The sequence below is a fragment of the Musca autumnalis genome, unplaced genomic scaffold (genome assembly GCF_047663935.1).
Source record: "Musca autumnalis isolate F117 unplaced genomic scaffold, ASM4766393v1 scaffold_3, whole genome shotgun sequence".
In the NCBI taxonomy this organism is placed as follows: domain Eukaryota; kingdom Metazoa; phylum Arthropoda; class Insecta; order Diptera; family Muscidae; genus Musca; species Musca autumnalis.
In genome coordinates, this window is record NW_027411866.1 from 264,300,354 (window position 1) to 264,354,447 (window position 54,094).

The window sequence follows — 54,094 nt, forward strand, 5'->3', positions numbered from 1 at the left end:
ATATATTTTTAGACCAAATTCAGTCACACATTCCAAATTTCATCGAAATCGGACATATATAGCGTGTGTGTTACAGAAAATACGTGAAATCGGCCGAAAATATATATGGGGGCTATACCAAAACTTGGACCGATATAGCCCATCTTTGAACTTGATCTTCCGACGGCTAAAAAAATGGTATTCCCCAATTTTCAGCGAAATCGGTCAACAAATGCGACCTGTACGTTGCGAACGGACGGACGGACGGACGGACATGCATAAATCGACTCAGAAAGTGATTCTATGTATATCCCTAGAAGGAACTATGGGTCTATCTCGCTTCCTTTTGTATGTTACATACAAATGCACTAACACATAATACCCCTTACCACATAGTGGTGTAGGGTATAAACATGCCTCTCATTAAACTAGTTAAATATTGATTCGAAAAACAACGAGTTTTATTTCTGTATTTGCCTTATAAAATATTTGACAAAAAGGTGATTGTTAAAATGCATACAATAAAAGATTGGTCAGCATGTGGAAAATATTCCCAAACCGGAAGAACGTTTTTGCTGTACAAAAATAAAAATATATATCAAAAAGGATTTTATTTGCACACAACTTTGCAAATGTCATTGGAAATCAAATGAAGACACGCAGGAATTGTTTTACTAATTTCTTATAACAGCTAAGTTTGTCCTAACTCCAAACATCAGCAGAGTAGCGCTTTTGTGCTTCCATCTTTTTTATGTATTGCACAGCTTCTGCTTCGCTCATATTGCCTTTGGTTGACAAAATTTTAACTAAAATATTTCTAACATCCACAGCCATATTTTTTGCGTCTCTGTAATAAAAAGTGCAAGAGTTAGATTTACTTTGATGGCTTTTCTAAAACTGTTGGTACTTACCCGCAAATATAGAAGTGTCCTTTCTGTTCACCTAGCACTTTCCAAATTAAATCTGCGTCTTGTTCAATTAAATGAGTCACGTAAATTTTTTCTTTCTGGTCTCTGGAAAAGGCTGTTTTCAGTGTTAATGTGCCATTTTGCACATATTGTTCCAATTCATCTTTATAAATAAAATCTTCTTCCTTCTTTCGGCATCCGAAATATAATATAGATTCTCCGACGACCTTACCACCGTCTTTTAGATATTGTCTTTCTTGTATGAATCCCCTGAATGGTGCCAGGCCAGTTCCAGGACCCACCATTATGATAGGAGTTTCTGATTTGGTTGGTAGCCGGAATTGGGATTTGCGTATAAATACAGGCACTTTAACATCGCCAGAAGAAGGAGTTTTTTCCTTCATGTATGAGGTGGCAACTCCTTTGTTAACACGACCCGTTGACGTTTCATATTGAACCAAAACAGCTGTGATATGAACATTCGTGGGATATAACTGAAATCAAACCACGTAATTAAACTCAATTTTCCACTTTTTTAGTATAAAAAATAACTATTTACCTTAGATGAGGAGGAAATGGAGTAGTAGCGCGGTTGGAGGCGAGGTAGCAGTTCGCAAATATGATCGATTGGCGGTCTACACGACTTAATATCCTCCAAAATATGCACAATGTTTCTTGAAGAATTTTGAATCCAATTCTGGTACTTGTCTTTTCCTTCCGGTGTGATAGACGCCATATTACGTAAGAATTCCTTATCTTTTTCGTCCGTACAATACTCGGCCAACTCTTTCAAAATATGTGTTCTTGGAATTGCAGTAATTTCCAAGTAGTGTGTCAGTGCCGTACGGTATGTAGTAGGGCATGGGAATGGATGTTTCTTACTGCTGTCCGTATCGGTGTTAATCAGAGAGAACACTGTATCCAAATCGGCATTACATAGTTCACCCAATTTGTCTACCAACGTTTTATCGTTGATTGGGTACATTGCTATGTGATCGCCAGCATCGTAGCGCATTTTTGATCCCTCAATATCCAATTCAATATGCATGCACGAACGTCCACCACCTCTATGTAGCTCTTTATTGACCATCACAGAAGCCAAAAAGGGATTTTTAGCATCGAATGGAGGTCGTTGATTTTGCATTGAATGCAATCGAGCTATTTCACCGGTATATATACGATCAGGTTGGACATCCGGCTGCTCCAACAGTCGAAATTGGCGCATGAGCACTTCTTCACCACTACCTTCGATTCCAAAGAAGTCGCATACCGATGGCCAAAATCTGTCCTTCCAAGTGATGAAATCATCTTCAATACTATAATACAAAGTCACATTTTATTAACAGTAGATAAACATCTAAGTGATGGTAATGGTATACGACTATGTTACTTTCAAAATTGTACTAAATCTAAGATAAATTAAGCTAATTTATACGGTTATTGGTACAATATGATAAACAATCTACAGAATTATAATGTAGTAATATCTTAATAACATTGTTTGTTATATATCATCATGCGTTACGTAATAAGATGATACAGTGGAAACAACATAGAATAGTGCACGCTTTTGCTTTGCCTTACATAAAGAGGTTATCTATACTTATAAAAGAGTTCAGTAATGATGACTCACTGACTGACTGACTGATAATCAACGCCCGGACTAAACGGCTAAAGCTAGAATCCTGAAATTTTGGGTGAGGGTCACTCTTGGTCCGAAGGTGTCAGATAAGGCTGGATTTTTGGAAATTGGAACTAGAACTGTACTAAAAGTACTAGAAGGTACTAAATATGGTACCCTTTGTATTAGGCAAACGCGAAGAGCTAGAATTCTGAAATTTGGAATGAGGTTCACTGATGGAGAGTTAGAAAGGTGTATCAAATGGTTTTTGGAAATTCGTACTATAAGTGTACGAAAAGTACTATAAGTTACGAAATTTAGTACTATTTGGTATTACGTGAACGGAATGGAAGCAGTTTTTGAAATTCGTACTTATGAGTACGAAAAGTACTAAATTTGGTTCAATTTGGATTTGAGCGAACGGCTGGAGCTGGAATCTTGAAGTTTGGAATTAAGATTACTGTTGGGGTGTAGGATTGAGTAAGTTTTGGAAATTCGTACTTATATGTACGAAAAGTACTAAACGGTACTAAATTTGGTACAACTTGGATTTGAGCGAACGGTTAGAGCTGGAATCTTGAATTTTGGAGTTAATATTACTGTTGGGGTTAGTTTTGGAAATGCGTACTTAAGCTTACAAAAAGTACTACATTTTGTACAATTAGGATTTGGGTGAAATCCTAAAATGTGGCGCTCGAATCCTAAAATGTGGAATTAGGTACACTTAGGGGTACGAAATGGTTCCATTTATGGTCCAATTTTGTATTGGATGAAAGGATAGATCTGGATTCGTGAGATTTGGAATTAAGATTACTGTTATCATTTGCTTATAACGTCCGATTTAAGAAATATGTGCCATAAATATACGAAGAGTTGTAAATGGCACAGGATACAATTTGTTATTGTGTAAAGGGAATTTTGAAATAATAGGAGGAGGTTCGTATATATGTATTTACATGTAAAGTACTAAGTAGTTCTATAATTGGTTTTGGGGGAACAGATAGAGCTGGAAATGAGGATGACGGTTGTTGGGTTAGGCCGTATTTGCTCTGAGAACCTCAATTAAAATATCTCAAAAAATGTGGATTGCTCTTGATGTGTAGGCGTGACGAAAATCGAACTAAAGTGGTACGTATTAGTACACAAAATGTTTCCACCATTCTATATTATATATTGTTTATTTGTTTTGTATATTTAACGCATACGAAGTAGCGGGCACTTTGCTAGTCTTAAATATAAGAGTTGAAACCTAAAAATAATAAAAAAAACAAACCAAAATTGACAGGTAAAGTGGGGTTCTTGAATCGACTTGGCAAAATGGGACGTGGGACGGGTAAAGTGGGATTCTTGAATCGACTTGGCAAAATGGGACGTGGGACGGGTAAAGTGGGGTTCTTGAATCGATCAATGCCGTGATATAATTTCTGACCCCCCCCCCCCCCCCCCTTGGGTTAAGGCAGGAATGTGATGGGAAATTCGTGAACAATTTTTAGCAGGAGGGATGTTCTCCGAGGATCGCATTCACACGATAGTTGTTTATGGCATCTGCGACTGCATCTACCCTCGATGTGTCCCAGCGAGCGCCCTTTCATAAAAGCAGGTAATACCAGCAATATCCTCATTTTCGTATTAACTGATAAAGAAACAAAGATTCCTTGAGCACTATTATGCGCCCTTCTTGCGTGACTATTAAACTTACAATAAAATATTAAACTCCACACCTAAATATGTGACTTTGTCTTCAAATGGGATGCCGTGCCGTGTTTTCTTATGTATATATACTTACTTGGCATCATCATCACCAAGGCCGAGTTCGAACACTCTTGTAGCACCGAGTTCCTCCAATCTTTTGTCCACATAAATTGCGACTTTATTGTAATGCTCATATGTTTTATTGCCTAATCCAAATACCTATAACGAGAAAATAATTTGTAAATTGTATTAGTTCCGTCATTTTGGGTAAATAGCCTACGAAAATCTTCGTACACATTCCAAGGTCAATGTTACAATTGACACATTAAAACGACGTATGAAAGTGCTTCCGCAATACACACAAAGTGAATAATTGCACATTAAAACGCATAAAATTCTGTGTTCGATCTTGAAATGTGGAGATTTTATTCTTTAGCTTTATCATGTTAATAGCTATCTAAATATTTTATATTTAATTGCTGATGACTTGCAGTGTCTGAGTGCCTTTTTGAACACTCAATAGATATTATTAACTATACGTACAATGTAAAATTCTGATAACGTATATCATTTCACCTTCTCAAAATATGTACATGTGTGAAGTAGACAATTGGTCTGTTCCAGAACTGCAACAATCAATAATTACTATTTTTCCGATAACATAAAGGAAAAAATGTTATCATAGTAAAAATAGTAGCTTCTGGCAGGTTCTGGAACAGAGCAAATATATGGAATAAGCATTGTGTAAAATTAAAATTTTGGGATAGCAATATGTTCCTATTCGTTAACATCATTTACCCGCTCAGGAACGCATAATAAGTTTCCGCAGAGTCCGACAGCAGCTGACAGTGTTACATAAAGGTGATATCTGCATTGTGGCATAAAAATTAATGATCTTAGAGATGATTTCCTAATAAAGGGGTATAAACGTACAACTAAATTCATTCTATTATACCGATATTTCTATACTCATATTATTTTAATTGCCATGTTTATTAAGGAATTTACTAATCACACGCGAGTTTGGAACGTCCATGTTTTCATAACAATGAAATATTAGAATTAGTACGCGTAGTATCGTACATTCAACAATAATCAGCTGGTTATTTTTTCCACTACCCATCTGGTTTTCAGTGTTACCAATATGTATTGTCACACAAAAACGATTAAAAGTGGTCCATCAATGTTGTATGTATGAGATGACAAATTTGCTACCTGTGAATCTTGTATGCATAGTGTGACCACTATGAAAAATTACATCTATCAAAATTATGTGGTAACTCATATGTAAATTTTTAATATAGGGCACGCTCTTTTTGATCTATCATGAACAAGAAGAGAGCATTTGTAAGGTAAACGTAAAGGCGAGTGGTCATCTTGTTCATCTACATATGTATTTGATACGGCATTCTTGTAGGGATAGGTAATGGAAAGCAATAATCGATTTTTCGACTTTTCGATTTTGGTCTAAAACTAAAAATGCGATTTTTCGGTCTTGCGATTATTTCAGTTGTTTTAAAACTCGACTTTCGACTTTTTCATAACCGCAGAAAATCGATTATAATCGACTATTCGTCGATTTTCGAGTTTTCTTTTGAAACTGTAAAACCGCCAAGTCCACAATCTATGGGCAAACTCGAAAATCGATCACAAGATAATCGATTATGCGATTTTCCCTCCAGACAAAAGTCGACTACGATTTTTAGATTTTTGACTGCAAAAAGTCGATGAAAGTCCATGAAAAATCAAAACAAAAAACCATATGATTCGGTAAGTAAGAGATAGCATGTCTACCCTTTATAGGCAAACACAAGCGATAAAAAGAGACAACAAGAGACCATTTGGCGAAAATTTTGACAGTTTACATTACAAAAAAAGTTGCTTTGTTGTAGCAATTCGCCGATGCATCTACCTTTCTTATTGTACCATGTTACATTTTTAATTGTACCATGTATTTTGGTTTTTGCATGGGAAAGAAAGTTGTAGTTAACTTTTTCGTAAAGACGCGTACATGGCTGGTCTGGTTCAGTGATGCACAAGAACAGAATGCTATTTTGGTTTTTGTATGGGAAAGAGAGTTGTAGTTAACTTTTTCGTAAAGACGCGTGCATGGCTGGTCTGGAACCAAAGGAATCAAAAATGTTGTATTTTATTACAAAAGAAAATGATCCAAAAATGTCTGGTTCAGTGATGCACAAGAACAGAATGCTATTTTGGTTTTTGTATGGGAAAGAGAGTTGTAGTTAACTTTTTCGTAAAGACGCGTGCATGGCTGGTCTGGAACCAAAGGAATCAAAAATGTTGTATTTTATTACAAAAGAAAATGATCCAAAAATGTCTGGTTCAGTGATGCACAAGAACAGAATGCTATTTTGGTTTTTGTATGGGAAAGAGAGTTGTAGTTAACTTTTTCGTAAAGACGCGTGCATGGCTGGTCTGGAACCAAAGGAATCAAAAATGTTGTATTTTATTACAAAAGAAAATTATCCAAAAATGTATTTTTCAAACTTTGCAACTTTTTTCTACAAAAAACTAATACAATTAGACTTGCTATTTCCAATAAAATTGTTTTTAACCCAGATATGCCCATTGCTTGATCGTGATCATTTTAAAAGTATTTTTATATTATTTTAGAAGCAAATGTGAAATAATAACAGTATGTTTATATGTTTTTTAAAAAAATTTTGAAAAAAGTGGTTTTTGAGGCCACTTTTGGACACAGGGTTTTATGTTATATCTGGGAGTTATGGGACACAAAACATTTGACATATAGTCCAAAGACACCTTTTCGGCATCTAGTTAACGTTTTTTCGTAGTAGGCTCCACAGCGTGTATGTTTTCGTTATAAAACTACACAATAATTAATCGGTCATAACGAAAATCATTGCAAAAACTAAGCGATAGGTGGCAACTTCGATGAACTAGACCTCAAAACTCAAAAATAGTAGCTCAAAATAATGGAATCACATAATATCCCAAGAGCTTCAGATGTGTACTGAGTATATCACCAAAATAAACGGTACTTTGATAAACATAACATATCAAATTAGCAAGAATTTTGTGTGTCCTATATATAGGACGTTGGGCATATCTGGGTTAAATTGCTGGTTTATCCACGTCACAATCACACCTCAAAGCAGAATAAATGCGGAACCAAAGCCCAATAATATACAGTGAATCACAGTGAAAAGTATCCACTTCAGTTTCTTTCATTAAAACTGCGATTGATAAGAATTGGTTAATGATAGCGATTTCATTCATTTTTATATTTTTACATTAGTGTCTTAACTTATATAATAAAATAAAATTAACGTAATTTGGGTAAATTTTGATTAAAAAATAAAAATGGTTAAACAACATCGATTTCTACCTCACAGTGAAAAGTATGCACTCTAAAAGTTTCATGAAACCAAAAGGATTTCTTAGGAGTTTAGCACTTGGTACGATATCCTTTGTTATCCTTTACAGCTTTTAGCCTTTTTGGCAAAGATTTAACTAAGTTTTCGGGGCAAGATATCGGAATTTTTTCCCATTCTTCTTGCAAGGCATATTTCAGGGTTCCTATACTTTAGATGTTACGATTTTTATACCCTCCACCATAGTATGGAGGGTATATTAAGTTTGTTTTTCCGTTTGTAACGCATTGAAATACTCATTTGCGACCCTATAAAGTATATATATTCTTGATCAGGGTAAAATTCTAAGTCGATCTGAGCACGTCCGTCCGTCCGTCTGTGGTAATCACTCTAGCATCCACAAAAATGGAGATAGGACGCTGAAATTTTGGGAAAATACGTCTTTTGTTTGCAGGCTGGTCAAGTTCGATGATGGGCTATATCGGTCCACGTTTTGGTATAGCCCCCATATAACGGTACCCCCCGATTTACGGTATTTTGACGTTTTTAGCTACATTTTCGGACCGATTTGGCTATAATTTGACATTTAGGGTTCTTAAGTGTCAGTAAACATATATAACAAAACTTGTGGACATAGGTCCACGTTTTGGTATAGCCCCCATATAACGGCACCCCCCGATTTGCGGACATAGGTCCACGTTTTGGTATAGCCCCCATATAACGGCACCCCCCGATTTGCGGTTTTTTGACGTTTTTAGCTACATTTTTAGACCGATTTAGCTATAATTTGACATTTAGGGTTCTTAAGTATCAATAAACTTATATAACTAAAGTTGTGGACATAGGTCCACGTTTTGGTATAGCCCCCATATAACGGTACCTTTTTTCCCATTCTTCTTGCAAGGCATATTTCAGGGTTCCTATACTTTAGATGTTACGATTTTTATACCCTCCACCATAGTATGGAGGGTATATTAAGTTTGTTTTTCCGTTTGTAACGCATTGAAATACTCATTTGCGACCCTATAAAGTATATATATTCTTGATCAGGGTAAAATTCTAAGTCGATCTGAGCACGTCCGTCCGTCCGTCTGTGGTAATCACTCTAGCATCCACAAAAATGGAGATAGGACGCTGAAATTTTGGGAAAATACGTCTTTTGTTTGCAGGCTGGTCAAGTTCGATGATGGGCTATATCGGTCCACGTTTTGGTATAGCCCCCATATAACGGTACCCCCCGATTTACGGTATTTTGACGTTTTTAGCTACATTTTCGGACCGATTTGGCTATAATTTGACATTTAGGGTTCTTAAGTGTCAGTAAACATATATAACAAAACTTGTGGACATAGGTCCACGTTTTGGTATAGCCCCCATATAACGGCACCCCCCGATTTGCGGTTTTTTGACGTTTTTAGCTACATTTTTAGACCGATTTAGCTATAATTTGACATTTAGGGTTCTTAAGTATCAATAAACTTATATAACTAAAGTTGTGGACATAGGTCCACGTTTTGGTATAGCCCCCATATAACGGTACCTCCCGATTTACGGTATTTTGACGTTTTTAGCTACATTATCAGACCGATGTAGCTATAATTTGACATTTAGGGTTCTTAAGTGTTACTAAATCTATATATTAGAAGTTGTGGACATAGGTCCACGTTTTGGTATAGCCCCCATATAACGGTACCCCCCGATGAGCGGTATTTTGACGTTTTTAGCTACATTTTCAGACCGATTTAGCTATAATTTGACATTTAGGGTTTTTAAATGTCAATAAACTTATATAGCAACAGTTGTGGACATAGGCCCACGTTTTGGTATAGCCCACATATAACTGTACCCCCCGATTTGCGGTATTTTGACGGTTTTAGCTACATTTTCAGACCGATTTGGCTATAATTTGACATTTGAAGTTCTTAAATGTCAATAAACTTATGTCACAAAACTTGTGGACATAGGTCCACGTTTTGGTATAGCCCCCATATAACGGTACCCCCCGATTTACGGTATTTTGCCGTTTTTAGCTACATTTTCAGACCGATATAGCTATAATTTGACATTTAGGGTTCTTAAGTGTAACTAAACTTATATAACAAAAGTTGGGGACCCAGGTTCACGTTTTGGTATAGCCCTTATATAACAGTACCCCCGATTTACGGCATGTTGACGTTTTTATCTACATTTTCAGACCGATTTAGCTATGAATTGACATTTAGGGTTCTTAAATGTCAATAAACTTACATAACTAGTGGACATAGGTCCATGTTTTGGAATAGCCCCTATATAACGTTACCGCCCGACTTCAGGTATTTTGAGAATTTTACCAACAAGTTTTAACCGAATTATCTGTAATTTGAACATTTGAAATTCTTAGTGGTCACCACACCTCTCCACCAAAAATTGTCAAGAAAGCCCCCATATAACGGTACCTCCCGATTTTCAGTAATTTGATGATTTTAGCTACAATATTAAACCAAACTAGTAGTAATTTGACATTTGAAGTTCTTAGTGGTCACAACACCTCTCCATCAAAAATTGTCAACATAGGTCCATGATCGAATATAGCTCCCATGTAACGGTACCTCCCAATTTTCAGTAATTTGGCAATTTTAGCTACAATTTTTAACAGAACTAACTGTAATTTGACATTTGAAGGTTGTAGTGGTCACCACACATCTGCATCAACAATTTTCTACATAGCCCCAATATAAAGATACTTCCCGATTTTCGGTACTTTGAGGATTTTACTTAAAATGTTTAACCGAAGGTAGGTCCATGTTTTTGTATAGCCCCAAAACAAACCTCCTGATTTTCCGTACCTTAGCTATATTTTTTGGGCGAACTTTCTGTAATTTGAAAGTTAAAAGTCAACAAAAATTCTGCAACAAAAATTGTTCATTTAAGTTCATATTTTCGTATAGACCAGATACCTCCGAACTAGCTGTTAATGACATTTGAAGTTCCCACGTTATGTACCGATTTTCGATATTTTGAGGATTCTAGCTAAATTTTTTAACCGAATTAGGAGTTATTTGACATTAAAGGCTCCCATCAAAAACTGTCAACATAGGCCCATGTTTTATTATAACCCCTATATAACAGTACCTCCCAATTTCTAGCCCACCAAAAATTGTCAACATACATAGTTAGATATAGGCACCATACATGGTATAAGTAAAGAGGTAGATTTAAATGAAAAAAATCTATAGAACCCTTGTTTTTCTTGAATTCCTAAAACTTCAAAATAAAAGCAACAAGTGGGTTTGTTTACAATGCATTTTTTGAGCATTTTATAAAAAACGCGAAAAATGAATGAGGCGTTAAGTTTTCTCCACATAATCGAGTTGTGAATATGATAAACTGATTGTTTCCATGCAAATCTCACCAATTTCTTCCATACAAATGATCTAAAAACAATTTTAAAAATCATTGAATTCGATTGTTTTTAAAATTCTTTGGCATATTATTCAAACACCACACACACATACACAGTTTGTTTATATTGTTTTGAAGTTTTAGGCATACTCGAATGAAAAAAATTAAATTTACATAAAGCTTTGGCTAACCTTTCTTATTAAACCATGGCACCATAAAAAGGGCCTCCCGAATGAAGCATTTTATGTACATTATCTGACATTTTAACGTACTCACTTAAAGTTGGGGACAGGAACGAATATTTTATGGCGGAGGGTATGAAAAGTTCGGCCCGGCCGAACTTAATGCTTTTTTACTTGTTATTATTATTATTTATTTATTTACTTTGCAATTTGTCTCCAAAATACTCCATAAATTATCTATAGGATTCAAATCCGGGGATCGGGGAGGTGTTTGAATCACTTTTGGACAGTTACATAGCATCCATTTTGGAAAAATATGTTATTTGTGCTCGAGCTCATATATTGATAAAATTGGAATGTTGTACCAAATCCCATTTTTTCAGCACCTAAATTTCAAATTATCCTTTCAGAATGTTTAAATAATACATCTTATCCATAATTCCTTCCATAAAGACACGATTTGCTACACCGGAAGCACTCATACAACGCCATACCACAACAGAGTCTCCTCTGTGCTTTACTGTTGAAATTGTGTGTTTAGGGTCCAAGGCGGTATTTGCCCTATGACATACCTTAATTGGTCCATATGACCAAAAAAGGTTAAAGTTGTCTTCATTGCTTTCACTGGCAGCCTGTTTTGGTCATATGGACCAATTAAGATATGTCATAGGGCAAATACCGCTTTGAACCTTAACACACAATTTCAACAGTAAAGCACAGATAAGACTCTGTTGTGGTATGGCGTTGTATGAGTGCTTCCAGTGTAGGAAATTGTGTCTTTATCGCTATCATTAACCAATTCTTAGCAATCGCAGTTTTAATTAAAGAAACTGAAGTGGATACTTTTCACTGTGATTCACTGCACATTAACCCACTTAGCGCCGAGATTTTTTTTGCTAGAAAACTTTTTTTGTTTTATTTTTGAGACTTTTTAAGCATTTTTTAAAAAATAACTTTTTTCTCTAAAACGTATAGTTTTCCTGCAATCGGGCCTTCTTTTAAAAGTGCCAAAAACTTTGGAGGGTAATATTGGTGTATCCTTACATGCCAATCCCTTGGTTTTTGATTGAGAAAATACTCTTACTATATTCCTAACAAATCCCTGAACCTATATGATTCTAACATTTATGATTAAATTTTTATCGCATATTTAAATTTTCATCAAAAGTCGAAAATTACAAAAAAGTCGATTTTTTTGAATAGCTTGGGTTTTAGGTCAATTGCGTAGGTTATTAATGAAGCGTTATAAGCGTGAAATGACAGAAAACAGACAATACTATAACAAAATGCAAAAAAACCCACAAAAATATTCGAAAACCCAGAGTTTTACGTCAATTTTTGCAACCATTTTTTGTGGCGTTTAAACGACCAGTGGCTTTATCTGGGTTAACCCAGATTTGCCGAGTGTACTACATGTAGTACACCTATTATTTGCAGGCTTCTGTGCTTCTTTAACATTAAATTTTCTAATAAACCTGCTGAGGCGCTACAGAACATAACGGTGAACAAAGTGTACTTTGATAAGTTTTGTTTAAAGTAATTGCTTGTGCGTATTGTTTGTGATCAAATATTTTAGTTTTGTGCAATTTGGAAAAGTGTGAAGATGACACGCAATCGGTGCCAAAAATTTGTATGTGCATATTTTATTTTTGTTGGTTTTCTAAGTTTTTCTAATTTTAACAGTTGTAAAAATCAATACGTAGCAAAAATATATGCCAAAAAGTTGATTATACATATGTGATTTTAGTTGACATATTTCCTAGCGTACTACATGTAGTACGTTCGACACGTGTGAGTAAAAAATAAAACGTCCGTCCAGCATACATTCGATATTGCATGAACACCTGTCCGTAAAAAAGGTTTTTTTATCGTTGGAACCAAGATCTATTTAACAGGTCACGTAAGTAGCACAAATACAAATCTGTTTTTGCCAAAAATTCTTCAATATGTCCATGGCACAATTACCAGGTAGATGCATCAGCAAACAACTACAACAAAAACGAGTTCAGTACTGTGAAATGTCAAAAATGTTTTTCAAAAATAAAGCTATTCACACATTTTTTCAACAAAATTTTGTTAGGCAGTTATTAATAAACACATTATAACAAAAATCCGTCAAAAATTCAAAGTTTTTCTTTTAAATTTTTATTTTTTAATTTTGTGTTTTCAATAACAACTTTTTTGACAGCTCACAGTACATCCGCTGGGCTGACGCGGGTACCTGTATGATTGTGCCATGAATATGTCAAAACGTTTGTTTACAAAAAAAGACTCGTGTCGATTGGTGCAAAGAAATGTTGAAATTCACAAGACGTTTATATGATCGTCACAGGGGACGAATCACGGATATTATTATATGGCGACTATATGGCTTGAAAAACGTATGGCGATAAATTCTGAGTGGTACACCACAATTTGTTTAAGTGCTGCCAAAAGTGTATAAACCAGAATTGAAAATACTTTAGAAAACAACAAAACTATTGTTGATAATAAATATTCACGTTTCCATTATTAGGCTAGAAACTTTTATGGAAGCCCTCCTAATTAAATTATAGATGAAGATCCTGGAGTAGATGAAGCTAATTTTAAAATTGTATCTCCTCCATTATCAAATGTTGAAGTTGATTTTTTCGAAATCTTTATTCCACTGTTTCAGATAGCGATGACGATATTGCACTTGCGTTATTGTAACAGATCTTGCTCTTCTCACTGACGGCTTGATACGTCAGTGAAAATCTGGAAGACACCGATGCTATTATTTCATATTATTTCAGCATGTGATGCGAAAATTTTACCTAAAACCCTGGAATTGTTTTAAAAAATTGTTGATGGTGGAAGTTATTACTCAATTCTCCAATGACTATGCCCCAAACCAGTGTTTGAATTTGCTACTAGTTTTTCACAGCACAGCACAAGGTCTATGCCCACAGCATCAAAAATAAAAACGAGTGCTATTGCTATGCTGTGCTGTTTTCAAAAACAAAATCGAAAACTGTTGCTGTGCTATGCTGCGAACATAGAAGTAGCACAGCACATGGTCTATGCTGTGCTTCTGAAATCTTCACAGCACACAGCATAGCATAGTCATCCAAAATAAAAACGAAAACTGTTGCTGTGCTATAGCATAGTCATCCAAAATAAAAACGAAAACTGTTGCTGTGCTATGCTGCGAACATAAAAGTAGCATAGCACATGGTCTATGTTGTGCTTCTGAAATCTGGGAAGCACATAGCATAGCATAGTCATCAAAATCAAAAACGAATGCTATGCTGTGCTGTTTTCAAAAACAAAAACGAAAACTGTTGCTGTGCTATGCTGCGAACATAAATGGTCTGTTCCAGTACTGCCAGAATCTACTAATTTTTACTATTTTTTCCGATAACATAAAGGAAAAAATGTTATCGTAGTAAAAAATAGTAGCTTCTTGCAGGTTCTGGAACAGAGCAAAAAGTAGCATAGCACATAGCATAGTCATGAAATCGAAAAACGATTGCTGTGCTCTGCTATGCTGTAAACATTTCTACATAACATGGCATAATTAATGTTAACCCAGCAAACCCACTAACCCCCATTATTATAAAGCCTTCTTTGGTTATAGTTTGGATTTTTCGATGAGATTTTTTAGCATTCCGGTTAAAATAATATTAAAAGGGATCATTCAATTTCAAGGAGAACTTTCTTGGCATTAACTTATAATAAGAAATTTATATTTTTAATGTCTTCAAATCCATTTATTTTGCATTTTCAAATACATCCGATAGTAAAAGAGAACTTATAATAATGACCCTATGAGTTGTTCAGTGTTGTTTATTGCTTACAAGGTACATACATGGTACTTTTTCATCGATTGGATAATAAATGTGGTCTATAAAGTGATTTTGTGAAAATTCGCCTTTGGCCCTATAAAATGGGGACCAATTTTAATGGCGAATTTTCACAAAATCACTTTACAGATCACATTTATTGTCCAATCGAAGAAAACAGTTTACAAGTTGCTAAACAATTAATCCCACAAACATTTTTGAAAATCGGGTCAGATTTTATTTTGGCTATACAAAGGACTCATGGAAACTTTGAGGCCCCAGTGGCACGTGTTAACACACTCCGATTGAGCTCAAACTCTGACAATCTTAATTTTTAACAAAACTAAAAGTTTTAGGAGGGTGCCGCATAAAAAATCCGACATCGATTTTTAAAACCACTCTAGTACATATATTAAACCAGTAAGGAAAGGATCAAAGTCGGGCGGGGCCGACTATACAATACCCTACACCACTGTGAATATGTAAAATATATATGGGAGCTAAATCCAAATCTGAACCGATTTCGATATTATTTGCCACAGTTATTTCTAGGCTAAATACCATTCCAAATTTAATTGAAATTGCACATATATAGCGTGTTTCGTGCACCAAATGCCTTAAATCGGGCGAAGATATATACGGGGGCTATATCCAAATCTGAACCGATTTTTACCAAAACGAATAGCGTTCGTCCCTTGGCCAAAAAACTATCTTCCCCAATTTTCATGCGAATCGGACAATAAATGCGACCTGTACTTTGTTTACAAAAATACATGGACAGACGGACATGCGTAAATCGACTCAGAAAGTGATTCTATGTACAGTGAGTGTCAAAAATATTCGGTTTTAAATTTCACCAATAATAACACCTCAGTATTTTAGAAGCCCATACCGAATATTCAAAAAACCAAATACCTAAAAAAATGTTGGTCCTGTGGCAATTAAAAAATGTAGGTAACATGGATCCGTGGCAACCCAATAAGCGAGAATAACAAAGAAGAAGTTGTTAACCCTGTTTTCTATGCGTCAAAAATATTCGGTTTTTGTAACTTTTGTTAAATATTTTGACAAAAACCGGTCAATAGCGAACTTTTTCTGCAATATTAGTATAAACTTCAATAATTGCGAACATAATCTTTGTTCCTGTGTGCAAAAATATCAGATTTCATAGCAAATTATCAAAATTTAGGGCTAAGGAAAAACGCTATCCTAGAAAAGAGAAAACTGTTTGTATTTTATTATAAAAACGGCAGAAATAAAGGGAATTTTTGCTTATTTTTGAATAATTAGTCGAATATAGTTGAAATAATGTGCAAAAGTCACGAAAATACAGAAATAATAGATTTCGTGAAACACATAAGCCAACCAAACCAAGGACTGGGAGGGAAGGTAGAGGAATCTCCTGAAAAATTACAGCTAAACCACCCTTAATCTTCTTGAAATTAGTCACCGAGCCCTAAATGACTTTCAGAAGATAGAAAATATGCACTTATATTCCAAAAAAATCGTAAGGATAAAGCCTTTCATGGCCTTGTAACAGATCACACACCATCGGCTTACTTACATAACCAATAATGTTGTATTAATTTCGCCTTGATGTGCCTTCAAAACTTCATGTACATCAGAAAATTGGTGAAAAGGAGTTAGTTTTGAATGTCTAAGCAGGAAAATCAGTATACCACCAAGTTTCCGGCCTTTCTGTATACTCCAACAAAAAAGTACGAAAGAGCTTCTAGGAGGCATGTGTTTATCAATGACTTATGATGTGTTACAAGGCCATGAAAGGCTTTATCATTACGATTTTTGTGGAAAGTAAGTGCATATTTTCTATCTTCTGAAAGTCATTTAGGGCTCGTTGACTAATTGCAAGAAAATTAAGGGTGGCTTAGCCGTAATTTTTCAGGAGATTCCTCTACCTTCCCTCCCAGTCCTTGGTTTGGCTGGCTTATGTGCTTCACGAAATCGATTATTTCTGTATTTTCGTAACTTTTGCACATTATTTCAACTATATTCGACTAATTATTCAAAAATAAGCAAAAATTCCCTTTATTTTTGCCGTTTTTATAATAAAATACAAACAGTTTTCTCTTTTCTAGGATAGCGTTTTTCCTTAGCCCTAAATTTTGATAATTTGCTATGAAATCTGATATTTTTGCACACAGGAACAAAGATTATGTTCGCAATTATTGAAGTTTATACTAATATTGCAGAAAAAGTTCGCTATTGACCGGTTTTTGTCAAAATATTTAACAAAAGTTAAAAAAACCGAATATTTTTGACGCATAGAAAACAGGGTTAACAACTTCTTCTTTGTTATTCTCGCTTATTGGGTTGCCACGGATCCATGTTACCTACATTTTTTAATTGCCACAGGACCAACATTTTTTTAAGTATTTGGTTTTTTGAATATTCGGTATGGGCTTCTAAAATACTGAGGTGTTATTATTGGTGAAATTTAAAACCGAATATTTTTGACACTCACTGTATATCCCTAAAAGAAACTATGGGTCTATCTCGTTTCCTTTGGCATGTTACAAACTAATGCACAAAGACATAATACCCCTTACCACATGGTGTGTAGGGTATAAAAAGGTACAAGTAGCAATAACATGCATTTAGAAACTCGAAATTCGCTTTATAAAGGAAAAGTGTCAACATTTCAAAAATAGTAGACTGTTGCAGGTTCTGGAACAGAGCAATAGTTGCGGTCAAAATAATAGTAGTGTGTTAAAAATATCGAAATGTGCAATTAGTCATGGTTTCACAGCTCAATAGCAAAATCTATTATATTTCAAATACATACTTCTTTGCCATCAAACATCTTTCTGGGTTATGTTTGATGCTATGCTGTTGATTTTGTTCATAGCACAGTAAAGCAATAGTTTTCGTTTTTGTTTTCTTGACTGCGGCTGTTTACTATGCTGTTAAAATGTCTGCAGCACAGCATAGCAATAGCATTCGTTTTTGATTTTGATGACTATGCTATGCTATCTGCTGTGAAGATTTCAGAAGCACAGCATAGACCATGTGCTGTGCTACTTCCATGGCACAATTAACCAGGTAGTGGCATCGTAAAATTTTGAATATGTTATGTCAAAACTTTCTTTATGTTGTTTGAGGAAATTACAACAAAAATAATTTTTTTATAAAGGGATTTGACTTTTCATATTCTATCAGCTGGTGTGATACCACTACCTGGTAGTTCTGCCATGGCTACTTCTATGTTCGCAGCATAGCACAGCAACAGTTTTCGATTTTGTTTTTGAAAACTGCACAGCATAGCAATAGCATATTTTTAGTGATTTCAGTGCTGTGCTGGTAGCAATTTCAAACACTGCCCCAAACATAATAAAACTACATTTGTCTTTTGCATACGTATATGCCGAGTGTACTACTGTAGTACGGCCTAAAAATTAAATTTAGAAAATATTTTTCTTTATTTTTTCTTTAGTTTTGTAATATTATCAGTCAGAATAACACTATTTTGGAAAATCACGAAAGTTGCTGCATTAGTTTGCCCACTTTTGCTGAAAAATAGTTTGGTGTCAAGTGGTCGTCTACTAAACACTATTTTTTATTAAACCAGTTGGCGGTCAGAAACGCAATATGTGGATGCATTTAGTTAAATAAGAATATAGGCTTGTCTCTTAACCAAGGCATATAAAATATATGAATTAAAAACAATTGTGTGCCGTCAAATTTAAAATTCGGATTTTAGTTATAAAACTGTAATTTTTGGTTATAAAACTCATTTAAAGACAATTGGTCTGTTCCTTTACTTTTAAAAGGGGTAAAACCTGCAAAAGTAGTAAAAGTTGTAAACTGCTCCCATATGAATTGAATGGTGTCTGAAGTAAAGGAACGCTTTTCGAGTAAAAAGTTGTAAAACTTGAAGATTCTTGCACGTAAAGGAACAGAGCTAGTATTTGTATGTAATTAATAAGCCCAATAAAATATAAGAAGACTGGTTCATTCGTTTTGGAGCTAGAAAACGCAATGTATAAAAACTACTTTCATTGTGTGAAATTTGGAAATTTTTTATAACGTTTGAAACAGCGAATAATGGACGAAATACATTCCATTTGAAGAACGAATAAGCTATACTTACTGCGTAATTTAATCCAGATAGGTCAACTTCACCATTTGTAATCCATTCATAAAACTCCATAGCGTTATCAGTAGGATCACCTTCACCGTAAGTTGCTAAACAGAACACAGCTAAGGAGTTGGGAATGTCCTTCATTTGCAGTAATTCTTCCTGTAACAACACAAAGAACAAATTATGTGGATTTATATGTTCATATTCACTTTGTGAATATCTAGACACTGTTCTAAAATAATAGGTCTGTCTTTGTACTTCATAATTTTTATAAATGTAGCTCAAACACATTTTCAGCAACTTTTCCATTATACAACTGCCAACTTTAGAAACATTTGCAATAATTAGGTTTGTCCTCATACTTACTAAACGTTTCTGAAACACATTTTTCAGCAACTTTTTCTTTGAGTTGTATAAAGGAAAGTTTTCTGAAAAAATGTGCAATAACTACGTGGACAGACATACTCATTAACAGTAAACATAGACATTTATGAACAAAGAATATACAACTATAGGATTGTCCTCGTACTTACTAAATGTTGCTGAAACACTTTTTTCAGAAACGTTTCCTTTATACAACTGTCAAAATTCGAAACATTTGTAATAATTATGAATTATCGAGCATACGGACAGGCATTACTTTAAATAATAAAGAAAGAAGAGATCATGGCAAATTTAATTAGTTAATTGCATCCAAGGCGAATTTATTAAGGTGATACAAAAGGTGAATCCAGGCCTTCATTCGCTGTCAAAACATATTTTTTAATCAAAAATAAATAGCATATACAACATATTTATTTAAGCTTCGCGAATATTTTATGGTTTCCTTCTTTCTTTGGTGGATTCTTCGCACAAGAACTATTGACAGCACATGAAGACTAATGCCTGAATTCGCCTCCTACGTAATATTACTACTATATGAACCTTGGTTGCATCATGATAGAAATAAGCGTGTCTTTTTACTTACTAAATGTTCCTGAAACATTTTTTCAGCAACTTTTCCTTTATACAACTGTCAAAATCCGCAACATTAGTAATAATTATTACTGGGGTATGTTCTGAGACACACTTCACCTCTCACTTCACACAAGCAAGTGGCAGTTCGAAAAATACCAATACACTCAAACATATTCACTGCCACACAAACTAGCAACCTCACTGCCGATAAATCATCATTAATCAGTATAAGTGCTTTGAAAGTAACTTCAATTTTTTCCGAAGGTTTACACATGCAAGTGTCAGTTCGAAAAAAAATTGAAGTTTCGACTATAATATAATCATTGGGTAAATGAACCTTGATTCGAACATTTGAAAACTTATTTAATTTATTTCAAGATTGGTAACCAAGCCAATAACCCTGCGTTTACAAATGACAGGACAGTTGAGTTCATGTATTGATTGTCAAAATCCCACAACTTGCCTGTGTGACGTAGGCGTCCCGACAACGGCAAAAACAGTTTTAAATTTTTGAATGAAAATCGTCGATTTCTTTTTATTTTCCGTTCACATATTTTGTTTATGTCCATGTTCTTTTGTTTTCAACATATTTCAATTATTATTTCCCTTTTTTTACAAAAATGCCAAAAATTTGTCTTCCTTACTGTCTGTGCATGGTAGAACAAATACAAGGTAAAGTTAATACTACAACAAATACAACTCGAACAACAACCACAAAGGAATTTGTCTTTGTTTGTAACGTTACTGCCAGTTGTATTTGTAAACAAAACAAGGAAATGTCTATAAATTATTGGAATTTAAAAAACTAATAATTTTTCACATTTGGTTGAATATTTTGGAAAACATGAATGAAAATTCGTTACATTTTCAATTTTTATGGTTCCACATCATTCCACTAAATGCATAAATTCTCGCAGAAAGTAGAATTCTTGCAGAAAAGTTTGGGGTCGCTGGAAATTCATAGAAAAAGGAGAAGCTGTTTCAATGTTTTGTTTTAGAAATCAAAGAAGCACATGTTTATTAGGGCTTTATTTTTTTTAAATTTTAACAAAATACCTCACATATTAACAAACGTTGTATCGCCTCTACAAGCGGTGATTTACTGCGCGGCTTATCGTTCGAACTTGGAGGAGGTTACATATCATTGATATGAAGAAGTCTTTCTGGGAAATGGTTTTTTCCGAATGATATATTTTTTTTTCTCAAAAAATATATGTCCCTAATGTACATCGAAATAGAAATGAATGTATAAAATGTCATATGAAATTTGACACTAACACTACAAACCAGTTCAGTCAGCTGGGTATTGCTGCTACCTTTTCTTGTTCTACCATGCTGTCTGTGAAAAAATGGTGGACAGCTGGGAGACAAACGACAAATGTATGTATGTGTTAGTAAATCAGAGTTGTATTTGAAGACAAACTGTCTGGTGTAAACGCCTAGCAAGGCCGTATATGTTACAAAAACAAACTTAACACCAACTACACTCAAATCTTATATTAAAACTTAACCCCCTGTTTTTGTAACTTATTTCTGTTCGTTCGTCTATATTCGTTATAAATTAGACATCCATAGCTCAGCCCCAGAAGACATACACATCTACTTTTTGGTGTACCCGTTCCATACATCGTTAAGAATTCCTCATTTAAAAATTTGCGTTAAAGCGAGTAAATCGATCTACAAAATTTGACAATTCGTGTGAGAAGAATAAAAATGTTTACAAAAACTGGGGGTAAATCTAATAAATACATAACAGGAATCACATAAAAATTTTTCCCTAAAAACACACGAAAATGCAGACTACTTATGTCAAACAAAATTTACAAAATGTTTTTTATAAATCATTTATTTGATCTGTTCCAGAACCTGCAAGGAGCTACTTTTTTTACTAGGATAACATTTTTTCCTTTATGTTATCGAAACAAATAGTAAAAATTAGTAGATTCTTGCAGTACTGGAACAGACCAATTATCATAAAACATTTAGCAAGTTCGATCAGCTGTTTTTAAATCATCTGTTTATGTTTATGGTTCAATGTTTATTTAATTTTAGTAGAAAAATGCTAAAATATTGCGATTCAGTTATATTTATTTTTTATTAATCTATTATTTATTTTATATTTATCCTAGAATTGAAGAAGTTTTGCCCTGATCTGGATTTAGTTTTTCTTTCATGCATTGGCACCAGTGCATTTGTTTTGGTAAACGACTGTTATTTCCCAAAAGTTTAGTAAGCTGTCTTTTTACCTTTTTCTCAATTTCCGTGTGAAGGAGTAAAATCTTTCTTAAGGCCTGGATACATAAGCTGCCCCGCCTCGTTGCCTTGCTTTCCTACTTCATTTCTGACATAATAAAAATAAAAGAACTGGACTGGGTTGTCCTTTTCATTTTTATTCTTTTATCAGAAGCAAGCAAGGTAAGCAGGCGAGGCTGCTTATGTACGTATGCCTTTACTTCTTACACCATGGGTTTTATATTTATGAATATTTTAATTTGGAATTATTATACTTTAATTCACTTACCATGTCACACTCTTCGGGATCTGCCACCATTCCCTTCATACGATAACGAAGACCCTCCTTAGCCAAACGACCAGCAAATTCTTCCGCCGTTCCAGTTTGTGATCCATAAAATACAACTAAACTGCGACCTGAAGCTTTTAATTTTTTTATGAATGAATTTTCAGTTGTCGATACGGTGCTCACTGTGGTGGGTCTATAAATACACATATATTTATTTAATGTATATATATAAGAATCCAAACAACACTTACTGTATAGAATACGATCGGATTGGAGCTTCCTCCTTCTTACGACTTCTCAAAAAGTACCATGTTGCTCCTACTATTAAGACTACCAAAAGTGCAATGTCTAATGTCCCCAAAAATGGTTCTTCCGCTACAACTTCTTCAACGTTTTCCGTGCTCATTTTATATGACTCTGAAAGAAAGATACAATTATTATTTTTTTATGGAACTAAATTGGCAATCTAATTATACAAATCAATGTAAAATATAAGAGACATACTGAATTTCCGTTTAAAACAAAAGCACTAATTCTAGAAAAATCGGATCTTTTCTTCAAAATTTGACTTATTTCGATGAATGCTAAATTTCAATAAGAATAACTTTCGATCCTCGCCACAGAATATCGCCAGTTTCCACTCTTTTTTGTTGGGAAAACTCTCCATCGAAGTTACTTTTAAAAAATTAAATAAATTAAAATAAAACTTCTTCAACACAAAACTTGTCGGCTCGAAATATAAGAGTGACCAAAGAAACAATCTCCATGAGAAGTTTTTCTTTTTCAATCCCATATAACCCCAACGACACTGCAATGTGAACGAAGACAAAACTAACCATGGGCGTATCCAGGAATGCTTGTTTTTCGTGCAGTTGGTTCGTAATATTTATAACTAGCTGAACCCAGTGCGCTTCGCTACTCCGACTAAGGTATAATATAGTTTGACACATTTGTTTGTAGGGCAATTTTCTTCCAAATTTCATTAAAATCGGTTATACATAGTGTGTTTGGTGCATCAAATACATAAAATCGGACGAAAATATATATGGGAGCTATATCCAAATCTGAACCGATTTGGATATAATTTGGCACAATAATTTCTATATCGAATTCCGTCACACACTCAAAATTTCATTGAAATCGGATATATATTGGTGTTTCGTGCACCAAATACCTACAATCGGCCGAAAATTTATATGGAAGCTATATCCAAATCTGAGCCGATTTCAATATAACTTGGAAAATTTATTTCTAGACCAAATTCATTCACACATCCAAAATTTGGAGATGGCAAAAGATACCATTATATAGATATTTGCATACAAAATCTAAATTTTTGGAGGTACCTCCGATTCTGATGCTATATCTCCGGATCAACGCGGAATTTCAAAACTTTTTATAGCCTATGTTACTTTCAGGCCATGTAGTAATATACTCTGATAATTAGAGGAAAATCGGTTCAGCGGTTTTTGAGTCCATAAACTTCAAACAAACAAATAAACAAACAAACAAACATACAAACATTTTTCTACTTTATATACAGATATGGCCAAAATAATAAGTACAAACATAAGTATGCATATTTTTCGTTCAATTCAGAAAATGTATTCACTGTAAGGCAATGTTCAGTTTAAATTTAAGTTTTGCAACATAAATGACACTTAAAAAATAAATTTTGCGTAGACCTTCAAGATAAACAAACTTCTAAATGCGATATTAAGAAAAAAGTCATAAAAATTGATGGACAAAATAATAAGTACATTTTGGAAATCATTAATTAATATTAGTATATTCAATTGTTTTAGGATAGATTGTAATTTAGGATGTTTGTATTATTAATATTTGTTGCTTCCACCTTTATTTTGACCTACTTTTTGTATTCTTTTTGGCATATTGCTTAGAAGTTTGCTGTAATTTTCAAACTTTTTGAATAAAATTCCAAATTTTTTGTTTATTTTGGAACGATTGTGTACCAATGCGCTATTTTAAGTGTCCGCAAAGGTTTACTATTGCATTCATGCCCGATTACTGCATAGGCGAGTCAAGTTACTTCATTATATTGTCCTGGAACCCATCCTTGACATATAGGGATGCATTTTTTGGACCGTAGTTCTGTTGAAAAATCCATATAAAAAACAAATTTTCTTCTGTTAGTAGCAACAATGTGTTGGCCAATATGTTTTTGTATTGGAAATGGGTCCCAGTATCTGTAATGTGATATATTGGATAAAGACCATACCAGGAAAAAATAATCAGTCTCACACCATTAGGTGGCTACCTCCGTGTTTAATTGGATTTTTGTAACTATTGTATGAAATTCCTCTCCCTTGAGATTGAAATTCATCTTGTCGTAATTGTTACCGAATAAATTTATTTTATTCATATTTATTTCAATGCTCTAGAGAAAATTTCGCCAATTTTGTCCATGTAAGTTTTTCCCGACCAACCCATATCATTGTTAGCTAACCCCCCGTTTACACATGCAAGTGACAGTTCGAAAAATTCAATACATACACAATATTTTACTACCACAATTACATTTTTTGAATTGTCGACTCCACTGGCACTAGATTTTTCATGCCAGCAAAATTTTGAGCTGGCTGCCAATGATATGTCGAAAATGAAAAAAGAGTTGCCGAGACTATTTTTAATCCATGTACATTTTTGTTTCTTTTAAGAATGCAAAGATTTAATGCATATTTTCAAAAAGATTAGGAAACACAAATAATACTCTTGGCAGCTGCAATATATTAGTGGTTAGTAAAGACATAATTTTGATGTTTTTCATGCAAATATAGGTTGATAAATAATTTCCCCTCTGGGATTATACAATATTGTGTTTATGACTGAAAACAATCTTTTTAAACCGAAATAAAATAAAAATAGTAAAATATGTTGTGAATTGTGTTTTAAATCTGAAATATAATGCAATTTTGTGTGTTAAATGCGTGTTAAAATAATTTTGAAATTGAACTTGCACTGGCATGTGTAAACACACAAGAAAACTGCATGCCAGTCGAACACTTTTTCGGCATTTTCGAGTATAATACATCTACTCAATTGGCACCAATTCACTGGCATGTGTAACGGAAGTGTTAGGAAGACCTCGTCAACAAAATTTTTTTTCCGAAACATTTGAACGCCTTTTGTTAATTATTCTGGTAATTTGGTAGCCCCTAGTATTCTCCGAGCTATTCGGGTGAATATAACATTACCTATGCCAACAGTAATTACCCAAGATGAGTTTAATAGGTCTCTAAAGCGAGAGCAACAATGGCTCTATCCACTGTTTATTGTTGCCTCTTTAGGCCTACACCGTGTTTCTTCAGTTTCATTTTAGTTTCAATGTGTTTTAGAAAAAACCCACCGGCTTTTCCAGGGATTTGGCTATTATCGAAAATTTTTTCCCTCATTTTTTAATTTTGACGCCAATCTCCCCTCTCCAGTGTAATAGTGCTCATTTCGTCCCATCCACTAATTAATTTTTATTTGATTTTTGTCTAATATTATTAGCACAGCTAAATTACTAACCAACCTTTATTAAAATTTACTCGGTTATTGGTAAATAATAAAAAATCCAAAATGTACTTATTTTTTTGGCCAACAAAATTTTGAACTTTTAGAAAAAAGTGGCACAAAAACAAAATATTACCAACTTTGTGCGTTTTTATGCTTGTTGCATCATTGAAATGTAAAGCATTTCACATCTTTTTTGAAAAAAAAAACTGATTGTGGAGCACACAATCAAACATAAACTATGATGTACTTATTATTTTGGCCATATGTGTATATAGATTTTTTACATACAAATGAACTCCTTTGTAGGATCTAGCTATACATGGACGTAGGTAACGAACAAAACAAAATTTTGTTGGTGTGCTTCAAGGCGAATTTAGTAAGGTGATCGAAAAGGCGAATTCAGGCCGTAGTCTTCATTTGCTGTCAAAATGCTTTGACAGCAAGCTATCCGAAGCTTAATGTATAGCATGGTACAAATACACAGGTAGCCGCATCGGCAATTGTTGGTAACGTAAGATGTCAAAATTTGACATCAATCCAATGCAATTGACACATTATGTTACCATCAGCTGGCTTGATAATGCTACCTGTATTATTGTACCATGATGTATAGTACACATTGACAAGCAAAACTGACAGTCATCAAGGTCTATTTCGTGAATATCAAAGCCTAACTGAAAATTTCTTTTGTAATATCTAAATAATACCGTATATATTGTATTTAAAAGGTTTTTCGCTAAATAAAAGTTGTTATTTGCCGGAAAATTGTCCTAAAAGTAGGTTGGCTGTCATTTTTGATTGATAGTGTGTACTCCCCTTAAAAGAGAAATGTGTATTTTTTATATTTTATTAAAAATTTGTTTAAGCTACTGGAAGGACATTTTATCGTTTCCTTCTATGGTGGATTATTCGCACAAAAATTGTTGACAGTAAATGAAGACTGAGACCTGAATTCGTCATACAGGCCTAATGCGCCCAACAACAAAAATCAAAAAATTCATGCGATCATTTTAAGAATTTAAAGAATCAAATCAAATTTCCATTTTTTTTTCAAAACTCAACTTATTTTTCCCCATTTTTCGCGGTTCTTAAAGAGAAAAATGTTTACAAAATGACTAATTTTGGAGAAAAAATGCATTAAAAATGAGAAAAAATCGTTATGATATAGTAGAGTTTCTGAAACAAAGGACTTTTATTGACGCCTTTATTTAAGTTGTATGATTTACTAAATTTCCTAAGCTTCGGTTATAATATTGGGCAAAATGAAAATGTTTAATTTATGTAGATACATTGATGTCCTTAATGTTTTAGTTACTTTCCAAGAATATGCAAAAATCGCCACTAGTAGCAAATTGAAGCCGAGGGTCTGTAGATTTCAAAAGATTAACTCTGTTTTTGGTGCTGAAAATATATTTTTGGAATATGTTTAAGTAATTATATTATCCTTTCTTATATGTATGTTCAATATGTTGTATGCGCTATTCTTCTTCTGGATTAAAGTATTTGTTATAAGGCGTGGTTCTGAACTTTGAGTTCATTATTATAACCCATTCGGTTTGAATATTTGGTAAACATTTGCCGAAATACAGTCGAACTTCTCTATAACGTAGCAGTTGGAGACCGACGAATTACTACGACATAGAGAAAATTCGTTATAGGGAAAACGGGGCAAAATGACAAACCAGTAATTTCAAAGCAATGAAATGAAATTACGCATAGTCATTGGAAATTTAACATATTTTGAATCAAATCAATGCACAATAACAAATACTTCAATTCAGGAAGATTCGTTAACAAAGTGCGAAGTAGAACATGCAATAAAAACACTCAAAGATATGAAAGCAACAGGATCTGACGATATTCCAGCTGATATATTAAAACTTATAGAGGATGACACGGGGAAATATCCACCAAAGAGCAATGCAAAATGTGAAGAATATGGACTGATTAGTATCATGAGTCATGCATTGAAATTTTTCCTAAGAGTAATCCATAGCCAAAATTTATTTGAAGTTGTTCTATGTGAAATAGTGACTGCATAGTTTTTTGAAACAGTTCATGCCGAGTCGGGAAAAATGCACTCCATTTATTACATTTTAGAAGCAATAACGTAGAGTACCCTAAAAAAAATCCAGTTTTTCGATCCCTACAAACAACGACTTTATTTTTATTTCTTCAATAGATAAAGAGTGTCTACATTTCTAACATTTTGTTATAAATTAAAAAATACAAACAGTTACGTGCCGTGGTCGAAAATGGAGTGCATTCTAGACGTTTGCCTTGGAAGCACCATGTCCTTGTAAAAGTCATGACTTCTTTCACATAAAAAGATGTAGTCCGAAATCACTTGATCTCATGATTCATCTACGGACGCCCAGAGAGCGTTGTTGTGGTAGGTACGTGAATAAGTTTTCTACGTCGCGTCATATATTAGGTACTGCAGTTAAATACGCTCGACGTATTTCGGTAGTATTCATAAGACATGTATTCTACTTTTTTCACCACACGCGCTCTGGGAATACGGACATATTTAGGCTAATGCCGCTCGTTGGTATTGTTGAGGTTACGAACTTTTTCGGCAAATCACACACACGCGACCCGAACGGAAAGAAAGAGCGTGCATGAGAGAGCAAATGTTTTGATTTGTTTTTGTTTTGTAGCTAGCGCGCATACAGACTTACTACCACACTGTCAAAAATTGCCAATATTTTTAACCCATTCACATTTTTGACTTCGCTCTTTTTGGTCGGCACTGATTTATGCATGTCTCAAATAAAAATGAGGCACGTTTGCTTTTTTAGAATGTTAAAAATTCGCAAGTGTAACGTCTTTAAATACACCAAGACTTTTGGGACGTATCTACGACCCAAAGCGAGGTCTTGGAGTATATAGTTTTGTTGTAGTTAGTATAACGGCGTTATGAAAGACAATACTTAGTCAATAGTCACACGCGCAATATTTGCGATATAGAAAATTAAGTTTTTGGAAAGAGCGCAGAGGAAAGAGACCCTCTGGTTGGTCCCCGCTCTTACCCAAAAACTCAATTTTCTTTACCGCAAATTTGGCGCGTGTGACTACTGACTTAAGAAACGACCATGGCACAATTACCAACGTATTAGCTGTTCGAATATGAAAAGTCACATCCCTTTTATAAAAAAATTATTTTTGTTGTAATTTCCCCAACAACATAAAGAAAAAATTGAAATAACATATTACAAATATGCCGATGCCACTACCTGGTCGATATGCTTTGGAAACGACTGATGTTTCGGAAGTTTGTTGGTGTTGCGAAGCTGCCCGGGCAAAATGCAGTTATCTTAAATAAATTTGACACAAAATCACAAATTTGTGCTACGCAAGAAAACTGTAATTGGGAAACTACAAGTCAAGACGCAGCGAAAACTAATGTCTCTATAAAAACCAAAAATGTAAATCAAAGATTTTTAAAGCAAAAAAATAAAAGTAAATTATGCTGGAGATGTGTGATACTTACAGTATGCAAAGTTCATATTCGTACACCCCTAAAAAATTAATAAAATCGTTATTAATTCTATATTTTATGTGCAAATATGAAATAATTGATAGGAATTACCATAACGAAGAAAGATTTAAGAATAACAAAACAAATTTTTAATTTATTTCTTCATTTAGGTGTAGATGGCGCCTATGTGGGCGGCAAAGTTCGTATTCGTACACCTATAAGCACTATATATTTGGAGTTTTTAAGGATTTTCAAAGCGAAATACCGCAAATGTTTGTTCTTTTCTTCTTTTGGAATGCCCCTGCTATAGAAATATGTAAAAATAACGGTAATTTTATTAAAATTTTTGCATGAATAAAATGTCGGACGAATATTTGAAATACTTAAGAAAAATGTGCTAGATATGATTAACTATTGCAATTTATTCCCGAATTTTGGACGAAAATAGCTAATTGCGGTCCTTCTGTAACAATATTCGAGGTCTAATATGAAAATAAATTTGGTCGGCGTTTGGGAATGCAAAGGAACGTAATCCGGGCTTAGGTAAAGTAAACACATTTTTGGTATTTACTTGGTGAAAATCGCAAGTTTCGTTTTATATTTGACATTAAATGTATTGAAGTTTTAGAATACGGTTTCTAAAATCATTTTATGTCAAGACATATCGGAAATTACGAGGAATAATAAAATTTTCAGGAAGAACATTTCCCCAGAAATAATGAATTTCTTCAAAAGGTTACCCCACGTTCTTTCCTGGAAAATTTTCTTCATTCTTTTGACATTTCTGTACTCATTTTGGATCCTTCGGTAAAGAAATATAATTTTCAAGAAGTAAAAACCATTATTTTCGCAATTTTGGAAGCTATAACCCTCGTTCAAAGTAAGCGTAGAATTTCAGTCATACGCAGACAGTATGAAAACTTGTACAGTTTCATTTTTCTTCATAATTTCTCACAGTTTTCGACATAAAATGATTTTCGAAACCGTATTCTGAAACTTCAATACATTTTATGTCAAATATAAAACCAAACTTGCGATTTTTACCAAGAAAAATCCAGAAATGTGTTTACTTTACCTAGGCCCGGATTACGTTTCTTCGCATTTCAAAACGCTGACAACATTTAATTTCATATTAGACCTCGAATATTGTTACAGAAGGACTGCTATTAGCTATTTTCGTCAAAAATTCGGGAATAAATTGCAATAGTTAATCATATCTAGCACATTTTTCTTAATTATTTCAAATAATCGTCCGACTTTTTATTCATACAAAATTTTTAAATAAAAATTACCGTTATTTTTACATATTTCTATAGCAGAGGCATTCCAAAAGAAGAAAAGAACAAAAATTTGCGGTATTTTGCTTTGAAAATCCTTAAAAACTCCAAATATATAGTGCTTATAGGTGTACGAATACGAACTTTGCCACCCACGCAGGCGCCATCTATACCTAAATGACGGAATAAATTAAAAATTTGTTTTTTTATTCTTAAATCTTTCTTCGTTATGGTAATTCCTATCAATTATTTCATATTTGCACATAAAATATGGTATTAATAACGATTTTGTTCATTTTTTAGGGGTGTACGAATATGAACTTTGCATACTGTATGTGACCGACGCTGTATATATTATCGTAGTACTCAGTGTGTTTATAATTTTAGATGACAGACAATGCGCTATATCTAATTAAATGTTTCGATTATACATGTGTTAATTTTCCTCCTTGATCAAAAGTCAAATCGCTGTTCCTTCACATGAGCAGAACGGAGAAAAATTGGATTCGAGAGCGCATAAATGTATGCAGAGATACGTATTGCCCGCCTTTACTTCGAGGTCTATTCGTAATAGTCCATGCGTAAGCATGATTTGACTAAATTTTAATACACTTTATTATCTTATTTCGCTTTGTAAAATCAGAATTCGCCGGAAGTAAATGCTGACGACACTTCACTATGTCGGTGTAGTACGCCGTCCGATATTACCATATTTACAGAACTAAATGATCCTCAATTTACAATTGACTTAACAAGCGCCAGAGAAGCAATTCGTTTACTCAATCGAACGAATTTGAAGTTATGATGTATCGTATGAATATTGGCAACGATTAGTAACTTTTTTCTTATTACTTTCCAACTACAAATATCTATCGAACAAAATAAAATTTCATCTATGCGAGTACTGTAAAAACATCAACTTTTGGATTACAAATTTATATGCATTTTAATATACAATATATACACAACTAGAAAAAAAACACACGTCCGCATTTACGAATGAAAACTTTGATTTGCTTGCTCTCTATCGTTTTACCTGAGGAAACGGGGGGAGGGACTCAACGAACTTTAAACTGGCCAGTATAACCTTGACCGTCGAATACACGAAATGAAATGAAACACGAAATACAGACGCTTGTGGAAAAATGAATACTCCGTATTCGTATACACTTATGTTTGTAGGAATGTTTACATTTGTCTAAAAAGCTCAACACTTTGCAATCTTGCCTTCGTTTATATGGTTTCTTACATAAAGAATTTCACCAAAACATACCTGTTGTCTCTCGGAGGTTGATATGGAGTTGCAAATTTATAATGTGGGTTATTTTCTTAACTATTATTGTTTAGAGTTCTATAATCTATCACACCACGTCCACCCTAATTCATAGTTAATTAAGCTGTTGTAAAGTGATAACAATACAAGATCAACGGCAAACTAAAGTCCAATTATTGAATTCGTGAAAACGTAACAATACCACGCACCAGACGGACGAGCTCGCACGTCGTCCCTCTATGTAAGTTCAAGTATGACTAAATATTCAACAGATACCATTAAGCTAGCCCATAAGCGTAAATTATAGATAAATTTCGGTTGAGTGACCAGCTATTTTGCACAGCACACCTGTTTGACAGGTTTGTCAAAATGACATCCAGATCGGCGACCAGCTGTATCAAGGCACATTTAATAAGGTAGTTGCAACAGCCCAGGGCCAGTGATGCCAGATTTGCCGATTTATCGGCATTTTGACGAATTTTACAGCGTGTTATTGTAAAAAGTTTTTGCCCATTCGTTCGTCGATTTCATGAACGAAGGCACAATTTGGTTTTCATAGCGATTGACGTTTGTATTCGTGTGACAAACAAATGAAAACTTTTTAATTTCGTATTGTTTTGGTTTTCGTAACAAAATCAGACGAACGAATAAGTCAAAAATAAACGAATGGAAAAGACCCATCGTTTTGAATGAAAATTAAATAATTTGAGTAATAAATGACACAAAACACACGAAAACTGGAAGGGAATGCAATTTTATTTATTTCCATAGAAGCACACGCGTACACATAGCCCAGAAAGTCTGCGTTCATCTTACTACTTTAAAAAAACGATGCTAAAACTTTAAGAAATAGCTAAATGAGATCAGTTTTTCTTTCATAAATTTGTTATTGGCACTCTTCCTGAAAATATATTATTATTACGAAGATAACGGTAGAAAAGTGTTACAACTGCTAAATTAGAGCCCCAAAAAGTCTGCGTTCACTTTGTATGTTGCAATAATACCGTTAGTTTTTTTTTTAATTTTTTTTTTGCAGTTTTCTTTCTTTTATAGTACTATAAACAAATCGGAATTTTGGAGTCAAAGCCCAGATCTGGACGGCCAAAGCTCAGTTTTGGACGGTCAATAATATTGCCAGAACGGGAGGAGCGTAACATAACTAATATAGTTAAAACAAACAGTCCGATAATTACTTCGAAAATTGTTGAAACTGTGAAAATGGCATCCAAAAAAAGTATTTGTGCACAAACCGCCAGAAAAATACTGCATAAAGCTGAATATCACGGTATAGTCGCACGGCGAAAGCCGTACATATCACTAGTGAACAGGCAGAAGCATATTGAATTTGCTAATGAATACATAAACAAGCCTCCAAGTATTCCGGAATCAAGTCATATTTTCGGCCGAAAGCATGTTCTATATGTTTGCAATGAAAGGACTTTAAACTGTTTGGAGAAAGCTCGAACAGCGCTTGAAAAACAAAATCTAGTTTTACACTGTAAAAAATGGCGAGGGTGCTGTTTTGGTTTGGGGTGTGTAGCAGCTTCTGGAGTGGGCCAACTTGTATTTATTGAATCGACAATGGACAAGTATGGTTACCTAAACACTGTAAAAAATGGCGAGGGTGCTGTTTTGGTTTGGGGTGTGTAGCAGCTTCTGGAGTGGGCCAACTTGTATTTATTGAATCGACAATGGACAAGTATGGTTACCTAAACATCATGAAGCGCAATTTGAACCAAAATGCAGAAGAACTACGAAATTTTGGTTGCAACAACATAACGTTTCAAAGCATACTGCTGAGATTGTAAGGTTTTGGTTCCTATATAATGCCCAGATCTGGGTTTTGGCGTAAAAATTCTGGTTTGTTTATAGTTAATTATCACTCTATGTATGGACTAATATGTTCTACCTACAGTTTCGCTAGCTTTTTCCATAATTTACCTAGAATTTTCCTTTTATCGATGCCAATTTCTTTGCCCTTGTTTTCCATTCTTGAAATAACTTACTTTTTAAGTTAAGTATGCAAGCGACCTCACAGAATGACCAGTTATGACAATACTGATTAAAAATGGGAGAAAACTTCAAAAAAATTAAAAAAAACTAACAGCAACATACAAAGTGAACGCAGACTTTTTGGGGCTCTAATTTATTTTTATTTATTTATCAATAATGATATATTTTCTGGAATTTTTCTTTTTATTCTGGTACTGAAGAGTGCCAATAACATATCTATGAAAGAAAAACTGATCTCATTTACTTAGTTATTAAAGTTTTAGCATCATTTTTGAAAAGTAGTAAGGTGAACGCAGACTTTCTGGGCTATGTGTATATCACTGATGGGCAGAAATGCTCTGCCTCACACACAAAAGTGTAAAAAATACATGAGTCTCTCGCAATTTGCCCATCAGTGGTGTATATGTACATCCGTTTCTTCATATTATCACAGTTATTTTTGGACAAATTTGTTTACATTTTTTTCTTTTTTTTTTTGTTTGTCATCTGTTTATCGGGGTTGCCATGAAGTAACACATTTTACGTGCAGATGCCTATGCAAAATGCACAAAATACCAGTTTTACCAGTTTTAACTCGGACCCCAAGTTTTACCAGTTTTAACTCCTTAACACGAAAAAGTAGTAAACTTTTTTACATAAAATTTATTAAATTATTAGCTTTGTTCTTTACGTTAAAGTTTCTTCAAGTTTTACCACTTTTAACTCGGAAAGAGTTTCTTAATCCCAAAAAGTAGTAAAACTGGAAGCAATTTTTAAGAGTGTGAGAGAGGAGAGAGAGCCAAAATGGATTTCTCTTTTACTACTTTCAGCTAGACAAATTTCGTTGTGTAAAAAGTGGAAAATCCGCCAAACTGCTGATTTGACAATTCAGGCAAAAGGGAAAAAGAAAACTACGCGCTTTGTCAAAGCAAAATGAAAAGAAATAAAATAATAAAAATTTAAACCAGTGAAATAAAAAAATAAAAAACAGTGAAATTTATTTTGTTTGCTATTTTTTTTAAGCAGCCACGTTTGTTTTTGACATTGCTGCCAGATCTACTATTTTTCCGTTTCTTTACTTTTGTGCAAATCTTGTTACGTGAGAGCAACTTTCACAGTTTTCTGAGCGAAGAGAGAACTTCTCTCTTTTGCTACTTTTACTATTAAAAAAGTAAAGGAACAAAGCTATTATAATACGTTTATATACAGTAGTTTTAACTTATGGGTACTTTACACGATATGTTTTTTACATATAAGTTGTCATTTTTTATATACAAAATGCATACGCAAAGTGACAACACATATGTAAAATAACATATCGTGTAAAACACCCATTAGCTGCATCAGTTTTAGCTGCGTTTTGTCGTTAGCTGCCCAATTTCATTTTTCTGGCGTAGAACAAATATGCTATTTTTTATCTAATTTATTAAAGATAACTGCATTTTTGGTTTATTTGCACGAAAATGTCTCAAATTTTTCAATGTGCAGGTAGGCGAAAACTACTATAATCGAATTTAATAAAGCCATTGGGCTTTAAATGTCAACGAAGAAGGTTAACCCAAAAAAAAACCTATAATGTTAACAGGCTATTAATTAACCTCTTTAAACTACGAGTATATTTGTATTAGTTTTGTTTAAAGACCCAGCAAACCAATCGTACCGACTTCGTAACGAAATCGGAAATCGGACGATACGTCCGATATAGGATCCGAAATCGTAACGATATCTTAACGAAAGTTGTATGAAGTGGTTGACATAATTTCGGAACGAAATGTCGGATCGATTTCGGTCAGAATTCGGAACAGTCTGAAGAAAATCCTTGGGAAATTCGGAATGCGAACTTTTTCCTCCGAATTTTTGTACAGATTTCTGAACGATTTCGGAATAATGTCGTATGAAAATCTGAGGTACATTTCGAATCTTCGTACAGATTTCTGAACGATTTTGGAATAATGTCGTATGAATATAGAAGAAAAAAATTCTCTGACGCCTCCTTTTTATCGATCAGTTTTTCTTTGTTATGTTTTTTATTGGAAGATTGCAATTTCAATCGTATCTAATGGTTAAAGCTGAAAACACATACAACGTTTGGGTAAAGTTTTGTGTCGTTTTTACACTGTTGGGCATGATGCCGAAAATTCAAATACATTTGAAATATATGCCGGCAAATAGATCAACGCTGGATTTTGGTGTCGGCGTCGCCCTGTTGTTTTTGTTTTTTTCTCAACGCCCAACACAAAACTTTACTCAAACGTTGGATGTGTTTTCAGCTTTACTCTGTTGTTATCATTTTGTAGTTATAGTAGAACAATGTAAACTTTGTGTACGAATATGTTGAGTCTATCAGCACTAGCTATATTTATTATATTGCATTTATATATATATATATATATATATATATATATATATATATATATATATATTGCATTTATATATCAAATATTTAAACAATTTATATTTGTTATGTTTTTTATTGGAAGATTGTAATTTCAAACTTATCTAAAGCTGAAAACACATACAACGTTTGGGTAAAGTTTTGTGTCGTTTTGGCCGTTTTTACACTGTTGGGCATGATGCCGAAAAATTCAAATTCATTTAAAATATATGCCGGCAAACGCATCAACGCCGGACTTTGGTGTCGGCGTCGCCCTGTTGTTGTTTTTTTGTCAACGCCCAACGCAAAACTTTACTCAAACGTTGTATCTGTTTTCAGCTTAATGGTTTTCTCTGTTGTTATCATTTTGTAGTTATAGTAGAACAATGTAAACCTTGTGTACGAATATGTTGAGTCTATCAGCACAAGCTAGAATTATTATATATTGCATTTATATATAATATTTAAACATTTTATATGCGAATTTTATAACCAATCATTTTGTTTATCGACAACAAACTTAAATGTTGCTTGTTAGATATATAAAAGGTGGTTGTTGTGCGAGGGGAAATTTGGTTCCGACATATCGCTCCGAATTCGTACCGAAATCGGAAGAAAAACATTAGCATATTCGAAGGGACTTTTACTTCCTACAGTATTTTCGAAATCGGAACAAAATCTGAACAAATTCCCCTACGAAAAATCGAATAGAAATCGGAAGGAAATCTGAACGATTTTGCTTCCGAAATTGTTCCGATGTGTCGGACATCCGACATTTGGTTTGCTGAGGGTCACACCTAGTCGTGCAGCTCAAAAAACACTCTTTTTATGATTTTTTTCCAAATATTTTTTAATGATAAAAGGCACACTTTGATCCATCTTCCGTAATTTTTTGTTGAACAATATTGCATAGTTTTGTGATTTCTAGGAAAGGCAGTTTCTTGGAATTTCAATTTTAAACGGGCATATCTTATTTTTTCCACAACGGATTTCTACAGCCTATTTTTTACTTGAAAGGGGAGAATATTGTAGTCATACTCTAATGACAAAAAGTCATTAAAAAACTGGAAAATGTTTTGCTCGTGCTCTAGTCTGCGTAGAAGATACAAAAGAGTGTAATTATTTAATTTTAGAAAGAGGGAAATTTAGTTTTTTAAATATGTTTGTTTTGTTTTAGTTGAAGATTCAATCATATGATTGTCTAAGTCTGGAGTTTCCCCCATTGGCTTAACTTCATCACTTTCCTCTTTGCAGAGAAAAATGTTTACAAAACGCTTAAAGAGTTCAGGTTTTCACTAAAAAATCATCATTTCAAAAACTGAAAAGCCAATTGATAATTCCCTTCGCCGGGATGAAATCATGATATTGGTAGCGATCAGTAAAAATTTTGCAAGCTGTCAGTGCGTTTTGTAAACATTTTTCTCTGCAAAGAGGAAAGTGATGAAGTTAAGCCAATGGGGGAAACTCCAGACTTAGACAATCATATGATTGAATCTTCAACTAAAACAAAACAAACAAAAAACAGCGAAGGCTCGCGCAAAACGGAATTTTGTAAATAAAATTCCAACGACATACTCACAGGTAACTGTGTTGATGTTATTTCAACTTAACAGAAATCGATGATTTCTTAGTTGAATCGTGCTGTCAGCTTGCAAATATTTTGTTCTGGTGTTTTTTGGGAAAGCCGAAAAGTGAGCATCATTCTCATTAACATGAGAATACTCGATGCTTAAAGAGTTCAGGTTTTCACTAAAAAATCATCATTTCAAAAACTGAAAAGCCAATTGATAATTCCCTTCGCCGGGATGAAATCATGATATTGGTAGCGATCAGTAAAAATTTTGCAAGCTGTCAGTGCGTTTTGTAAACATTTTTCTCTGCAAAGAGGAAAGTGATGAAGTTAAGCCAATGGGGGAAACTCCAGACTTAGACAATCATATGATTGAATCTTCAACTAAAACAAAACAAACAAAAAACAGCGAAGGCTCGCGCAAAACGGAATTTTGTAAATAAAATTCCAACGACATACTCACAGGTAACTGTGTTGATGTTATTTCAACTTAACAGAAATCGATGATTTCTTAGTTGAATCGTGCTGTCAGCTTGCAAATATTTTGTTCTGGTGTTTTTTTGGGAAAGCCGAAAAGTGAGCATCATTTTCATTAACATGAGAATACTCGATGCTTAAAGAGTTCAGGTTTTCACTAAAAAATCATCATTTCAAAAACTGAAAAGCCAATTGATAATTCCCTTCGCCGGGATGAAATCATGATATTGGTAGCGATCAGTAAAAATTTTGCAAGCTGTCAGTGCGTTTTGTAAACATTTTTCTCTGCAAAGAGGAAAGTGATGAAGTTAAGTAAAAGATTGGTACCGTAGTACGTATGATTGTAACACGAACCCAGCAAAACATTTTGGAACTTGTGCATGTGGAGTTATGATATTTGGTAAATCACGAGATAGAAATTTTTAATGGAGTGGAGTTGGAGTCCATGTCGAAAGCTGAACTAGTGATGGGACGGCAACATAAATAACCTTTAGGATGCGCTTGGATTAAATGGAGAACGGAGGAAGTAAGCTCAACTGCGATTGAATTTAATGGAAACTTTTTTAATTTGTGTTTATATAACAAAGTTCTTAATATTCTTGTTTTACACAAACAATAAATGCGTTTTATTTATTCTGGGATATTTCGCAATGGCTTGTATTTTTATTGCATCTTTACACTGATTAAAACCACAATCCGACCCAGCAAAAAGTTTGCATCCGCGGATGCAGTTGAATCACTACAAGTGTACAGTACATTTGCCGTTGGAGTATATCTTTTCCTATGAATTCACTTATGAATTTAACAAGAGAGCGCGCAGCTAGGATGCACTCCATTTTGCTTCCACAGAACACAGCTAGGATGCACTCCGATCCAAATCACAACTTTTTATGTAGTGTTTCGGATTGAATTTAAATGCACTCTTCGGATTGTATTTTTAATCAATCCAAAGATGCAGTAAAATGCAAGCTATTGCGAAATATCCCAGAATAAATAAAATGCATTTATTATTTTATATTTATATTTGTGTAAAACAAGAATACAAAGAACTTTATTATATAAACATGAATTAAAAAAGTTTCCATTAAATTCAATCACAATTGAGTGTACTTCCTCCGCTCTCCATTTAATCCAAGTGCAGCTGATCATGCTTCGTCATCCTAAAGGGTTTTTATGTTGCCTTCCCATCACTAGTTCAGCTTTCGGCACGGACTCCAACTCCACTCCATTAAACATTTCAGTCTCGTAAATTACCACAAAAATATTCCCAACTTTAGTTTGTATTTTTTTATTTCATAAAATTGTTTTTTCGAGATATATTCACACTTGCTTCTCTTTTCTCTTTTGAAGAAATTATGTCGGCAGCGACGGGAAGGGCTCAACCAACTGTTTTTGTTTTCTAGGGATCTCTAAAGCAACTGCTTATAAAATGTATCGAACGGAGTGCATTTTTCATAACTCTGTTGGACTAATCGAAAGATGTTGTGAAATCATAACTCCAACTGCAAAACTTCCAATTTTTATTGCTGGGGAAGAATGTCTTTAAAGTCAATCCAAAGCACTGCATAAAAAGTAGTGATTTGGATCGAAAATGGAGTGCATCCTAGCTGTGTGCTGTGGAAACAATATGGAGTGCATCCTAGCTGTACGCTCTCTTGTAAAATTCATAAGTGAATTCATGGAAACAGATGTACTCCAACGGCACATGTACTGTACACTTATACTGATTAAACTGCATCCACAGATGCTAACTTTTTGCTGGGAGTGAATTCATGAAAAAATATGTACTGTACACTTGTAGTAATTCAACTGCATCCGCGGATGCACACTTTTTGCAGGGGAATTTTACTACTTAATATTTACGTACAAGGTACCAATATCTTAAAAGGGAAAGTATACAAAAAATCAAAAAGCTAAAACACAAAAAGTACCATAACTCATCTATTTTTCAACCGATTTTATCGGTTTTTCGCATTTTGGAAAGCCAGCTAAATTTCCTTATTTCTAATTATTAATTAATTAATTAAACTGTTTGATAGAAGAGTACATAGAACGGTACAAATGCCGTTGGAGTACATCTTTTTCTATGAATTCACTTATGAATTCTACAAGAGATCGCGCAGTTTGGATGCACTCCATTTTGCTTCCACAGCACACATCTGGGATGCACTCAATTTTCGATCAAAATCAATGCATTTGATGCAGTGTTTCGGATTGAATTTAATTTTCAAATAATAAATGCTTTTTATTTATTTTCCCAGCAAAAATTGTTGGATGTTGTGCAATTGGAGTTATGATTTCACAACATCTTTCGATGTAGTCCAACAGAGTTATGAAAAATTAAATTTTTGTCAACTTTTGTATCACAGTGTAATCATGTCTTTAGACAAGAGAATTTTGTCCACCGACTCCATCTCAGATTTCGAAATTAACTCCAACTCCACTCCAAACCTATTTTACGTCTCGTGAATTAAAAAAAATTGCGGACTTTTAAAAGTCAAACTCTGAAAAAATGTTTTTTTTACCAAAAAAAAGTTCAAAAGTAAAAAAAAATCTTCTTTAAAGAAAAGATTTTATGTACTTAATAATATACTATAATTATTCAATAAGTCCACAAAAATATATGGTGATCGGTATAGTCCTCGACATGCACTAGGCGTTTACACCAGACAATTTGTCTTACAACTCTGATTTACTAACACACATGGTACAATAATACAGGTAGCATTATCATGCCAGCTGATGGTAACATAATGTGTCAATTGCATTGAATTGATGTCAAATTTTGACATCTTATGTTGCCAACAATTGCCGATGCGGCTACCTGTGTATTTGTACCATGCTAACACATATATACATTTCTAACACGGCTGTCTCCCAGCTGTCCATTATTTTTTCACAGACAGTCGGGTTAACAAATCTTTGACATTTTTGTAAAAATAAGAGTGATAATAATTGAAATGTATTGAAAACAAAAGAACATGGCATGTGAACGGAAAACAAAAAGAAATAGACGATTTTCATTCATAATTTTACAACAGTTTTTTCAGTTGTCCGGACGCCTACGTCACAAGCAAGCAAGGCAAGCTTTGGGTTTTGACAATCAATACACGCACTCAACTGTCCTATCATGTGTTAACGCAGGGATAGTGAACAGCGTTTTTTTTAAAAACAGTGTTCCGTATGTGGTCATTGGTCACAAAACTGTTGTGTTTTATGAATTGGTAATTGCTTTCTTTGCTTAACATTTTATTTTTTTATCTTATATAGTAATAGTTTGAACTGAAATATTGTATTTGCCGATTTTTTGACGATTTGAAATACTATTTTGCCGATTTGACGATTTTGGCTCCCGAAAATTGACGATTTTGGACCAAACTTATCTGGCATCACTGCCCACGGCACAATTACCAAGTATGGCCCAATTACAGGTATTCCACCAAGCGAATTCGAAGAAAAACAGATTTGAAATGTCAAAATTCATAAACAGGCGAAAAAATTGTTTTCGCCATGACGTAACGTTTTTGAGGCGAATTTCTTTACAGTAAATTCAGGTAGATACATACAAAACATTTTCCGAGAAAAAATTGTTAACGTAGTCATTTTTGTTTTACATAACAGAAAATGCCAGCTGATCGAACTTTAACTACCAAAATAAGTTATTGTAAATTAAACTCTCATACAAAACACAACAAATGTTAGTCGTCTCTCAACTGTTGTTGATAGTAGACTACGTGCGGGCTTGTTACGCCTTCTTTGGATTTTGCATTTCTCTCTGTTTCTCATCAAACATATCACACACACTCAACCAGTGTGACCGTTGCAATGGTGTGCACGGGCATCCACTGGTGGCTGCTGTAAAATACTCTTACTTTTATTAATTCAACAAAACTCAGACGTTTAAGTGTTTTGTGTAATTATTATTTAATAAATAATTTCATCCACAATTTAAGATTAAAACTGTGTTTTCACAATTAAAAAACAATTTAGAAAAACCATGAAAAACGACAAATGTCGTTAAATTCAGTTTTGCTCACCATTGCACTAAAGTATCAATTTTGACACTTTTTTTTGGCGTTGATAGTTCTGTGACACTTTTTTATTTTGATACCAAATATGCCACTTTTTTAAATTTTGTGCCACTTTTTCATACCTTGTGCCACTATTTTTAAATTAAATACATTGTAATGTAAACTCACTACTAAAATCACTAAGAGCAGTAGAAAAATCGTCCAACTACACGATTTTGAATTATGGAGTTGAAGTAACATGCGGCACGTTTTCCTATTATGTTGTTTTTTTTTTTTTTCAGATATTTGCGATATTTGCATCTGTAGGAATGAACGAAAATGTTTGGTAATGGTAGTCAGACAGTTTGATCCACATAACGGCAACACTCAAGACTCCTTTTTCTTATAAAGTGAAGATATTTGCAATGCCATCCTATCTATATTGGACTGTCATAACTCTCCGTAGAAGAGTTTTGTGAGAATTTCTACGGATAATGCATTTAGGACATTTATATCGTCCATTTTTGTTATCCCTTACTTTAAGACTAGTAAGGAATAAAGTTCGCATTACCAGAGATTTGTTATTACATCTTCCATCTAACAATTGATCTGTCCGTTTACTTTTAGAAATGGTAAAAGTAGCAAAAGTTTTGAACTACTCTCATATGAAGTGAAGTAAAAATGAGTAAAAAGTGTGAAGTTTAACCATTTTTTACGTTAAGGAACAGCAAATAATATTATGTGAAAATTTGGCAATATTAAGCCAAAAAACCAGTATACTTTAAGTTTACTCAAATCTGTAGTGGAATTCTGTACACATTTTTCGAGTTACCGACAAAAATCGGTAAAATTAAGATGTTTATAATTTCGGATGTTTATAATTTCGAGTTGTGATACTTTTTGTGCCACTTTTTTTCAGAAAGAATTTTTGTGACACTTTTTGAAATTTTCCAGCTGTCACGCTGCACTCAACACCACAAACACCTTCTACATATACAGCTGTTTCTCGTGTTGTTTTCTTTTCCTTTTAGATAATTTCTTCATTGAAATTAAAATAGCACAGCCTTTCTAAAATGGGGGACGAGGAGCCTCCTCTTCAATCTAACACGAAGAGGAGATATGACCCGGTCACCAATCCAGAAAGTAAAAAAGTTTAAAAACAGAAAAGCATCCCCAGCCTTAAAGCTAACTCCATAAACAATTCCTCAATCCCTACCCGAAACACCAACATCCTCACCCACAGCAAAGTCCAATCAACAAATGCAACCTGCTGCTAACATTGCAAATGGTAACAGTACAAATAACACAATCAATATCAACAATGTTTCCAATAATACTAAACAAACCCATGCAACTACCACAAATTTTCCCAATAGCCCAGTGAACTCGGTATTCCACAATTTCAATGCATATGAAAACCAAACCATTTTTTCGGCGAAAGTCACCCAGGTCCTTTCTATCTTTTGGTACAGTAGTTTTGATTTTGCTGCCAATCGTTTTAGTGGGATTTTGATTTTCATGCCAAAAAACTGAATTTTTGTCAAATTGTGCAATGCAAATTACACTTTTAACTGCTAATCATCTAAGTGCGAATTTTATTTAACTACCAATAATATTTGGAAAAATGAACGCATTTTCGCTGATAAATTTTTATTTACCAGCCAAAACTAAAATCACGTCATGCGACGGTTGCTAATAAATGCAGCGGCCTTTTGTACAGAAGAAAACTGTTTTATGTTGATCATTTGTAGACAACCTATGATATTATGGGAAAAAATTTTTTGTCGTGGGAACTCTTCCTACGAACTTATAATAATAACACTGTGCTACAGTGAAAATTTGCAGTGGTTCTAATGCATAACTTCGGTTTTGTGGAAGTGCACAGAAGACGAAAATACCTTTGGTTTCTTTGGGTCACCTCGGTTTTTCATTTTATAACGGTAAATGTAGTGAAAAATGGGCTTTATTGGATTTTCAACTTTAAACGGACATTACTTCTTTTTTCCACAACCGATTTGCACACACTGCAACTACACTGAAAAAAAACCAAAAAGTTGAAACACAAAAAATGCCATAATGCATTCATTTTTCAACCGATTTCGTTTGTTTTTCCCATTTTGGAAAGACAACTAAATTTTCTACTTGCTAACTGTAAATAATTGTGCTGTTAGGTGTCTTTTACGCAGCCTAAAGCACAAGAAAAAACATTTTACTGTTTTTTAATGCTTTTTTGTCACACTTAAACCACTATTACTTAGACATTTGTTAACCAATTTTAAAAATATATGGCTTGTTCGAAAGGCATTACTCTCCCCTTTATAATGAAAAACAGTGTGTGCAAATCGGTTGTGGAAAAAAGAAGTTATGTCCGTTTAAAGTTGAAAATCCAAGAAAGCCAATTTTTCACTACATTTACCGTTATAAAATCAAAACCCGAAGTGACCTAAAGAAACCAAAGGTATTTTCGTCTTCTATGGACTCCCACAAAACCGAATTTGTGCATCAGAAATCCTGCAAAAAAATTTTGTACACTTTTTTATCACAGTGTGATTATTAATTATTCCACAAACATCCCAGAAGGGACAGGAAAGACTTCTCTCATATCACATGTGCAGGTTCAAGGCATATTTACTGTGTCACATGCAGGTTGTTGCAATAATACAAAGAAAAAGTTAACATCACTTTCTTTGAAACAGAAATTGAATGACAGATGTGGAAGCAAATGTTACGATAATAATTGCTATTTAACTCCATTTTGGTTATTTCAGCTAATGCAAAATAAGCTTTTTGAAGCTGAATACTACATGAAGAACCTATTCTTTGGCAGGTGAGCGAATCGGATAACTGCCACTTTTTGGCAGCTAAAAATATTAAAGATAAGTGCGAAATTCTCTTTGCTGACACAAAATGCGTGCAAAACTTGTTTTTGGCAGCTAAGGCAAAACTACTGTATCCTCGGACGAACCCATCAGTTCAAGGGCAAAAATCCACGCTAATTATGTTGCCAAAAATGTTGCTTATAAAACATTCCGTCTGTCTGCCAGATCGGCTAACAATTTTGTGTTAGACCCCAACATGAAGCCCATTGGCTTAAATGCATTTATTCCTGATAGGTTTGTTCAAAAATTCTATGTGATAAAAGCTCTGTCTGGTTACCCTAAAATTTGTAACAATTTGTACCAATTGTTGCTGGAAGTCGTCTGTTAACACAAAAAACCAGCAAAAGAGAGCAATTCGAGAGAGACATTTTGACAGTTCTTTCACTGAGAGTTTGCCAATTATTGCTGGACAAATTTCTTCTTGCAAACATTTGCAAGTCTTCTTCTTCCTGAAAACAATCAATCATCTGTTTTTAATTTTTCGTTGATTTATGTTTGTGAAAATAAAAAACAATTTTATTGCGGAAATAGCAAGCCAATTGTATTATTTTTTGTAAAACAAAGTTACGAGGTGAAAAAAATCCATTTTTGGGTCATTTTCTTTTTATTTTTTAATAAAATACAAAATTTTTGCTTCCTTTGGTTCCTTTATGAGTGGACAAATTGTTCTGTTTCGGTAAATCAGCTGATTGCTTGCTGGTTTTTGCTGGGAAGATGTCTGTTTACTTTTTATAATTTTCTAGCAAAAGAGAATAAAAACTCCTTACTCTCTGAGAAAGTTCTTGCTGGACAATTCTTGCTGGAAAAGTAACCAGACAGACTTAAAGTCTGTTCCCGTCGTTTTGGGCATGATGCCGAAAATTCAAATACATTTGAAATATATGCCGGCGAATAGATCAACGGTGGATTTTGGTGTCGGCGTCGCCCTGTTGTTGTTGTTGTTTTTTCTCAACGTCCAACACAAAACTTTACTCAAACGTTGGATGTGTTTTCAGCTTTACTCTGTTGTTATCATTTTGTAGTTATAGTAGAACAATGTAAACTTTGTGTACGAATATGTTGAGTCTATCAGCACTAGCTAGAATTATTATATATTGCATTTATATATCAAATATATAAACAATTTATATTTGTTATGTTTTTTATTGGAAGATTGTAATTTCAAACGTATCTAAAGCTGAAAACAGATACAACGTTTTATTAAAGTTTTGCGTTGGGCGTCGAGAAAAAAACAACAACAACAGGGCGACGACGATACCAAAGTCCAGCGTTTATCTGTTTGCCGGCATATATTTCAAATGAATTTGAATTTTTCGGCATCATGCCCAACAGTGTAAAAACGGCCAAAACGACACAAAACTTTACCCAAACGTTGTATCTGTTTACAGCTTAATGGTTTACTATGTTGTTATCATTTTGTAGTTATATCAGAACAATGTAAACTTTGTGTACGAATATGTTGAGTCTATCAGCACTAGCTAGAATTATTATATATTGCATTTATAAATAATATATGCGAATTTTATAACCAACCATTTTGTTTTTCGACAACAAACTTAAATGTTGCTTGTTAGATATACAGACAGGGACAAAAGTTTACATACACCCCCTAAATCCCGGGTATTAGGGTTAGTAGTGATTTTTATGAAATTCCAAGTATGCAGTTTTATTTCGTCTCACTAATAAACAATATTTAATAGAACAAAAGTATATTCCATAATACAAATAACGGTAAATTTTACAAAAACCTAAAAATGATGGGGACAAAAGTTTACATACACCCCAAGGAAATATGTGTATTGCCGTGCAATTTATGGAATTAACAGCAAAATTTATACATTTTATTGTTTTGGCGAATGCCTCTGGGTGTTTGAGATATATTTTGGAGGAAAGAAAATAATTTTTGGGGGTCAAATGCCGTTATTTAAGGTCAAACTTCTTGTATAGCTTGCTAAAGCCGACCCTTGCTTAATTATTTGCGTTTTTAGGTAATGCAATAAAAAAAAAAAACACAAAATTAGTGTCAGATTACAAATTTTGAGACCCTAGAAAGCTTTGGAGTTGTTCTTGTGCAAAATATTGTTTCTTGGACGTCGATAAATGCCCGCTTTTCATCAGATTTTCATCAGGAAGTTAATGGATTCCGCGGAATTCTTGGTGCAAATTACATAAAGAAGGCCTTGAATTGCCTTATAATATGGTCTGATACAATCCTCTGGCATCAATTGAATCAGAAATGTGAAATATTCTGTTACAAACCTGTTCCCGAAGCTTCCAAAGCATCAAAATGTAAGCACTACCAAAAAAGCATGAAATTTGTACTGTGAACAACGTCGTTTTCGTATTATGATCATTACCGTCACTATAGGGGCGAAAAGTTTCGTATAATTGTACATTTCTGAGTTAATTGATGCCAGAGGATTGTATCAGACCATATTTCAAGGCAATTCAATGCCTTCTATATGTAATTTGCACCAAGAATTCCACGCAATTTATTAACTTCCTGAGAAATCTGATGAAAATCGGGCATTTATCGACGTCCAAGAAGTAATATTTTGCACAAGGACAACTTCAAAGCTTTCTAGGGTCTCAAAATTTGTAATCTGACACTAATTTTGTGGTTTTTTTAAAGTGTATTACCTAAAAACGCAAATAATTAAGCAAGGGTCGTCTTTAACAAGCTATACAAGAAGTTTGACCTTAAATAACGGCATTTGACCCCCAAAAATTATTTTCTTTTCTCCAAAATATATCTCAAACACCCAGAGGCATTCGCCAAAACAATAAAATGTATAAATTTTGCTGTTAATTCCATAAATTGCACGGCAATACGCATATTTCCTTGGGGTGTATGTAAACTTTTGTCCCCATCATTTTTAGGTTTTTGTAAAATTTACCGTTACTTGTATTATGGAATATACTTTTGTTCTATTAAATACTGTTTAATAGTGAGACGAAATAAAAATTCATACTTGGCATTTCATAAAAATCACTACTAACCCTAACACCCGAGATTTAGGGGGTGTATGTAAACTTTTGTCCCTGACTGTATCTAAAAGGTGGTTGTTGTGCGAAGGGAAATTTGTTTCCGACATATCGATCCGAATTCGTACCGAAATCGGAAGAAAAACATTAGCATATTCGAAGGGACTTTTACTTCCTACAGTATTTCCGAAATCGGAACAAAATCTGAACGAATTCCCCTACGAAAAATTGAATAGAAATCGGAAGGAAATCTGTAGTGGGATTCTGTAACTTTTTTTTTCTACCGAACCGATATTGATAATTAACGAAAATTTTCGGTTGAAAATTTTAGCGACGAATATCGGTAGAATGACGGAATTTAAAAGAAGATGTACGTCATTTCAAAATGAAAATCGTATACGAAGTATATAAATTATTCTAATTTTTAAACGTTTCTTGTTTTTTAGGAGAAATAGGAAAAATCACACCTTAAACGAAATAATGCTCATTCAAAGTTAACATAATTCAAACTTCTAATGAAATTATTTTAATCACAATTGTATATAAAATAAGTATGTTTCAAATTACATGTAGCTTTTTGCAGGTGTTAACCTTCTCTATGAAGATTTATTTGAAATATAAGCAATGGAATTGACATTTGAAACCCAGTGGGTTTATTAAATATTAAAAATCGTAGTTAAAACTACGTTTACATACATATAACTATATCCAATTTATTTTTTATTTATTCCGGTGGATTTTAATTGTCAAATCCATTGTATATTCGTATAAATTCTCATAACCCGGCAAGTTCTAATGTAAACATGGTGTAATATCGACAAATAGGTTGAATTGTTTGAAACGGAAGATTTAAAATCCATCTTGGATTTTAATTTTATATAGTACATAGTATTCTACTGGTTGAGCGCTTTCATTTGATACCCATATTGATGGGATTGATAAAACCTACGTTATCCGCCATTTTGTAGCGGCCGCCATCTTGGATTTCAATTTTTCATTTGGTACCTATATTGATGGGATTGATAAAACCTACGTTATCCGCCATTTTGTAGCGGCGGCCATCTTGAATTTATAATGATAATGAATAAACATAATTGTATTGTCACCAAAATCCAAAGTGTATACAAAATTTCAGATTAATCGGTTGACAGGAAGAGGGTGAAATTTGAATTACTAAATTTGACCCAAGAATAAATAAAACAAACGGGGTGAGCTAAATAAAACCATTTAAAAATAGATATGTTATGGCATTTTTTGTGGTTTAACTTTTTGTTTTTTTATATACTTTCCCTTATAAAAGATTGGTACCGTAGTACGTATGATTGTAACACGAACCCAGCAAAAATTTTTGGAACTTGTGCATGTGGAGTTATGATTTTACAACATCCTTCGATGCAGTCCACACGGAGTTATGAAAAACGCACTCCGTTGGATACATTTTATATGCACTTGCTTAACGATCCCAAGCCAGTTTGTTAATCCCTAGCAGCCGCTGGTGAAATCATTTTTTTTCAAAAACAAAAAAGAGTGTATAAACTTCTAAGAATTTTTTATAAAATAAAGAACCCAGCAACAAATTTTGGAAGTTGTGCAATTGGAGTTATGATTTCACAACATCTTTCGATGTACTCCAACAGAGTTATGAAAAATGCACTCCGTTCGATACATTTTATAAGCAGTTGCTGTAGAGATCCCTACAGAAAATGCTGGACTATTGATGGGAAGGCAACATAAAAAACCTTTTAGATGATGAAGCAATAGCAGATGCACTTGTATTAAATTGAGAATGCAGGAAGTTAGCTCAAATGTGATTGAATTTAATGGAAACTTTTTTTTAAACTTGTGTTTATATAATAAATATAATAAAGTTCTTTGAGTTCTTGTTTTACACAAATAATAAATGCATTTTATTTCAATTCAAAACACTACATCAAAAGCTGTGATTTGGATATGGAGTGCATCCTAGCTGCGTGCTGTGGAAGCAAAATGGAGTGCATCCTAGCTGCGCGCTCTCTTGTAAAATTCATAAGTTAATTCATAGGAAAAGATGTACTCCAACAGCAAATGCACTCCGTTTTCGACCCAAATCACAACTTTTTATGTAGTCTTTTGGATTGAATTTAAATGCAGTAAAAATGCAAGCTAATGCGAAATATCCCAGAATAAATAAAATGCAAAATATTATTTGTGTAAAACAAGAATACAAAGAACTTTATTATATAAACATAAATTAAAAAAGTTTCCATTAAATTCAATCACAATTGAGTGTACATCCTCCGTTCTCCATTTAATCCAAGTGCAACTGATCATGCTTCGTCATCCTAAAGGGTTTTTATGTTGCCTTCCCATCACTAGTTCAGCTTTCGGCATGGACTCCAACTCCACTCCATTACAAATTTCAGTCTCGTAAATTACCACAAAAATATTCCCAACTTTAGTTTGTATTTTTTTATTTTATAACAAATTCTTCGAAATATATTCAAACTTGTTTCTCTTTTGAAGAAATTATGTCGGCAGCGACGGGAAGGGCTCAACCAACTGTTTTTTTTTTTCATTACTCTGTTGGACTAATCGAAAGATGTTGTGAAATCATAACTCCAACTGCACAACTTCCAATTTTAATTGCTGGGGAAGTCAATCCAACCTTTAAAGTCAATCCAAAGCACTGCATTAAAAGTCGTGATTTGGATCGAAAATGGAGTGCATCCTAGCTGTGTGCTGTGGAAACAAAATAGAGTGCATCCTAGCTGCGCGCTCTCTTGTAAAATTCATAAGTGAATTCATAGAAACAGATGTACTACAACGGCACGTGTACTGTACACTTATACTGATTAAACTGCATCCACAGATGCAAACTTTTTGCATTTTGGACCAAACTTATCTGGCATCACTGCACAATTACCAAGTATGGCCCAATTACAGGTATTCCACCAAGCGAATTCGAAGAAAAACAGATTTGAAATGTCAAAATTCATAAACAGAGGCGAAAAAATTGTTTTCGCAATGACGTAATGTTTTTGAGGCGAATTTCTTTACAGTAAATTCAGGTAGATACATACAAAACATTTTCCGAGAAAAAATTGTTAACGTAGTCATTTTTGTTTTACATAATAGAAAATGCCAGCTGATCGAACTTTAACTACCAAAATAAGTTATTGTAAATTAAACTCTCATACAAAACACAACAAATGTCAGTCGTCTCTCAACTCTTGTTGATACTAGACTACGTGCGCGCTTGTTACGCCTTTTTTGGATTTTGCATTTCTCGCTGTTTCTCATCAAACATATCACACACACAACACCACAAACACCTTCTACACATACAGCTGTTTCTCGTGTTGTTTTCTTTTCCTTTTAGATAATGTCTTCATTGAAATTAAAATAGCAGTGCCTTTCTAAAATGGGGGACGAGGAGCAGTGTTGCCGTTTTGGGCATTTCGGCCCAAATTTGGGCCGAACAAAAAATAATTTTTAATTTTGGGCCGATGGGCGGCCCAAATCCATTTTGGGCCGTTTTCATGCTAATAATTTTAAACAATATTTCATAAAATATCAAATATTAGTCTTTGGGCTATTATTACATGCTTACTTTTACTATTGGATGGATTTGAAAACGTAAAATAAAGCAATTTGGTGGTATTAAAAATAAAATTTTCACATTAAACTTAATGCTAAGAAGGTCCTCCTAGTAGTTTAATGGTCACATTTAACTTTTAGTTACCCCGATTTTAAATATATTTTTCATGATACTTAAGTATTTGGTAAAGATTCATGCATTGTTTTCATAAATAAAAAAGTTCATAATAATTTGGTGGCGGAATCATGCCAAGCTAGAGGGTTTTTTTTATTTTTGGCATATATTTTGCATATAATTAACAACCTTAGGAATGAATTTCAAGCAGATAGTTCAGGTTTATCCTACATATTTATATCCGAGTGTCAACTCAAATTGTCTTTTTTTTATAAAAAAAAAAATAAATTAAAAAGAGCATCAATATATTGACATTGACAACAAAAATTAATCGTACCAGCTCGAAACTTCATATATATTTGTAGGCACAAAAGCACACAATTACATTTATGCACTCTTATTTAACAGAAAATGAAAAGTTTGAAATAAAATTTGCTGTTCTGGAGTTTTATATTAAACTAGGGGACCCGGCGAACTTCGTCTCGCAGTTTGTTAGGTACAGAACTTTATGGCGTTGGTTCAAACCTATAATACTATTATTGCTATCACCTTGTTCAATTGCAAATATTTCTTTGTTTTGAACTGTTTAGGACAATCTTTGAAGCAGATGCACATTAGACAATTGTACTTTCGACAATTGTCAGTTTGACGAAGAGAGAAGAGGCAAAGTGTTTCTATTTTCCTCGACTCTCTCTTCTATAAACTGACAATAGCCGCGAAAAAATTTAGGTAACTCTAAATCGGGACTAAGATATATTTTTTAAGCAAATAACACGTTTTGCGATGTAAATAAAAATATTTGGTAGCGCAGTTGAAGCAAAATAATATCATAACGCCCTACTCGTTTCATAATCGTTGGTTTTCTGCAATTCTTGTTTCTATCACTGAACACGATATTTCACTCAAGCAATTGAATTTGAATTTAATGCTGAATATAGTGCTTATTTAAATTTGCGTTTTAATCAATTAACCCATTTTAACCTATTTACCCATTTTGATCCGATCGTTATCAGGTAACCACCTTCATCTGTTTTTATACCCTCCACCATCGTATGGAGGGTATATTTAGTTTGTTTTTCTGTTTGTAACACATCGAACTAATCATTTGAACATATATTCTTGATCAGGATAAAATTCTAAGACGATCTAGCCATGACCGTCTCTCTGTCTTTCCGTCTGTTGTAATCACTCTAGCGTTCGCAATAATTGAGCTAGAGCGCTATATATTTGCACCCGAGCGTCTTTTTTTCCATAGGCAGGTCAAGTTTGAAGATTAGTTATATCGGAACACTTTTTGGTATACCCCTCATATAACGCTACCTCCCGATTTTCGGTACTTTGGGGATCTTAACTACATTTTTTGACCGAACTACCTGTAATTTCACGTTTGGGGTTCCCAGTGGTCACAAAACATCTCCAACAAAAACCGTCCACATAGGTCCATGTTTTGGTATAGCCTCCATATAACGGTACCTCCCGATTATCGGTATTTTGAGGATATTACCTAAAATTTTTAACCGAACTACCTGTAATTTGACAGTTGAGGTTCCTAGTAATCACAAAACATCTCCACCAAAAACTGTCAACATAGGTCCATGTTTTGGTAGAGCCTATATATAACAGTACCTCCCAATTTTCTGTATTTTGTGGATTTTAATTACATTTCTTGACCGAACTATCTGTAATTTCAGGTTTGGGGTTCCCAGTGGTTCCCAAAGTATATCCCCTAAAAACAGTCAAGGTCCATGTTTTGGTATAGCCCCCATATAGCGGTGCCTCCCGATGTTTGGTATTTTGAGTATTTTAGCTTACATTTTTGATCGAACTACCTGTAATTTGACCGTTGAGGTTTCTAGTAATCACAAAATATCTCTATCAAAAACTGTCAACATAGGTCCATGTTAAGGTATAGCCCACTATATAACTGTACCTCCCGATTTTCACTTTGATATAGCCCCATATAAGGTTCCTTACCGATTGAATAAATATTTTTATGTTTTTTACCTTATTTAGGTATCAGAGGTCACAAAATATCTTCGTCTAAGATTGTGGACAGGAAAGAATATA

At 33.8% G+C, this 54,094-nt stretch overlaps 1 protein-coding gene across 16 annotated transcripts; it reads right to left on the reverse strand.

Moving 5' to 3' along the window:
* Positions 1–418: 418 nt before the first annotated feature.
* On the reverse strand, positions 419–32,420 carry Cpr (Cytochrome P450 reductase). Of its 16 annotated transcripts, none has more exons than XM_073978493.1 (9): positions 31,107–32,373; positions 29,255–29,506; positions 22,751–22,916; positions 22,500–22,692; positions 19,031–19,180; positions 4,295–4,419; positions 1,447–2,203; positions 891–1,381; positions 419–826 (listed from the first exon to the last, which is right to left on the reverse strand). In XM_073978493.1, the coding sequence occupies exons 3-9, from the start codon at positions 22,903–22,905 to the stop codon at positions 682–684; spliced, it is 2,016 nt and encodes a 671-aa protein (XP_073834594.1). In that variant the 5' UTR covers positions 22,906–22,916; positions 29,255–29,506; positions 31,107–32,373; the 3' UTR covers positions 419–681. The 16 variants fall into 16 exon arrangements, with proteins under 16 accessions (XP_073834594.1, XP_073834601.1, XP_073834605.1 ...); XM_073978500.1 differs by having other exon boundaries at positions 29,255–29,334; positions 31,208–31,500; XM_073978504.1 differs by having other exon boundaries at positions 29,255–29,429; positions 31,387–31,499.
* Positions 32,421–54,094: the final 21,674 nt, after the last annotated feature.

Coding starts and splice junctions, on each gene's coding strand:
- Cpr (XM_073978490.1), bottom strand. CDS start 22,905: ATGAGCACGGAAAACGTTGAAGAAGTTGTAGCGGAAGAACCATTTTTG. Junction 22,693..22,750: donor ATCCGATCGTATTCTATACA/GTAAGTGTTGTT, acceptor GTGTATTTATAG/ACCCACCACAGTGAGCACCG. Junction 827..890: donor GGACACTTCTATATTTGCGG/GTAAGTACCAAC, acceptor TTTTTATTACAG/AGACGCAAAAAATATGGCTG.